General features: G+C 38.5%; 2 protein-coding genes and 1 long non-coding RNA gene across 9 annotated transcripts; 1 reads left to right on the top strand and 2 right to left on the bottom strand.

Annotated features, from left to right (window-relative positions):
• Positions 1-5,574: 5,574 nt before the first annotated feature.
• Positions 5,575-6,678, bottom strand: LOC106503842. The gene is made up of 3 exons (XR_001297540.2): positions 6,404-6,678; positions 6,201-6,297; positions 5,575-5,702 (listed from the first exon to the last, which is right to left on the bottom strand). It is a non-coding gene; the product is annotated as an uncharacterized LOC106503842 (long non-coding RNA).
• A 20,674-nt stretch (positions 6,679-27,352) lies between these two features.
• On the top strand, positions 27,353-63,096 carry ZFX (zinc finger protein, X-linked). Of its 7 annotated transcripts, XM_018043815.1 has the most exons (9): positions 27,876-28,403; positions 44,081-44,169; positions 45,394-45,448; positions 47,058-47,627; positions 56,262-56,411; positions 56,631-56,774; positions 57,211-57,363; positions 57,890-58,030; positions 58,920-63,096. In XM_018043815.1, the coding sequence occupies exons 4-9, from the start codon at positions 47,075-47,077 to the stop codon at positions 60,101-60,103; spliced, it is 2,325 nt and encodes a 774-aa protein (XP_017899304.1). In that variant the 5' UTR covers positions 27,876-28,403; positions 44,081-44,169; positions 45,394-45,448; positions 47,058-47,074; the 3' UTR covers positions 60,104-63,096. The 7 variants fall into 7 exon arrangements, with proteins under 7 accessions (XP_017899299.1, XP_017899305.1, XP_017899298.1 ...); XM_018043810.1 differs by lacking the exons at positions 27,876-28,403; positions 45,394-45,448 and adding an exon at positions 27,353-27,844; XM_018043809.1 differs by lacking the exon at positions 45,394-45,448 and having other exon boundaries at positions 27,875-28,403.
• Positions 28,436-29,169, bottom strand: LOC108634305 (wiskott-Aldrich syndrome protein family member 2-like). The gene is made up of 2 exons (XM_018043702.1): positions 28,914-29,169; positions 28,436-28,830 (listed from the first exon to the last, which is right to left on the bottom strand). The coding sequence occupies exons 1-2, from the start codon at positions 29,167-29,169 to the stop codon at positions 28,436-28,438; spliced, it is 651 nt and encodes a 216-aa protein (XP_017899191.1).
• Positions 63,097-71,871: the final 8,775 nt, after the last annotated feature.

Here is a 71,871-nt window from a genome sequence, read left to right as displayed (position 1 = left end):
TAATGGTTACTTTTATGTGTCAACTTGGCTAGGTTATGGTACTCAGTGTTCGGTCAAAAACTCGTTTAGATGTTGCTGTGAAGATATTTTTAAATATGTTAACATTTAAATAAGCAGACTTTGAATAAAGTAGGTTATCCTTTATTATGTGGGTGGGCTTTATTTGATTAGTTGAAGGCCTCAAGAGAAAAGATTTCCCTCTCTTAAAGAGAAAGAATTCTGCTTCTAGACTGCTTTTGGACTCAAGACTGTGACATTAATTTTTTCTTGGGTCTCCAGCCTCCTCTTGTGCCCTGAAGATTTTGGTTTTTGCAGCCTCCACTATTACATTGGGCTTCCCCGGCAGTGCAGATGGTAAAGAATCCACCTGCCAGTGCAGGAGACATGGGTTCAATCCCTGAGTCAGGAGGAAATGGCAACCCACTTCAATATTCTTGCTTGGAAAATTCCACAGACAGAAGCCTGGCAGGTTTTAGTCCATGGGGTTGAAAAGAGGAGACTGAGCACACACACACACTATTGCATTAACCAGTTCTTTAAAATCAATCATTCTCTCACCATATATATATATATATATATATATATATATATCTTTATCACTGATGTTTTACAGTTTGATGCCAATGTATCAAAAAAAGAAAAAGCACCCACTAACTTCCAAAATGACCCCTAGAGGGCAGTATTGCCCCCATTGAGCCCATAGCACTTTTGAGGTAATTGCTCTCTCATTTGATTGAGGTTGCTGTTTGGCCAGAGACTGGCTGGGTTGTGAGATCTGGGCTATAGATCTCCAGTTTCTCATGAGCTCAAAGGCCAGACTAATCCCCTTTTTATAGATAAAACAATATGGATTCCAAGACTTTAAAGTAAGAATATATCCCATATAATCCTCATTTTATATATTAATTTCATATATTGTATTTTTGTCATCTAAAATTTCCAATGGTTAGTTTTTATAGTTTCTTTTTACTGTGCTGCGAACTATCTTTTTATTTATTTGAAGGGTGTGTTTACCTCACAGAGCATAATTATAACAGCTTTAAAGTTTTTGTCAATTTCAACATCTGAATCATCTTGGATTTGTCAACCATTGAATGTCTTTTCCCTTGGGAATTAGTCACATTTTCTTAATTCTTAGTATGTCAAGTACCTTTGGATTGTATACTGAATATTTTGAACCTAAAGTAAGAATCTGGATCCTGTTAAAGTCCTCTGCTGGGTGAGAATTTTTAAAGTGATTCCTTCTACACTTTCCAGCTTCGGGGGGCACATTTTCTCAGACCTCTGGCCCAAACTATGGGGTTCCTTGGATTTTTTTTTCTCCTTGTACTGTCTACAGTAGCTCTGCTAGAGACTTTCCTTCTGATCAGTGTTGGGACAGAATGTAGGTAAAAATTTGGTAACTCATCCCTGTATGAGTCACTTCCTAAAGTTTTTAGTTCTTTTCTCAATTAACCTCCTTTGCTTACTTTTCAGGATTCTCAAGTAGTTGCTTGTTGTGTTCTGTTTTTTCCCCCAGAAATTTTAGTTGTTTGAAGTGGAAGAGAGAGATTGTAGTGGGCTTATTCTTTTTTTGTCTGGTACCAGAAATTGGTACATCCACAGTGTTTCTTTTAGTGAAAGCCTGTGAGTGGTAAATTACTTCTTTGTATGTCTGTAAATGTCTCTATTTTGCCTTTACAATGGTAATTTACCTAGGTATAAAATCCTACGTTACTAATAATTTCCCTTTTTCAATGTGAAAATATCATTCCACTGTCTTCTGGTATCAATTGTTGGCTGATGCAAAGTCTTCTGATATTCTAATTTTCATTTCTTAGTTTCTTAGTGTTTTTATTTCCTCTTGTGACCTTCAAGATCTCCTTTATCATTAATGTTTTGCAGCTTCACTTCAATGTGTCAAGAAAAAATACCCACAAACTTCCAAAATTCTCCCTAGAGGGCAGTATTGCCCCAGTTGAACCTGTGCTCTTTTGTGATAATTGTCACTTGACAGAGGTTGTTGTTGGCCAGACACTGGCTAAGTTGAGAGATCTGGGCTGTAGATCGCGGTCTCAAAGGCTAGACTAATTCCCCTTTTATAGATAAAATAACATGGATTCCAAAATTTCAGAGTAAGAGTTGTATCTATAGACCACATAATCCTCATTTCTGGGTTTATAGCCTATTAATCCTTATTTAACTGGTTCATGGAAATCTGCAGCTTTCACTAAGGTTTTGGCTAGCTTCCTTCAGTCCTTAATTGCTTTGTATTTCTTTATTCCTTTTAAGGTGTTTAAATATATTTCAGAGTAACTTAAAGCCACTTAAGGCCATGTCATTGGATCATTTGCCTGCCTTCCTTCCTTCCCCCAACTATCCATTCATTTATGTAACGTTAATTAAGTTAATATGCCAGTTTCTATACTAGGGAACAGAGGTAAATAAAACCCATACCCTTTTCTCAAGGTTAGCCTCTTCAGTTAGTTCAGTTCAGTCGCTCAGTCGTGTCTGACTCTTTGCAACCCCAGGGACTACTGCACGCCAGGCTTCCCTGTCCATCACCAACTCCTGGACCTTGCTCAAACTCGTGTCCATTGAGTCGGTGATGCCATCTAACCATTTCATCTTCTGTCATCTCCTTCTCCTCCTGCCTTCAATCTTTCCCAGCATCAGGGTCTTTTCTAAGGAGTCAGTTCTTCACATCAGGTAGCCAAAGTATTGGAGTTTCAGCTTTAGCCTCTTCAGTGCATTATTAATCCAGATAAAAATTTCATGATGTAAAAGAGTGCTTTAAGGAATATGTGAAGCTGTGCCAGAAAGGTCTTTGATTTAAATAACAATTTTTTTCTTGGTGGGTATGGTATTTTTAGTCAGGAGAAACTTGTTCCTCAAGCTTTTATAAAGCCAGTACTGCTGCTTTATTTAAAATATGTTATAGTAATATTGATCCGTGTGCCAAGTGGTTGTGAGATATTTTACAGTATTTGCTGTCAATTTTATTCAGCAGAGAAATTGTTGCTGGAAATAGTACTTTTGGAAAATGTTATTTTGTCAGGCTGAATTATTCTATAACATATTGTGTTGAACCTGAAAGTAATCGACAAGTATTCAAAATGAATCCAAAAGACATTTGCTCCTTGGAAGAAAAGCAATGACAAACCTAGATTTTAAAAAAAAAAAGCAAAAACATTACTTTGCCTGCAAGGTCGTAAAGTCAAAGCTATGGTTTTTCCAATAGTCATGCACAGATGTGAGAGCTGAACAATAAAAAAGGCTGAGCACCAAAGAATTGACGCCTTTGAACTGTAGTGCTGGAGAAGCCTCTTGAGAGTCCCTTGGACAGCAAGGAGATCCAACCAGTCAATCCTAAAGGAAATCACCCCTGAATATTCATTGGAAGGACTGATGCTGAAGCTGAAACTCCAATATTTTGGCCACCTGATGAGAAGAGCTTTTCATTAGAAAAGACCCTGATGCTGGGAAAGATTGAAGGCAAGAGGAGAAGGGGATAATGGAGGATGAGATGGTTAGATGGCATCACCCACTCAATGGACATGAGTGAACAAATTCCGGGAGATAGTGAAGGACAGGGAAGGCTGGTGTGCTGCAGTCCATGGGGTTGCAAAGAGTCGGACATGACTGAGCAACTGAACAATTACAACAAATAACATCATTTCAAGAAGACATTTGACAGCATTTAATTTTTGAGCAAAAATAATAGAAATATAAATGTGGTTGTATAATTTTATGAATTAAATATTTGTTACTAAATATTCCAAGAAAGAAGTGATTGGTTTAGATTAGGGACCTCTTTATTCATCGTATTTGTTCAGAGTTTGGACTTTGAATTTTTATTTAATATGTGAGTTAAAAATATGAAGAATCAAACAGTGTATTAATTGTTAAAACCTTTTTTTTGAAGTGTAGATATACCTTGTTTGGGGAAATAAACATCGTTAGTGAGAAGTAGATAATTTGTATGATAATTTTACCTAAATCAAATGGCTGTTAATTGAATGCTATTCCAAAATTTATTATAGGAACTTATACATGAGCAAATTTGTTTTAAACCATAAAGTACTATATTTACAGGAAATATTACAATTTATAGTAACAATTTAAAGGAATCCCAGGGTTAAAAGTATTAGTTTACTTAATGAGTAAGGCCATAAGAAAAAAAATATGAGTGAATAAATTTTCCCTTTGGAAGAGAGGAAGAATGGAAAGGAGATCCCTCATTTTCAGTTTTTCATTCACAATTTAGTGTGTAGTCCTCCAGAGGACAGGACTAGCAGTTCCATTATTGGTAAAAATATTAGGATAAAATCCAAGAAATTGAGGAATACATTGAAATATTAAAATGGAATTGAAAATATTCATGTATATCCATGATTAAATAGTGTGCTAGTTATCTATTATACATAACAATATTTCCACCAACTTAGAGGCTTAATGCAAGATACATTTATTATATTACACTTTCTGTGGGTCAGGAATCTGGGCATAGCTTAGTTATATGCCCTGCTTCAGGGACTAAAAAACTGCAATCGAGGTGTCAGCCAGCGCTGCGGTCACATCTGCTTCCAACCTCACGTGTTTGTTGGCAGCCTTTCATTCTTTGTAGGCTGCTGGACTGAGGGCCTCAGTTTCTTGCTGGCTCTCAGCCAAAGTCTGCTCTTAGTTGCTTACCCAAGTGGCCTTCTCCATAAGCAGCTCACAACATGGCAGCTGGCTTCTTTAAAACCAGCAAGGGAGATAGTATCCTTGCAAGACTGGTGTTAGTCATACATACTATAGTCATATATGTATATATATATGATCATGTGCATCCTTTCACCTTTGGCACATACTACTGACCAGAAGCAAGTCATAGTTCTTCCCACTTTTAGAAGATAGGTACATAAAGGTATGAACACCAGAAGACAGGGATCATAGTGGCCACCATAAAGTCTGTCTGCCACAATTATGTATTTTTTTTTAGCTCTGTCCATTAAAATGACCTAAAAGCAATGTCACCTCAGTACTAATGAATACTCCCTCGTGCTCAGGTTGTGCCTCTGAAGACCATTCCCCTTAAAGGGAAGCTAGGTCCTTTTGGAGAAAGAGCTTATTCCAGGGCTGGGACAGGGAAAGTACAAGGAGATCTAGGGATATCTTTTATGCTCACAATCCATAATGTTCTCAAAAATCAGTGGGGTTATGTTCCAATGGCCATAGTCATAACATTTAGAACATTATAAAGACTAATGGTGGCAATTAATGGAAACAAATGAATTCTGTGAAAACCCATGATTTAATAATGATGTTCAAAATAGAGAAACTAAACAAACCCAGAAGGTGGCAGGTTGCTCTGAACAACTGTAGGACCATCTCTTCAATAGTCAAGATCATAACAAAAGATACCTAAAAATTAAGTGCTGTGGGTGGTCCTTGAACAGATCATGATTTGGATAAAACAACTGATAAGGGCATTTTTATGTTATTTGGGAAATTTTTAATATGGTTTAGGTATTTGATGAAATGGAAAGATGGAGTTTGTTGACTTAAAAAAGGAGGTTATAAAATAGCATGTACACTGTGATACATCCTTGGAAAAAGTACACACACACACATACACATAATAGCGTAGGAAAATCTCTTAAAGTACAGATACTGAGGTGTTAACAATGGTGGATCTCTGTGACGGGTGGCAGGGGGTGTTTATGAATTTCTTCTTATTTCTGAAACAAATTACCACAAATTAGTAGCTTAAAACAATACAAACTTAATTTCTTATAGGTTTATGAGGCCTTCTGATTCCCCTCCTTCCCTTTTCTAAGAATCCTTGTGATTACATTGAGCGCACATGGATCATTCAGGGTAATCTCTCCATCTCAAGATCTTTCACTTATGGGTGGGGGTAGAGTGGGAGGGAGGCTCAAGGGGGAGGGAATTTATGTACACATATAGCTGATTCATGTTGTTGTATAGCAGAAACCAACCAACATTGCAAAGCAATTATCCTCTGATTAAAAAAAAATCCTTCACTTAGTCACATCTGCAGAATCCCTTTTGCCATGTAAATGGTTCCAGGGATAAGGTCATGGACATCTTTGAGGAGGGCCATTATTCTGTCTGCCACAGAGTATGATGTTTTTACTTTTTATTTTTGTGTCTAGATTTTGTAATTTTATATAACATGTATGTGTTACTTAAAATGTGTAAGTTAAGGGACTTACCTGGTGGTCCAGGGGTTAAGACTCCATGCTCCCAAGCAGAGGGTGCAAGTTAGATCCCTGATGGGGAAACTAAGACCCCACATGCACCACGGTGCAGCTGAAAAAAGAAGCAAAATTTTAAAAAATATATATGTAAGTTAAAAGTAGAAAAATATTATTGTTTAATTTCAAGTGACATAAATGTGGTTATTTATAAACTTTACCTGGCTCCATGTGAAGTTTGAGCTTTGCATCCATTTATTTTCTTACTTTTTATTTATACCAAATCATAAAATTCAAGTTCACAATTCCATGTTGCTGGAAATTGCAGCAAGTGTTTGGTAGCTGGGTCAGAGACTTCTGTATATTGGACTGAACAAGGAGCCATGAATCGAGAAGTCATTTCTTCTATTTGTTGTCTTCCCCCAGCCACTAAAGGGTGAAGTATCAAACTCAATTTCCGTAAGGATGAATGTTTCGCCTTAGGAGAGTGGGTCTCCCTGGGGGCAGTGCCATCAAGGGTATACTTTGAAAACACATGGGGCTATTTTTGTTGTTACAGTGATTGACAGGAATCCCCTGGCAGGGATCTCCTGGCAGTTAGAGGGCAGGAGCCAAGAATGTCATGTGTCCTTCAGTGTCTGTGACATTTGTACAGGGATGAATGTTCCTCCGTTTTACATAATTTTCAAATGTCCCTCTAGCCATCCATGTGTATGAAAAACCTATCTGTGGTCATCCAAGCCTAAGCCTAACCTCATTTACATGTAAAGTTAAAGTACTTTTTTCTAAAATTTACTTTTAAAAATATGAGATGCTTTCACAAATGTGCATGTCATTCTGTGCAGGGGCCATGCTTATCCTCTCTGTATAATTCTAATCTTAGTATACTGCTGCTGAAGCGAACATAACTCAAAGTAATTTTTGAGCAGTTTTAATATCCTGGAATTTTCCAGGAACGGAACTACTGTGTATATTGAAAGGAGTATGTGTTGTTTTGTTTGGAACCTTACCAAGAATGGTTTAATGTTTTAGAAAATCGCACCAATGACATCAATGCCATTTATGGGCTGTGCTGGATATCTTCCATTGCCCTTGCAGATTCACTCCACCCTCTCCGCCTCTGCTGCGCCCTGGGGAAGGGATTGGATCAATAGATTTCATTGCTCTCTGGCTTCTGGGTAGGTTCACTCATTCGAGAGCATGGACAGGAGATCTGGAAGGCAAAAGGAGAGTGAGATATGCCACTTGAAAGGACCACTAGAAACGAGATGTTATCTAATCCATGGAAGCATAAAGTTGGATATGACACCAGTATTCTGTTTGAAAATGATAATGTTATATATACGATTAAGTCCAGGCTAGTCAGAAGGCACCAGTAAACTGCCTGGAGAGGTGTCTTAAACTCCTATGGTCCTTGATCCTATCAATTTATTTCTCACTTAATCCACATTTATGGCTTCCTGAGAGTTCTCTATGACTGGTTAACAGAGACAAAGCACAGGCCTGGTTTTTGCAGTTTGCTGGCACCAGCTAAAGGCAGAAGGTATTTCTAGGGGCAAAACTTCAGGCAGTACATCTTACTGTTCACTTCAAGTGGGAGGAGAGATGGCCTCTTTTCTTTCTGGGCATAGTATAAGGAGATACAATCTGACACAGCCCAGAGTGTCCCTGTTCATTCTTGCTTTATATGCCAAGAATGCAAGGCCCTGACCACTTTACCTGACTCATTTCTCTGCGCTGTATGTGCAAGGAGCTGCCTTGAAGGAGGAGGTGATATTTCCCTCTGGGGTAAAGAGCAAGCTTGCTGTATAAGATGTCAATTCCCCAAGGCCAGTGTCCTTTGGTGTGATGCAGACATGCATTGTGTGCATAGTATGTCCACCTGGCCCTCTGCGTGGCCTCTTTTTGGGCTTAGGGCTGTGGGGAACCCACACAAATACGCTGATGGTGCTGCTACTGCTTACTGTGCTGCTGGCATCCAGGAAATGTTAACAGGCTGACTTGTTAGCTTGTAAATAGGAGAAAATCCCATACCCTGACAAATATTTGTTAAATGCTTTGGTTTTATAAACCTTTTGCAGATTATGTGACATGAACCTGATTTTGCATTGAGTGTTGCAATTCAGAGTTCTTCCTCTGTGGCTTTGGTGCCTTAGGGGAAAATGTTGCCACTTCTATGTTTGAATGTCTAATTTTTTTCTCTATTCAGGCAAAACTCCCTTGGCAGAAGTATCACTGCGTATCTGTTGGAAAAAGAACAGGTACATTTTAATGACTTCATGAAACCATTTGACAAAGTTTCATAGCAAACAATACTAAGGACTAGGAGTGAATGGATTGCCAATATTGTAAATCAGAAATTCAAATATTCATTGTTAGGTTTTTTCTATTTACACCGTAGATGGATAACATTATATGTTCCTATTCCAATTGTTTGTAATTCTGTTTTGCCCCTTTCCTTTCCATAGTAAGTTTAAACTTCTTAGAATTGTCCTTATTTCTCATAGTTCTAAATAATGAAATTTCAGCATTTAGTCTGAAAAAATCATAGGCCCCCCTAACTGCTGTTGTAAGAAATCCCAGCAACAGAATAAGAAGACAATATTCTGGTTTCTTAAGATGTCCTTCAAATGCTATGTCTAAGACATTTGGAACTGAGAACTTATGGCTTATTCTGTAAAAGTAACCTTGGCCTTAAAAAGCCTGTTTTTTTTTGTTGTTTGTTTATTTGTATTATTTAGTAATATGTTTCCCTGGTAATGCTATTTAAATCTACATCTCCATGTCCTAAAAGCTATGAATACCTATGAGCTGGTTTTAATAGTCAAGTGAAATGAATATTTATGTACACACACAAACGTGTATGCAAATATTTATAGCATCATTATCAAAAACTGGAAACAACCAGATGTCCTTCAGCAGGTGAATGAATAAACAAACTGATTACTGTTGCTGTTTAGTTGCTAAGTCATGTCTGCCTCTTTGTGACTGCATGGACTGTAGCCCATCGGGTTCTTCTACCCATGGGATTTCCCAGGCAAGAATACTGGAGTGGGTTGCCATTTCCTTCTACAGGGGATCTTTCTGACCCAGGGATCGAATTCATATCTCCTGCTTGGCTGACAGATTCTTTACCACTTTTGCCACCTGGGAAACCCATAAACAAACTGGTGCATGCATACAATGGAATACTAGTCAGTGATAAGAAGGAAAGATCTATTGATTCACTCAACAAAATGAACGAATCTTTCTTTTTGTGGTAAAGTATGCATAATATAAGCATTGATGAATCTTAACTTCATTTTGCCAAGCAAAAGAAGCCAGACTCCAAAGACCCAAAAGTACTATATGATTCTATTGATATGGGTTTTTTTTGTTTGTTTGTTTCGCTGGGTCTTTGTTGCTGTACAAGGGTTTTTTTCTATAACTGTGGAGAGTGGAGGCTACTCCCCAGTTGTGATGCATGGGCTTCTCATTGCAGTGGCCTCTTCTGTTGCAAAGCATGGGCTCCAGGGCATACAGGCTTCACTAGTTGCAGCACTTGGGCTCAGCAGTTATGGTTCATGGGCTTAGTTGCCCCTTGGCATGTGGGATCTTCCCAGACAGGTCTCCAACCCATGTCCCCTGCATTGGCAGGCGGATTCCCATCCGCTGTACTACCAGGGAAGTCCTCATATGGCATTTTGAAAAAGGCAGAACTAAAGACATGTGTATTAGTTTCCTGTTGCTGCTATAAAAATTTAACACAAATTTATTCTCTTACAATTCTGGAGGCCAGAAATTTGAAATCAGTTTCACTAGGCTAAATAAAGTCAAGGTGTTGTAGGGCTGGTTTCTTCTTGAACCTCTAGAGAAGAATTCATTTTCCATGACTTTTCTAGCTTCCGGAGGCAGCCTGTTTTCCTCAGCCTGTGACTCCTTCCTCACATCACTCCAACCTTTTGCTCCCATTCTCGGGTCTCCTACTATCTCCTTTGACTTTCTTGGTGCCCTCTTTAAGGACCCTTGTGATTACATTTAGGACCCACCTGGATAATCCAGGGTAGTCTCTCAATCACGAGATTTTTAATTTAGTCACATCTGCAAAATCCCCTTTGTCATATGACATAATATTCAACAGTTGTGGGGATTAGGACATGGATGTCTTTCCATATCACCGTTTTATTTATTTATTTAGTGCTGCGTGGGGTCTTCCTTGCTGCGCACAGGCTTTCTCTGGTTGCGGCAGGCAGGGGCTACTCTTCGTTGCATCGCACGGGCTTCCTATTGAGGTAGCTTCTCTTGTGGTGGCGCATGGGCTCTAGGGCTCAGGCTTCAGTAGTTGTGGCACCTGGTCTCAGTAGTTGTGTCTCACAGGCTCTAGAGCTCTGGGTCATTAGTTGTGGCACACAGACTCACTTGCCCTGTGGCATGTGGGACCTCCCCAGACCAGGGGTCAAACCCATGTGCCCTGCACTGGCAGGCAGATTTTTTACCACTGAGCCACCAAGGAAGCCCCGTCTATTAATGTAGTTTCATCTTTGATTTCTCTTAATTTGCATTTGTTTTATATATTTCCACTTCATTTACACGAATCATTTTGTGCTTCATTTAACAATAGTTCAGTACTATATTTCATATTTGAAAGTTGCTAAGAGAGTCGATCTTAAAAGTTCTCATCACAAGAAAAAAGATTCTGTAATTATGTATAGTGATGGATGTTAACTAGACTTATTGTGGGAATCATTTTGCAATATATACTTATATTGAATCATTATGTTATATACCCGAAACTAGTATAATCATGTTTGTCAATATATTGTTTTTAAAAGCCCATGTTTTAACTGATGTAAGACTGTCAACAAAAAGAACTATACATAAATATTGTACTCCAGTTGGTAAATAGATACAGAAATATAGACAGGTCTATAAATATCAGATAGTATACTTAGATATATTTTCTGGCTCTGGCTGCTGAAATGGCTTAGAAACAGTTACACCCCAAAAGTAGGAAGCACACCTCGCATCCAGATCTTTCTTTCTAAACACCATTCTCCCGTAAATGGAATCAGGGCTCCTTGAAGAAATGGCTCATTCTAGGCACTGGGGCAGGAAGATACAAAATGAGTACAAAACATCTGGTGGGACCAGAGGGGAAAAAACAATGGAACCCTACACTTGTTCTTTCTAGACCCCTGCTATGAATCATACACTGTGATGTATTTTTTTAATATTTATTTTTATTTATTTATTTGGCTGTGCCAGGTCTTAGTTGCAGCATTTGGGATCTTTAGTTGCAGCATGCAAACTCTTAGTTGTAGCATGAGGGATCTAGTTCCCTGACCGGGGATTGAACCTGGACCCCGTGCATTGGGAGTGTGGAATCTTAGCCACTGGACCACCAGAGAAGTCCCTGTGATGTATATTTTGACTTTCATACCCTTGCTATATATAGTGTGTGCTTTCTCTGTTATAAACTTTACATTTGTAAGTTTTTCTCATTTTAGGGTCCTGTGATTACAGGACACAAAGTGATGCAGTTTTTTTTTCAGGTTGTATTCCATTACAAGTTATTACAAGGTTTTGAATATGATTCCCTGTTGTTTAGTTACTAAGTCATGTCCAACTCTTTTGCTGCCCCGTGGACTGTAGCCTACAAGGCTCCTCTGTCCTCGGAATTTTCCAGGTAGGAATACTGAAGTGGATTGCCATTTCCTCCTCCAGGGGATCCTCCCTACATAAATCTGTGTTGCTTATCTATTTTATGTATAATAGTTTGTATCTGTTTGTATTTAGAAAAGGCAGAGGAAGCAGAGATCAAATTGCCAACATCCTCTGGATCATCGAAAAAGCAAGAGAGTTCCAGAAAAACATCTACTTCTGCTTTGTTGACTATGCCAAAGCCTTTGACTGTGTGGATCACAATAAACTGTGGAAAATACTGAAAGAGATGGGAACACCAGACCACCTGACCTGCCTCTCGAGAAACCTGTATGCAGATCAGGAAGCAATAGTTAGAACTGGACATGGAACAACAGACTGGTTCCAAATAGGAAAAGGAGTACGTCAAGGCTGTATATTGTCACCCTGCTTATTTAACTTCTATGCAGAGTACATCATGAGAAACGCTGGGCTGGAAGAAGCACAAGCTGGAATCAAGATTGCTGGGAGAAATATCAATAACCTCAGATATGCAGATGACACCACCCTTATGGCAGAAAGTGAAGAGGAGCTAAAAAGCCTCTTGATGAAAGTGAAAGAGGAGAGTGAAAAAGTTGGCTTAAAGCTCAACATTCAGAAAACGAAGATCATGGCATCTGGTCCCATCACTTCATGGGAAATAGATGGGGAAACAGAGGAAAGAGTGTCAGACTTTATTTTTGGGGCTCCAAAATCACTGCAGATGGTGACTGCAGCCATGAAATTAAAAGATGCTTGCTCCTTGGAAGAAAAGTTATGACCAACCCAGATAGCATATTAAAAAGCAGAGATTACTTTGCCAACAAGGTTCTGTCTAGTCAAAGCTATGGTTTTTCCAATAGTCATGTATGGATGTGAGAGTTGGACTCTAAGGAAAGCTGAGCACTGAGGAATTGATGCTTTTGAACTGTGGTGTTGGAAAAGACCCTTGAGAGTCCCTTGGACTGCAAGGAGATCAAACCAGTCCATACTAAAGGAAATCAGTCCTGAATATTCATTGGAAGGACTGATGCTGAAGCTGAAACTCCAATAGTTTGGCCACCTGATATGAAGAACTGACTCACTGGAAAAGACCCTGATGCTGGGAAAGATTGAGGGCAGGAGGAGAAGGGGATGACAGAGGATGAGAAGGTTGAATGGCATCACCGACTCAACAGACATGAGTTTGAGTAAAGTCCAAGAGTTGGTGATGGACAGGGAGGCCTGGTGTGCTGCAGTCCATGAGGTCACAAAGAGTCGGACACGACTGAGCGACTGTACTGAACTGAACTGAGTTTGTATCTGTTAATCCCATAGTCCTATTTTGTCCCTCCCTCTCTCTCTCTCTCCCCTTTAGTAACCTGAAATTTGTTTCCTATGTCTGTGAGTCTGTTTCTGTTTTATATATAGATTCATTTGTTTTATTTTTAGGTTCTACATATAAGTGATGTAAGATAGTATTTGCCTTTGTCTGTCTGTCTTACTTCACTGCATACAGTATTGTCTAGGTCCATCCATGTTGCTGCAAATGGTAATATTTTATTCTTTTTTATGGCTGAGTTATACTCCATTGTCTGTATATACCACATCTTAAGCCAATCATCTGTTGATTGGCACTTGAGTTGTTTCCATGTCCTGGATATTATAAATTGTGCTGCTATGAACATTGGGATACCTGTATCCTTTTGAATTAGAGTTTTCATTTTTTTCAGATATATATTCAAGAATGGAATTGCTAGATCATATGCTAGCCCAATTTTTAGTTTATTAAGAAACCTCCATTCTGTTTTCTTTTACTGACTGTACCAGTTTATATTCCCACTAACAGTGTAGGAAGTTTCTTTTTTCTCCACACCCTCTTCAGCATTTATTTATTTGTAGACTTTTTAATGGTGGCTGTTCTGACTGGTGTGAGGTGATACCTCATTGTAGCTTTGATTTGCATCTCTCTAATAATTAGCAATATTGAACCTCTTTTCATGTGCCTGTTGGCGATCTCTGTGTCTTTGGAGAAATGTCTATTTAAGTCTTCTGCTGATTTTTTGACTGGGTTGTTTGATTTTTTGACATTGAACTGTATGAACTATTTGTTTATTTTGTGTAGTAACTCCTTGTCAAAAGCATTGTTTGCAAATACTTTCTCCCATTCCACAAGTTGCCTTTTTGTTTCGTTGATCGTTTCCTTTGCTGTGCTAAAGCTTTTAAGTTTGGTTAGATACCATTTCGGAGAAGGCAATGGCAACCCACTCCATTACTCTTGCCTAGAAAATCCCATGGGTGGAGGAGCCTGGTAGGCTGCAGTCCATGGGGTCGCACAGAGTCGGACACGACTGAAGAGACTTAGCAGCAGCAGATCCCATTTATTTTTGCTTTCATTTCTTTTGCCTTGAGAGACAGATCTAAGAAAATACTGCTATGATTTATGTCAGAGAATGTTTTGCCTATGTTCTCTTCTAGGAGTTTGATGTAGTCGTGTCTTATACATAGGCTTTTAAACCATTTTGAGTTTATATTTATATATGGTATAAGGGAGTATTCTAATTTCTTTATTTACCTGTAGCTGTCCAGCTTTCTCAGCACCACTTGTTTTAGAGGTTCTCTTTTCTCCATTGTATAGTTTGCATTCTTTGTCATAGATTAATTAATTGTAGGGATGTGGGTTTATTTCTAGGCTCTGTACTCTGTTCCATTGATCTGTAATGTCTGCTTTTTTCCAAGACCACACTATTTGGTTGCTGTAGTTTTGTAATATAGTCTAAAGTCTGGGAGGGTTATGCCTCCAGCTTTGTTCTTTTTTGGTGGGGAACAGGCACTGCACAGTGTGGCATGCAGGATCTTAGTTCCCCGACCAGGGATTGAACCTGTGCCCCCTGCAGTGGAAGGGTGGAGTCTTAACCACTGGACTGCCAGGGAAGTCCTCAACTTTGTTCTTTTTCCTCCAACTTGCTTTGGCAATTCTGGGCATTTTGTGGTTCCATATAACTTTAAGGATTAGTTTTTCTATTTCTTTGGAAAGTGTCATGAGTATTTTGACATGGATTGCATTACATCTGTAGATTGCTTGGAGGTAGTGTGGCCATTTTAATAGTATTAATTCTTCCAATCCAAGAGCATGGGGTCGCTTTCCATTTCTTTGAATCATCTTCAATTTCCTTTATCAGTGTTTTATCTTTTTAAGTGTAGAAGTCTTTCACCTCCTTGGTTAAGTTTATTGGTAGGTATTTGATTTTTTTTGATGTGATTTTAAATCTGAATTTTTTTACTTTCTTTTTGACACTTCATTATTAGTATAAAGAAATGCAGCAGATTTCTGTGTATTAATTTTTTATCCTGCTCTCTTGCTAAATTCATTTGTTAGCTCTAATAGATTTTGTGTGGAGACTTTAGGGTTCTGTCTACATATATCATGGCATCTGCAAATAGTGACAGTTTTACCTCTAACCTTCCAATTTGGATACCTTTAGTTTCTTTTTCTTTTCTGATTATTGTAGCTAGAACTTCCAATACTATGCTGAATAGAAGTGGCAAGAGTGGGCATCCTTGTGTTGTTCCTGAACTTAGAAAGAAGGCTTTCAGCTTTTCACTGCTAAGTATTATGTTGGCTGTGGGTTTGTTGTAAATGGCTTTTCTTATGTTCCCTCTATACCCATTTTGGTGAGAATATTTATCAGGAATGGATGTTCAATTTTGTCAAATGCCTTTTCTGCATCTGTTGAGATGATTATGTGGTTTTTGTATTTCCTTTTGTTAATGTGTTATATCACATTGTTGAATTCATTTTGCTAATATTTTTGAGGATTTTTACATCTGTATTCATAAAAGATACTGGTCTGTAATTTTGTTTTTATTGTAGTGTGTTTGATTTTGGTATCAGAGTGATGTCTTTATAATATGAATTTGACACTGTTTCCCACTCTTCAGTTATTTTGCAATCATTTGATAAAGGTAGGTATAAGTTGTTCTCTGTATGTTTGGTAGAATTCTTCAGTGAGGCTGTCCGTCTTGGACTTTTGTTTGCAGGATATTAATCATATTGTTTAGTGTTTCTCTATCCTATGTATTGGAGAAGGCAATGGCACCCCAGTCCAGTATTCTTGCCTGGAAAATCCCATGGGTGGAGGAGCCTGGTAGGCTGTAGTCCATGGGGTCGCTAAGAGTCGGACAAGACTAAGCGACTTCACTTTCGCTTTTCACTTTCATGCATTGGCGAAGGAAATGGCAACCCACTCCAGTGTTCTTGCCTGGAGAATCCCAGGGATAGGGGAGCCTGGTGGGCTGCCGTCTAAGGGGTCACACAGAGTCAGACACGACTGAAGCGACTTAGCATCCTATGTATAAATTTTTTTAAATTTCAGTGTCATTTTTTAAATGTCAAATTCTACTAATATTTTTCATATTAGATTTCTCTTAGTTTGTATTTGTTTTATATATTTCCTCTTCCTTTACATTAATCTTTTTGTTTCATCTTGTGCTTCATTTAAGTTATGTAAAATTGAACTTTAATTCAATTTGTGAATGCTAATTTTTAATAAGGGAGTAGATTCCATTTATATTTATCATGATCACTAATACATTTGTTTTATTATTCATTTCATTTTTCTATGCTACTTTGTTTTCTCATCATTTTTTGGTGGCACAGTGGTAAAGAATCCACCTGTCAATGTAGGAGACATAGGAGATGTGAGTTAGATCCCTGGGTCGGAAAGATCCCCTAGAGAAGGAAATGGCAACCCACTCTAGTGTTCTTGCTTGGAAAACCCCATGGACAGAGGAGATTGGCAGGCTACAGTCCATGAGGTCACAAAGAGTTGGACATGACTTAGCGATTGAACACGTGCATGATCATTTTTTATTTGCTTTGTGATTTTTACATTTATTTTTCTCTTTTGAGTGTTTGCTTTTATCTTCTTTGTTTCTTTGGAAGGCCTATGTGTTCCTTTTGATACTGGTAAGCTTTTTTTTTTTTTTTTCCAGTGGCACCATGTAGCTTGTGAGATCTTAGTTCTCTGACCACAGATTGAACCCTGGGTCCTCAATATTGAGACCGTGGAGTCCTGACCACTGGATCGCCCGGGAATTCCCTGGTAACTATGACTTTTAAGTTTTTCAGAAGCATTCTGTGGGTCTATGGAATGTCATGTACCCTGTATTGTAATAGCAAGAAAGTTCTCCGTGACTGTTAGTGTCACTTCAGAAGAAATCTGAAGGCAACTTTTTAAAGAAGTTCCTTGTAGCCAAGGATAATTTGGGATAATTTGAACATTAGTAAAAATAATTGCATCAGGGAATTCCCTCGCAGTCTAGTGGTTAGGACTCTGAACCCTCACTGTTGTGGGCCTAGGTTCAATCCCTGGTTGGGGAACTAAGATCCTGCAGTCTAGGTGCAGCGTAGCTTAAAAAAACAAAAAACAAAAAACAAAAAACCTGCAGTGAATTGAGACACATTGAATATCTTTGAATCACGAGTATAAGACTACCAAGAAAACTTATTTTTACCTTAAAAAAAAAAACCTGTTTATGGTAGTTGACTTTTAAAATAGTGGGATAAAGAAGTCAGGAGATACTCTCCTCAGTGAAATAACCATTTAACTGGTAAAAATTATTTTTAAAAGTCAATCATTTTAAGTATCTGGAATTTGTTTTAAGGACATACAGCAAATAGAGAAGCATTTATTCAAGAAAATCCACAGACCTTAGTGATGGACCGGGAAGCCTGGTGTACTGTAGTTCATGGGGTTGCAAAGAGTCAGACACGACTGAGCAACTGAACTGAACTGAACTGAAGAACAATGGGAGCCCGTAGAATTTGAGCCAAGGACTGCTTCCCATCCCCCAGCTCAGTATGATGGAGGCTCTGCTCTTAGAACTCTTAGAAAATAGAACCAGAAAGATGAGGCCCCATTCCCTTACATCTCCTGGTCTAGAGCTTCGGTTTCACTCCAGGGAGGCAGGCCAACGCCACCTCTCATCACAGCCAGCTCTGTGCTGCAGAAGGCATATATCCAGGCAGGGGCAGGGCAGAGGATTGGCGATCTCTCCTCTGCCCAGCTTCCACAGTAGGACGGAGGGTCTGCACACGTGTGGCAGGCTGTGGAGTACTGGGTTCCAGCATTCCTGCTCCTGTTTGCTCACAGGGCAAAGGTTCCGTATCAGGAAGAGCGAGGTGATAAGACGAGGGGCTACAATCCCTGCCCACTTATCCTCCTCCAGAGCAGACGTGTCACTCTGGGAAAAGTGGGCCACCAGCCTCCTCTTCCCTCAGCTCAAGCAGAGGAATACAGAGGTCCCCTTAGAACTTAGAACACTGCCTGTCACACAGTGTGAGTGTGTGTGTGTGTGAGAGAGAGAAAGACAGTTTGGCAGAGCACACAGATCTTTTCAGTTACAGTCTTTTTCCCCCAAAACTTGAGCTGTTGCTAGACTTTTTTCTTCTGAAAACTGATGTTGCAGAGAAGTCTGAAACCAAACTGGCTTTGTTGCCTTCAAGCGCAGTGGTTAAGAGCTCTGGTCAGACCGCCTCGCTTTGTGTCCTGGCTCTTTGACTTGCCCGTGATGTGCGACATTGGGCAAAGTGACTTGACCTCTCTGATCCTTACTGTTGTCCTCTGTACAGTGGGGCAGCTCCTAGACCTCCCTGTCGTGGACCCTTGGGATCTCTTAGCCAGACCAGCCTTCCTCTCTTTTCTTCGTCTGTTTCTTCTCACTCTAACCTTTTAGTTCTAGTGGGACTTCTAGTCACAGTACCCTCAGCCCCTGCTTGAATATCACTCCATCCTCTTGCCCACCGTCATGGATCCAAGGGCGAGCATAGAACATAAACAACCGGTATCCTTCTGTGGGGAAACCGGAAGAGGGACTCTGTCTTCTGGGGCAGCTGAGCTGGGACACTGTGAGCCCAGAGCTGCCTGTGTGCATCTGGGGGAAGCCTGCCTGCTCCCACGCGCGATGAGAGAGCTGAGGCAGCTGGAGGGCAGAGGGATCCTGACAAGATGGGCCGAGTCGCTGAATCCAGTCCACTTAACGGCCAGCACCACCATTTTATTGGAAGGCTATGAGGGTTAAATGAGAGAATTCATGGAAAGTAACATGTGGCGTGTGGAACTCAAGCCCTCCATTAATGATCACTTGTTTTCTCCTCCCTGAATGAAGGCAGGGCTCTCCCCCCAACCACCACCTCCCCTGCCCCTTATTAAACATTGTTGCCAAATGTCTCTGTGGGCAGGTAGTTAATTTCCTGTGAACCGAGGTGAGTTCTTTCAGTCCACAGATACAGATCTTCCTCTAGTTTAGGAAGACCTTCTTCTCAAAGAGCTTTCATCCTACGCCTTGGTGGGAACAGCGAGTCCCTGGTGCTGGGGCTGACGCTCTGTTCTTCCTATCTTTATCTTTGTCCTCCTCTGCCTGATGAGTTCCTGGAGGCGTGGACGTAGTCGGCAGTGTTAATCTCAATAGCGGTTGACTTCTTCCTTGTTCTACCCCCAACTCCCGGGGCCACAGAAGCCCAGGCAGCAGAACTCCTTGCTTACATAAAGCCTACTCCTTTATGCTGGGTGGTTGTGGAGAAGGCTTCAGCTGTTTCCCGGGCCAGGCCTGCTGTCTTTCTAGCAGCAGTACCAGCAGGTACCTGCCATACACTACTTCTCAGTGATAGACTTCAGGCAAAGTTATGGGGACGAGGGCAACTATGCAGGTTCCACAGACCCCTTATGTGCAGGCCTAGCCTGGGCGCTAGTAAGGAAATGCAGAATCTCAGGCCCCAAACTGGACTCACTACGTCACAGGAAGCCTTTCTCACAACATTCCCAGGCGATTTGTGTGCCCATTTGAGAAGCCTGGCTCCAAAGCACAGGCCACTTTAACCCTTTTATTCATAGTCCTTTTTTTGGAGTGGGGAGATCTAATCACAAGTCATTCTTCATAGCGAAATCCTTCCCAGACTCCTCACCAGCCCACATCATGTCATGTTCTTTTTACTGCTTACTTCATCTTCATGTGAAATTTCCCTTACTGTCACTACCATAAAGTGGGGGCTCTATTACCAAGGACTAGGAATCTTATATGCACAATTCATACTTTATTGAAACTTTAATTTTACTAGGTCAGATTCCTGCTGTGTCCTTGGCTCGCCTCACCTTTTGGAGAATTACGAAACTTGCCACATTTCTGCCAGATGCTTCTTCCTGTTTTGTTCTCAGTTTGGGCCGTTTGTTTCTATTTGCTTGATGTTTGTATGCAAAAACAATCAAAAAACATTTGTGGTTTATGTAAACACAGAGCACAATTCAAATTTGTTCCATATGAGATTCTCTGACTAATAATTCTAATGTCCTGTATTGCTCTAAGGTTAAGGTTGAATTATCATTTCTTTTTAGCATATTTATTGAATGTGTTTTGGGGTGAAAAGTCGTTATGTCATTAAAAAGAAGTCTTTGTTCAAAATGTGGAAAATTTTTCAAGAGCTGCTTTAACAAATGTTGCTAGCTGAAAGGTCATTCTGTAAGATAGTTATGTTCTTGGCAAAAATTTAAAAGCACAAGCACATCAAGAATTGGCCAAGGAATGGGGAACTGGGAATTCTCTTCTGCTGGAGGGAATGTATATTAGTACAGTCATTTTGGAAAGTAATACTGAAAATGTGCCACATGCAGCAATTTTACTTCTTTGATACTCAAAGAGAAAGTTTTTATAAATATGGGCAAAGATGTATTAAAGGATGTACTAGAATTTCTTAAAGTACTATTGGTGTGTGGGCCACTTGTTTATGTTATCACCTGAGCTCGTGGTTAAACTGTAAATTCCTCAGCTGTATACTGTACCTACTAAAAATAAGAATTTCTAGGAATTGAGGCCCAGGAATTCACATCTTTAACAATGTGTTCCCTTCCAAATTTGAAAGGCATTGCTGTTTTCCTAATATGTAGTCTAATTTTATTTCTTTTAGTGCTTATTCTTATTGTTTTGAAAATAAGTGGTATTATATGGTCCACAGAAAAGTGAGAAAAGAAGCAACTAGTATCTGTAATGCTTGCCCTTCTCCAAAGATTCTTTGAAAATTTGAAGGTAATGTTTTTCCTTCTATGTTTATATATGTTTGTTTTTTAAACTTGCTACGGAAAATTTCAAATATATGCACAAAGAGAATAATGTAGCAAGCACCCATGTGCGTATCGTACGGCTTCAACGATTGTTTGCTCAACTGCAATCTTCTTTCAATTTTATCCACTGCTCAACCTCAACCTCTTTTCCACTCACCCTCTTTGAAGACCATCTCTGACAGCATATCATTTTATCTGTAAATATTTTGATAATATATCTCTAAAAGATAAGGACTCAAAGATATGATCACACCATCTATACACCTAAACCAGATTAACAATAATTTATGTCAGCATTTATCTGGTTAGTGTCGATAACAATCCAGTCAGTGTTCCCATTTCTCTAATTGTCTGATTTTTTTATACTTACTTGACTTAAGATTCGGATGAAGTTCATACACTTCAGTTGACTGAGATATCTTTTGTCGCTTTTCTCATCTGTTGGTTTCCCCTCCAATGTTTTTTGACTTATAATTTATTTATTGAAGAAAGAAGATCCCATAGTGTTTCCTACCATCTAGATTTTGTCGACTACATCCCTGTTGTTTCATTGGTATATTTCTCTGTTCTTTTATTTCCTGTAAATTGGCAGAGAAAGCTAGTGGGTTGATTAGGTTCAGGTTTCATTTTTTTTCACCGATGCACTGTGTATTTCCGTCATGAGGCATATGTCTGGTTGTTACTCTAGTTAGCAGCTATTGATGATCATTGTTCAGATCCATTGATTTATTAGTGGTTGCAAAATGGTGATATTCTATCAAGTCTTCTTCATATATTGTAGGGATACTTATTCAGTTCAGTTCAGTTCAGTCCCTCAGTCATGTCCAACTCTTTGTGACCCCATGGACTACAGCACGCCAGGCCTCCCTGTCCATCACCAACTCCTGGAGTTTACTCAAACTCATGTCCATTGAGTCGGTGATGCCATCCAACCATCTTATCCTCTATCTTCTCCTTCTCCTCCTTCCTTCAATTTTTCCCAGCATCAGGGTCTTTTCAAATGAGTCAGTTGTTCACATCAGGTGGCCAAACTATTGGAGTTTCAGCCTCAGCGTCAGTCCTTCCAATGAATACTCAGGACTGGTTTCCTTTAGGATGGACTGGTTGGATCTCCTTGCAGTCCTAGGGACTCTCAAGAGTCTTCTCCAATACCACAGTTCAAAAGCATCAGTTCTGTGGCACTTAGCTTTCTTTGTAGTCCAATTCTCACATCCATACATGACTATTGGAGAAACCATAGCTTTGACTAGACAGATCTTTGTTGGCAAAGTAATGTCTCTGCTTTTTAATATGCTGTCTAGGTTGGTCATAACTTTTCTTCCAAGGAGTAAGCGTCTTTTAATTTCATGGCTGAAATCACCATCTGCAGTGATTTTGGAGCCCCCCAAAAAGTCTCTCACTGATTCCATTGTTTCCCCATCTATTTGCCATGAAGTGATGGGACCAGAAGCCATGATCTTCGTTTTCTGAATGTTGAGCTTTAAGCCAACTTTTTCACTCTCCTCTTTCACTTTCATCAAGAGGCTCTTTAGTTCTTCTTCACTTTCTGCCATAAGGGTGGTGTCATCTGCATATCTGAGGTTATTGATATTTCTCCCAGCAATCTTGATTCCAGCCTGTGCTTCATCCAGCCCAGCATTTCTCATAATGTACTCTGCATATATGTTAAATAAGCAGGGGGACAATATACAGCTTTGATGTACTCCTTTCCCAATTTGGAACCAGTCTGTTGTTCCATGTCCAGTTCTAACTATTGCTTCCTGACCTGCATACAGATTTCTCAAGAGGCAGGTCAGGTGGTCTGGTATTCCCATCTCTAAGAATTTTCCCCAGTTTGTTGTGATCCACACAGTTAAAGGCTTTGGCATAGTCAATAAAGCAGAAGTAGATGTTTTTCTGGAACTCTCTTGCTTTTTTGATGATCTAACAGATGTTGGCAATTTGATCTCTGGTTCCTCTTCCTTTTCTAAATCCACCTTGAACATCTGGAAGTTCACAGTTCATGTACTGTTGAAGCCGGGCTTAGAGAATTTTGAGCGTTGCTTTGCTAGCATGTGAGATGAGTGCAATTGTGTGGTAGTTTGAACATTCTTTAGCACTGCCTTTCTTTGGGATTGAAATGAAAATTGACCTTTTAGTCCTGTGGCCACTGCTGAGTTTTCCAAATTTGCTGGCATGTTGTGTGCAGCACTTTAACAGCATCATCTTTTAGGATTTGAAATAGCTCAACTGGAATTCCATCACCTCCACTAGCTTTGTTCGTAGTGATGCTTTCTAAGGCCCACGTGACTTTGCATTCCAGGATGTGTGGCTCTAGGTGAGTGATCACACCATCGTGATTTTCTGGGTCGAGAAGATCTTTTTTATATAGTTCTGTGTATTCTTGCCACCTCTTCTTAATATCTTCTGTTAGTTCCATACCATTTCTGTCCTTTATTGTGCTCATCTTTGCATGAAATGTTCCCTTGTTATCTCTAGTTTTCTTGAAGAGATCTCCAGTCTTTCCCATTCTATTGTTTTCGTCTATTTCTTTACGCTGATCAATGAGGAAGGCTTTCTTATCTCTCCTTGCTATTCTTTGGAACTCTGCATTAACATGGTCCACTGGAGAAGGGATACTTCTATTAAAAGAATATTCCCTTCATCAACTATTTTTTTTAACTTGAAGTATAGTTCATACAGGGCTTCCCTAATAGCTTAGTTGGTAAAGAATCTGCCTGCAATTCAGGAGACCCTGGTTTGATTCCTGGGTTGCGAAGATCTGCTGGAGAAGGGATAGGCTACCCACTCCAGTATTCTTGGGCTTCCCTTGTGGCTCAGCTGGTCAAGAGTCCACTTGCAATTCGGGAGACCTGGGTTCAGTCCCTGGGTTGGGAAAGTCTCCTGGAGAAGGGAAAGGCTACCCACTTCAGTATTCTGGCTATTTCAGTATAGTTCATACACGATAAATACTTGATCTTTCCCTTTACTAGTTTTTAAAATAATGGTTGGTTCTCTGCATGGATGTGTACTAAGTTGTTTTAGTCGTGTCCAACTCTTTGCGACCCTATGGACTGTAGCCCACCAGGCTCCTCTATCCATGGGATTCTCCAGGCAAGAATACTGGAGTGGGTTGCCATGCTCTCCTCCAGGGGATCTTGCCAACCCAGGGATCAAACCCCTGTCTCTTGCTTCTTCTGCATTGGCAGGTGTGTTCTTTACCACTAGTGCCACTTGGGAAGCCTGGTTAGTTCTCTGGTATTCTCCAAAGGTGATCATATTTTAGATGTCAAGATACAGTTCACATGCTATAAAATTCACTAGTTTCTAGTATATTCACAAAGTTGTGCGACCGTCACCACTAGGTGATCATTTTTAAAAGCCTCAGTATAAACTCAGGGACATAAATGATGTATTTTGATCCAAAGCAATTATTCTTTTAACATTCAATTGTTTTTCATCTTTAGCCAGCTGGAGCCTCTTTAAACTGGCTCCTGAGACCTTCTGACACTTTCTTTCTTTGCTTTCTTTTATGAGAAGATATCGCTGGTTCATCTTGTACTGTTCTGCTCCAGCCCAGGAATCAGTCATTTCTCCCAGAAACCCTGGTCCTGTAGTGGGAAATTATATATAGAGATCCCAGTCTGGGTGCCTGGGGTGCTCATCATTACTGGTTATTGTTTCTAGACCTCATATATTGATTTTTACCTCGTCAGTGGAGCTAATCTGTTTGCTTTGTCCTATGATTTATAATCCATGAGGTAGAATTTAGCTATTAGTAATTTTCAGGAATTAAACAGTGTCTTATTCAACTAATGATTTGTGTGAAAAATACTGTTCGAAAACCACCTAATTGTTACTCAGTGTTTATTTTAAAATTATTTCCCTTGGGTAGGGTGGTTTAAAGATTCAGAGTAAAAATTCTTACTTGGCATTAATTATAGTCAGCTGAATTCCAACATGATGCAACGTGTTCATGTTAAGTATAACTTAAGTATCAAGTACCAGATAAATGATAAATTTTTATAGGGCATGCTTAGTTCAATAAAACTTAAGTTCTTGCTAGGGGAAAGTAAATGCTTTTTTAACCTTTGGGATATAATATAATGAATTATCACAACTTTATTCAAGAAGGTCTATATTTCTCATAAGCTAGTAATTTATTGTTTCATATTTGGATTTCTGTCAGTCAGTGATGAGAAATGAAAAGCAACAGCTTCTTTTTTTCTTTTTTTAACAGCTTCTTTTCTGAATAATCTTTTTCTGAAGAGATGATTGAAAGGCCTTGTATTATTCCTGGCTCAAGGACCCATAAACATGTCAGGGATTTTTAGTTAAGTTATTAAAACACTGTCGAAACCTTGAGTAGTTGCTTTTAACTATCTGATATACATTAACAGCTCTGAAGGAACAAATAAATTTTAGCACTTAACCAAAATCCCTTTGACTGCTTTGAAACCATCTCGTTTGTATTCACAGCATATGCCTTTGAAATGTTCTGCTCTCAATCTCCCTAAATAAAATTTCACTTTATTGTGTGTTTATTTAAGTGAGAAAATGAAAGCACTTAAGAATGTTTGTATTCAGCCATACACAGCCTCCTTATTCTTAGTTCCCCAAGGGCAAGCACCATATCTTTTTACTCCCTGTGCCCAGAATTCTCTAGGTCCCTAATACTAAAACAACAAAAAAAGTATGAGTGCAAGAGAGGCTGCAGTAGGTCCCTTAAATGCAAGGTCTCAGGTGCTTAATCACTTAGTGCTTGATTATCAAATGCTTTCAGTGATTTTAGGTGTCTTCAGGGTCCTACTGTGAATATTTTCACAACCTATATTTTGTGTTTTATATAATATGGAACAATCTCCTTTTTAAAAAATATATTTATTTCTTTTTCGGCTGTGCCGGGTCTTAGTTGTGGCATGTGGGATCTAGTTCCCTGATCCTGGGCCCCCTGCATTGGGAGCATGGAGTCTTAGCCACTGGGCCACCAGCAAAGTCCCAACATTGCACCATCAAACAATTTCTGATCTCTGCTGTTCATACTTCCTTTGCGACTTCACTTTTATAACATGAGAATTTTGTATTAAATGTAGTTCCAGTGAAATGATTTTTATCATATACTGTTTCTTACAGCCTTCTGTAAATGGATTTGAAATACCTTTTTAAAAATGCAAAAAAAAATTATAGCTGACCTCATCTGTACAATCATCCATAGACTAATCTTTGTTGGACTTCAATAATGGTCTGTTAAATATAATTAATAGGACTAGGCCATCCTTTCCTTGTTTCCCATCAAAGTTAACAGTCTTTTAAAAAATATATTTATTTTTGGTTGTGCTAGGTCTTAGTTGCAGGGATGTAGGATCTAGTTCCCTGACCAGGGATTGAACCCATTCCTCCACATCTGGAGCAGGGAGTCTTAGCCACTGGGACCACCAGGGAAGTCCCGTAACAGTCTTTTTATGGATGAAAGGCAATGGCAAAAGGCTCTTTAAAAGTATCTGTACCTAAACTGCTTTTGGCTTTTTAAATTGAGTAAACATCTTTTTTATGTTCCTTGACACTTTTTCCTCAAGTGCTAGTGGACTTAGAAGTATTGGAGGGTAATTATGGAAGAACTAGAACAAGAATATTGACATTAGGTTGTGTCCTATGTTGCTTAGTTACATGACTGATGAGACCCGTTCTTGACATGTCATAGCATTAAAAGGAGGCCCTTGGAAAGTACCTATTAAATGCTGGTTACCAATATTTTGAAACCATATTAGTGTGGGTATACAAGCAATTTTTCACTTTTTTAACTTGAAAAAATACTAGTTTTATTTACCTTTCTGTGAATAGTCAGTATCTGAGCCCAGTGGAATTTTCTATAAATGATGACATGTCATTTATCATTTAATTGCTTGAAAAAAATCAAGCTTAAAGCCTTGAGAGAAAATTTACCATCAAGTACATTTTCAGAGAGTACTTCTTACTGTACCTTTGCTTTTCCTTTTTGAAAGCAACTTTATAGTTTTAAGAGGTCTGAAGGAAAGGACAAATTGCATTCTGGGAGTTTTAAAAAGTCATCACGGGATACTAAAATAGAAGGCCTCTATATTTGAAGAGATTTCACACTAATATGCTGTTTGCTTTATAACTTTTGTGTTCTTTACTGTTTAGAAGTATCTTTAACATTTAGTGAGCTGAACAAAGAAATAAAGCATATCAGATTCGAATTAATGTAATGGCTACATTATTTAGCGTTTAACTAATAAGTTTTAAACATAGTTTGGGTTCACTATGGAAAAAGCATACCAATTTCAGTAGCGAAATTGCAAAATACACATTTTTGGAGTTGATAAATGTTTTATTTACTCAAATACATATTTTTCTGTCTCTTTAAACTTTGAAAGGCTTAAGTAGTTTGTAAAAAACACCCATATCGCCATTCTGCTGCTCCCTCTAGATTTATTAAAGAATGTGAAAAATTATTTAGTTATGAAACAATCACACAAGACATATATTTCAGACTCCCCAACCGTGAAACAGATATAGAGAAAATATACGTTAAGAATTGCTGTTCGTTGCCATGTGCGAAACAAGTTTCAAAATGTGACACGTAACACTTTTTATTTTTTCCGCCATAATCAATTAGGTTTTCTGAACGTTTATTAAAAAGAAAAAATTAAACGGTTGTTACGTGCTCTAGGATAACCCTTCTCCCCCTCCTTTTGCCCACACACCCATTTAGACTGGCAAGCCTATTTTCATTTTATTTCAAAGTTGCTTTTTTTTTTTTTAAGCGAAGGCAGGGGATAGTGGGGGTTGCTAAATTTATCTTCTTCTCCAGCCACAGGGATGAAGAAAACACATTTACTGCGGGCGGGGGTCTGAGGGCCTGCAAACAACTCGAGCAGGCGCCTGGGCCAGGACCGGCGCGGAGAGGCGGTAGGTCTCCGGGGAGGGCCCGGGGGCCGGCCGCGGCCCTCGGGAGATGGTGAGGGGCGGCCGGGCCGGTTGCGGGCCGCTTGCCTCTCCACGGGGTCGGCAGACCACGGCCCCACGCGGGCTTTTACGGCCGAGGCGGCGGCAGCGGCGCGTGTGTAGCGGCGGCGGCGGCGGCGGCGGGCGGGAGCGCGGAGGAGGTGGAAAGAAGGGGGGCGCTGTCACGGAGACTGCGGCCGCCGGAGACCCCGCCGCAGCGAGGCCACTGGGCTCCCCGGTCGCGGAGCGTGAGCGCGCCGACCGGGGCGCCAGGGGGACACACCGGGCGAAGGAGGGGGCCTATCTATCCTTCCGCATTTTCCTGGGTTTTTCTCCCGGGCGGTGACGTGACGTGCTGACGGCGGGCCCGTGCCGGGGAGCTGGGCCGCTTTTTGTCAGCTCCGAACTCGGCCCCTCCTCCCTCCCTCCGCCCGCCCCACCAGCCGGAGCCCGGCCCAGTGCTCCAGAGAAAGGCCGGCCTGCAGCACCCGCCACCGTCGCCGACCGCCCGCACGCCCGTCCGGTGAGTTCCGGGCGCCGCCGCGGCCGTAGGGCCTAGCCTGCGCGCAGGGGCCTGGTCCCGGCCTGGTCGGCGGCCCGCGTGGCGCCCTTCCGCGCTAGGCCGGGCGGTGTGGCGCGCGGCGCCGAGCAGGCCCCAAGGAGGCCGCAGTTAGGCCCGGGGAGGAGCCCGGCTGCCTCGAGCGGCGGCGGAGGCGCGCTCCGCAAACGGGCGGGCGTTGGGGGAGGGTTGCCCGGTGGCCCTGGAGACGGCCGAGGGGCCCCGGGTCGGTGTCGCGGCCGGCCTGGGGCATCTTGCGGGGGTGAGGCCTGGCAAGGAGGCGAAGGCTGCAGGCGTGAGGTGAAGGCCGCAGGCCGGCCGGGCCGATTTTCGCTATGTAAATATCGACGGGGGGGGAGGGACGGGGGACAAGATGGCGGCACCTCGGCGCCTGCTACAGGGGACGGTTGAGGGGGTTGCCGGGAGGGGGAGCCGCCATCTTGAAGGCGGCGTCTGAAGAGAAAATTCCGCTACAGCCCGTGAGGGGGGGTGGGAGAGCGGGCGGCGGCGGCGGCGGCTCCGGTGACGGGTCCCGGAGGCCCGGCACGGCAGCGTGTGCGTGCGGAGGGGGCGTGCTCGCTCTCCACAGCGGCCATTGCCCTCGCCGCCATGATGGGCGCTCGGGCTCCAGGCGCTCGGCGGCAGCGCCACCTTCCTGCCCTGCCTCCCGCAGCCCCGTGACTGGCTCCTGCTTCCGCTGTATTTTAACTGAGCTGCCGCAGGCGGCCATAGCTGGCGCCCGGGTGCCGGTGCCATCTCGTCCCTCAGGTCCCTTCCCCCGCGCTGGTAGTCATTTGAGGGTCGTCCGGACGGATGGCCGCCCAGGCTTGTGGATTCATCACGCAAAAGGGACCCCAAGACATTTTTCAATTTTTACCACATCGAAGTCACACGTGACTGTTAGGGTGCCCTAGATGCAGTTGTTTTCCAACAATCACTGTCTTCTCGAGTAAAAAAACTAAGGAGTAAAAAAAAAAAAAACATTGATAGGTAAGAAGTTCTTACCACTTTTATGCTGTAAGGGATAAGTGCAAATTGCACAGCACGGAAACGGAGGAATGAAAAATCTTACGGAGTCATTTGAATTTCATTAATTCGGCAACAGCTTTCTAGCAAAGATACAGTTAAGCTCTTAGCGATCTGTTGGTAGCACTTTTTTTTTCGGCCAGGAGTAAGAAAAGGGCAGAAGTTTTATATTCTTACTGAAGAACAGCATAAAGTGATGCAGTGCTGTTCCTGTACCTGGTACGGTATTCAGTTTTTCTATTTGATGTGAAAAATTCTACGGTGCAGTTCCACCTTGTAAGTAGTTTTGATTGCATACTCTACTCTCCCGTGAACTCGGAGCCCGAAAGATTAAAAAGATTCTTGTAGTGCAGACGCCGACTCCAAGAAGTTCGTTGTTCAGAGGCAGATGAGGTGAGATGTACTGAGGTGGTGCGGGGAAGGTACAACCAGTTATTGGGGTTTCAGAGGAAAGCCAAGTTAGGTCACATTTTGAGGTTACTGAAGGATGGGTAGGACTTTGACGGAGATGGGGGTGGGGAAAGGGCGTTTCAAGGGTGAACGTTTCTTACAGAAAACAGCAAGTGTGTATAATTTGGCTGGAGTAGATGGTGTAGGTAGGGGAGTGGTGGCTAAGGTAGATGGAGCTTGCTTTGCAGGTAGAGAGGCTTATACTTGATGGGAAAGGCCCAGAGAGCCCTCAAGTATCAAGAGTGATGACGCACCTGAGCCTGGCTTTATAGTCTCTTGGTCCTTCCGCTGGCCTCAGAAGTTTCAAAGTTGAGATATAATGAGAGTAGCAAGTTAACCTTGAAAAGCAGTGTTTCACTACAGGAATGATTATCAAGAATGTTCGGAAGTTCAGCCAATTTTGCTACTTAAAAAAAAAATTTGTTATAGATAACTGCTCCTTTTTCTTGTCCTAATTTCTCACTTCGAGTAACCTTTTGTTCAAGAGTTGCTATAATTTCTGTAATAAACCAATGGGGAGGGACTTCTAGCTGTTCATTTACCGTGGTTGAACATTACAGGATCAGTGCTGTGGGTTACTTTACCAAAAGGAGGAATGAACCTGTAAGTATCCCCATGGTGATTATTAAAGAAGTCAGTTTTAATGATGATTAAAAAGGCAGCAGCCTTCAGATGGCTTTTTTGGAATCCCTATTTTTCTGCTTGGTAAGAGGAACCACCTTTTTGATTAAGAGGGTAACTAAGGCTGTTCGCTACACTAAGCCTTCTCATGTTTTGATTAATATTTGAACTAGTCTAGATGCACATTTTGGGAATGTGTTTCCTAGAATTTTACGATAACGTAAATTTATAGGTAGCATAAATATTCATTAGAAAGTTGTTTCACTTTTTCCATTTTTTTTTTTTTAAGAGTCTCATGTTGATTGTAAAGGGCCGTGGGTTAGAAACGTTTGAGACAGTGCGTTGTAGGAGGCGGACTCTTAAGCAAGATACTAAGGTGGGCTGTGGTTGTTGAGATGGTAAAGGTAAACGTAAACTTGAAAGAACCAGTTGCTTTGTATCTTGACAACTGGGAAACACATAGAACTCTAAAAGAGAGACTTGTTATTGCTGCACATGCAGTACAGCAGCAGTGGATGTTCCAGTACAGCAAGAGTGGATGAATAAGATTCAGAGTTGGACTCAAGTTGTATAGTTAGGAGGACAGACATCTGTGGTTTAAAACTGGTGGAACACTGGCCATCTTGGATAAACTAAGTGTTGATTTTCAATTTGTGTGTCTTTCAGATAGATGCAAGTTTGCCTTTTTTAAAAAGCATACTCATAATGCATTGAAGAAAAACTTTGGTAAATGCTTCTTTCCTAAACCCATCTAGACTTTTATTGCCCCTGGTGTCCTTGTTTGTATTATTTGTGTTTGTGTACACTGGCAATTCCTGACTTCTCTTTTTTACTCTTTAACTCCTCAACCTGTCCTTTAAACCACTCAGCCTCAGCAGAGATTACCTAATCGTTTACTTAGGCCAGAGAGATAGACGACTGTCAGATATAAGCAATTGAATTTCCTTCCTGCCACTTGAAACTCTTCCTTTGTCTCTCCTTAGGCTGTCCTCCTGTTCTTCGCTTGCAGGAAGAATTGGCCCCCTTCAGGCCCAGACGCTCTGCCTGTGGGATCCACCGGTCCCAAAGGATGGAGCTCTGTCAGTGTGCTTCTGCCACTTGCATCTTTGCCCTCTAACTGCTGGTGCCTTTCCCTGTCCTTAAAAACATTCCTGGGTTTGCTCATCTTAAAAAAACTTCAGCTGTTTTTCCTTTCACCAGCACTTTTATTTCTGTTCATCCCACTCTTCCTAGATCCGATACTTCCCCAATTGGGAAGCTTTTCCACAGCATGTCAGCAGGTGTATCTCGTAAAAGTGTCTGTGTCTCAGAAACTCGGTGCCTTCTCTGTCTTCTGGATGGGATTTTCCTCCAGGTCAGTCATCCATGCTGTTTTCTTGAATCTTTTCCCGTGGTTTTGGTGCCCTTTACAATGCCCGCCCTCTTTTCTAGTTTCTCATCTGGCATTTCCAGTTGCCTATTAATCACCTCTATTCAGGTGTCTAACATGGCTGAAACCAGATTTATCTGGAACACAGTAGATGCCCAGTACTGTTTATTGGGGGGATGAGGAATTGTTCTTTAAACCCAGAGCCCCTAAAATAACTCCTGCTGCTAGCTTGTTTTCTTTCTTTTATGGCACCATCATTTTTCCAGGCTTCTTATTCTGTCTCATATAGCAGTGTCGGTGTGTTTTAATTTAGCATGTAACCTATTCTGTTTTAGCTGTGTATTTATATTTTTGTTATCTTTTCTAAACCTGTAGAGACAGGTTCTCATTTATCCTTGTCCCAGAGCATTACCTGGCACATAGTAAAGACAGTTACCTAAAAACAATTATCTCAATTATTGGGTGCAGAGAATTGTATGTAGTTGGGTAGTTTTCAACTATTAAAGTATCTTGTCTAGTCATCGTGTTCTTTGACCAAGGGGTGTATGTAGTAAGACATACCACATAAGCTGAGTAATCCCCACTGCTTAAACTTGGGGTTAATATAGTCGGTCTCCTCTTATTCCTGTCAAATTATTTTCCAAAGAATTTTTTTTTATAAAATCCAGGAATCTTGTAACTATATTTTACTCAAAGGGAGGTGCATTTTGAGGAAGCTACATGACCTTGAAAATAAAACCATTAGGATTTAAAAAAATTTAAAATTTTAAAATTATGAAATATCTCCGATTTACTAAAAAGCAAGTATCACTTAGATTTAACAGATCTTAAATATCTTACACGTATTTTTTTCATAACTTGCTTTGTGTTTAAAGAAAACCTCACAGATTATAAAGAGTGCCTCCCTATCCCATTCCTGTCTTTTCTTTTCCAGAAATAACCACTGTCCTACTACGTATGTACCAGAAACAATATTAGGTACTGCTTTGTGTGTTTTAACTTTACATATATGGTATCGTACTGTGTTGATCATTTTATATATATTTTTTCACTTCGCAAAGTGTTTTTTGAGATTTTTTTCATGCTTGTATGTGAATCTAGTTTAGCGATTCTCAGAGTGCTCCAGGAATTCCCAGGGATCCTTGAGATTCTTCCAGCCTCATTCTTTTGTGCACTGCACAAGTACTGTACAAAGGCGCCACGAAACATGATGTCATGATAGATGGAACACAGACGCAGTTATGGGAATCCAGCTGTCCTCTATTAAGCCTGTCTTTGAAGAGATTTGCCGAAATGTAAAACAGTGCTACTCTTTTCACAATTTTTTTGTTTTGAAAAATAGTTATTTAAAAATCAGTGTTCATGTTTACATACAGTGGGTTGATTTTCTATCAACTAATAAATCTTTTTAAGATGTCTCGGATTTAATTTCTAACATAAACATGTCTAGATAGAACCCACATAAACAAAAACTCTTTGAGGTCTTCAATTTTTGAGAGTGTAAAGAGGTCCCGAGTCCAAGAAATTTGAAAACCACTGATATACTTCATTCATTTTACTTATATTTTAATGTGTATATATACTGTGGTTTATTTATCTGTTCTTAGGGAGGAGCCATTAGGTGGTTAGCAGTTTTCTGCAATTTCAAACAATGTGGCCCTGAGCATCCTAATAGGGGGTTCTTCTCTCTTGAGACTGTGGAAGTCGAGTGGCTACATTCAAGAGTCAGCACATTTGTCAATTGTATTGGGAATTGTCGAATTGTGCTCCATTTGACATCCCCACCAACTGTGTATGAGCCTCTATTTCTCCAGACCACTGCCAAAAGATTAGACTTTGCAGTTTTCTCCAGTCTTTTGGGTAAAAATGGTATCTCATTGCTGTTGTCATTTTGCATTTCTTAGATTACTCATGTTGTTGAACTTTTTTTCCCATGTATTTACTGGCTGTATGAGTTTTCTGTGACTTACTTGTGCCTAACCTTGGCCCATTTTTTATTGGATTATTGCCTTTTCCTCATTGGTTTATGGTTATTCTCTTTATATTCTGAATATTAATGATGTGTAGTTTTACACACCGAAAAAACCATTTTCTAGTCTGTGGCTAATCTTTTAATTTTTGTGCAATGTTTTTTGTGTAGGACTTCTTAATGTGAAAGTAGTCAGTTTTCTCCGTTTTTTTTTTTTTTTAATACATGTCTTATGTTATATCAGCAAGAAATTCTTCCCTTGCCCCAAGGTCATAAGTGATATTGTACTTTTTTCATATTTAGGTCATTAATTCATCTGGAATTTTTTCTCTATTGTGTGATGTAGGGATCTAATCTTTTTAAATAAGTGTTCTTTTTCAGAGTTTTAAAGCTGTTTTCCTTCCTTTATTTTCAGGTCAGTTTGTTGGTTTGTATGAAAAACTGTTGGATTTTTATTGTATTTGCATCAAATTTACAGAATAATATATAGATAAATATAGATATATGCTAAATAGGGGAGCTGAGATTTGAGTCTTGGGTGTATTCTACTGCTTTTCATAAAGCTCTTGCACAGCTTTTAGATTTTTTGCTAGAAAAAATTTGTATAATTTTTGTTATTGTGAATATCTTTTAGATGTTGTTTCTAGTTATTGCTGATATATAGAGAGTACTATGGACTTAATGTATTGATAGTGTAACCTTGTTGAACTTGCATATTACTATATTTCATAGATTCTGAAGTACATTCCCCCTCTCCATTATATCTTACATCTCTCCCCCTCAGAGAGTCATATAGATCTTCAGTTGATAGTGTCCTGTAATCATGGTTGTCCTCCAATCGTGGTTGTCCATGTCTTGATGTTATCGTCTTTATATGCACGTACTTGGTCAGGACTCTTCATTTTGTCATCACTTAAATGAGTATGTGGATTGTTGTTTTGTAATTTCTTGCTCAGCAATACAACTGAAGGCAGAAGGAATTGTGAAGTGAGTGTCTTACCAGAAAGAAAATCCCATAGATAATAATGGAACATTTATGAAATGCTATATCACCAATACTCTTATTGGTAGAGGACAGTATTGTTAGGAAAAATTGAAGAGCTTTAAGTAGAAGAGCATTAGTAGAACCCTGAATGTGAAGTTTTAGGAGTACCCCTCTATCAATTTCTTTTGCTTCTATTTTTTCTTCTGTATATGCACAGGCTATGATGGAAATACATCTAAATCAGTCTAAAAGAATTGTCTTGATAAGTCTAAAATGAAATTTCTAGATGTTAAAGTGTAGTATCAGTTTAATTGACAGTGTATTTTCCTTAGTTGTAGGTAGAACAAGGATGCATCTTAAAACAGGTGGTATTTTTGGATTCAATGAAATGTGGGAGTTTATAATTTGTTTGTATTTTCTAAATACATAAGTGTATGTGAATAAAGATGTTTTATTTCTTCTTTTGATTCCTTTTTGCCTCTTTGTTTTTTGTTTTCTTTTTCTTCTACTTCATTGACTAACGCCTCCAGCACAGACTTGTATGAAAACATTGATAACAGGCATTATTGTCTAGGTACTTTAATGTTTAATGGAATGCTTCTAATATTTTATCATTAAAAATGATATTTTGGTGGGGTGTTTTTTTTTTGAAGGGGGTATGTATTGAGTATTTCTTTTTGAAACAAGTTGTGTTTAATAGAGATGATCTGTTTCTGGAAAGTTAGAATTCATCTGTGAAGTTGTCTTTGCCTGGTGTCTTTTTTTTTCTGAATTGTTTTTTGATTAATAGTTTTTTTTATGGTGATAGGTCTTTTGGCTTTTCTTGAGTTTTCTTTATACAAAATAAATTATTACAGAAAGATATGATATTTCAAATATATTGGTATAAAATATAGTCTTCTCTAATGACTTTAAAATGTCTAATTTCATTGATTTGTTCCTTTTTTTGATGAGTACTGCCAATAACTTGCCTATATTAAGGCTTTTAAAATAGTTCTTTTTATTGATCCTTTTTGTTTCTGCTCATGTGGTTAATATTTCTTTCTATCTTATTTGCATTTATTCTGACATTTTAAAAGTTTAATTTGAAGTTTAGCTCATTAGTTTTTTATCTCTACTGTTAAATGCCTTTAAAACTATAACATTTATTCTGAACTGTAACTGGATAGTGAATTTGATATGAATTGATTTTTTGTTATTTATATCTAAATGTATTGTGATTTTTATAATTTTCCAATTGCCCATTGAATTACTGAGACTTTCAAATTTATGGGATTTTTTTGGGGGGGGGTGTTATTATCTCTGTGACATTTCTGATTTTACTACTTTATAGTTGAGGGACGTTGATTAATACACAAAAATAAATTGTATTTCTCTATACCAACAACAAACAATTTGAAAATCAGATTTAAAAGCCAGTACAGTTGATTGATTGTTTCATATTTTTGTTTTAAAAGCCAGTAATAAGATCACAAAACATTCAATACCTTGAAATAAACTCAGTACAACTTACTAAGATCTTTAGTTAAAAAGCATTACTGAGAGGAAATGAAAGACGAGCTAATAAATGTAGAGAGACACAGTGTTCATGGATCATGAGTGTCCATATTATAAATATGTCAATTTTGACATACAGATTCAATGAAGTCCCAATCAAAACGCCAACAGGTATTTTTTTTTTTGATAGACCATATCAGGTTTATATGGAAATGCAAAGGGCCTGGAATAGCAAAGCCAGTCTTGAAAAAAAATGTTGGAAAACTTACACTACCATATATCAAAGCTTATTATAAAGTTATAATGATTAATGTAGTGGGTGCAAGGCTGAATTGGTCAGTGGAACAGAATAGTCTGAAAGTAGACCTATATATATGAGGTCAGTTGATTTACAACAAAAGTGTGTCGGGATTTTAATTGAATGTAGTAATCAAAGAAAATTAATATTACTGATCCAGTATATTGAAGAGCAAGATTGACTTTTCTTTGTATTTGTATTTTTTTTTTTAAATCCTGCTTAGTAGAGTTTTCAGTTATTCTTCTTATCGGTGGTATTTTACATTTTTAACTAGGGCATAAAAAAGCTTTTGTCTTACAAAAGAAAAGCCTTTGCCTTCAAGTATATTAATTTTGTATCAGCACACTTTTATGAATTCACTCTGAAATTAAGATTTTAGTTGATTCTCTTGAATTTCCTCAGTAAGTCATATGTAAATAAATATAGTTTCTTTCAAATAATAATTATATCTTGCATTTCATTATCTTACTGCTTTGGCTATCAGTTCCCATACAATCTTAAATAGTAATAGTGGGCATCCTTGTCTTAAGTTTGACTTGAGAAGAAATACTTCTAGTGTTTCACCTGAGTTTTAATACATTTCTTTTTGTTATAAAGTGATACTGATACCAGTCTCCTATCTAAAAATACATATTGTAACATGAACTAGTTTTTGATTTGCATGTACTTGTGTGTTTTTTAAAACAACTTTATTGAGAGAAAGCTGTTACAAAGTACACCCTTCAAAACTGTACACTTCAGTGAACAGTTTGTAGATTGAGTTGTTCTCCTATCACCAGTAATTTTAGAACATTTTTATCACCTCAAAAAGCCTGTACCCAGTTAGCAAACAGTTTCTACCCCCTGCCCCTGCCAGTCTACTTTTTGTCTGTATGGCTTTGCCTTCCCATTTCATGTTAGTGGAATCCTGTTGTTATCTTCCCGTTCTTCCTTTTTCTCTTCACCACCTCCTTCTTCATAGTAAGAACACTTAACATACGATCTACCCTTTTAGGAAATTTTAAGTGTACACTACAGTATTGTTAGCTGTAGATACTGTGCCATATAGAGGATTTGCAGAACTCTCTATCCTTTACCATTCTCTCTCCAACATCTCCATTTAACCCCGGGGAACCACATTCTACTCTCTGCTTCTCTGAGTCTGACTGATGGGATTTTGAGACTGAATACTATCCCACTGTATTTATATATTACATTTTCTTTATCCATTCATCTGTCAGTGGACATTTAGGTACTAATATTTTGGCAACTCTTAATCTGAACATGAATAGGGGCTTTGGAAAAATAAGATTTTAGGAAGATTTGTCATTTTTAGGTCTAATTTTTTTTTCCTGTTTAAAAGCTTTTTAAAGAAAATTTTTTTAATCGAAGTTTAGTTAATAGGCAGTGTTGTGTTAGTTTTAGGACAAAATTTTAATAGATTTTGAAAGTTTGCACTCTTAGACTTTAACCAAAAAACCTTGAAGTGACTGATTGGTGCAAATGGTTTTATGGAAAAAGCTAATCTGTAACAACTTGGCATTAAATTTTTGAGCAAAATGTACAGAATTCCGACAGGACAAGGAAGGAGGGGCTCTGACATTTACAACAGGACGCATTTTTTTTCCTCTTAACACAGAGGGTGGCAAGGTTGTTTAAAATATTCTGTTAGTGGAATTTGAATTAAATCTTTTAGCTTAATATTACTTATATATATCTTCACTTGTTTTTTGAGTGTTTGATCTGTCAGGTGTTGATAAAAGTTGTAGCTTTTTACTACTATTGATTTTTTTGGTTCCATTTCTATCTCATAGTTGGTTTTTTCTTTTTTTTTCCTTTTACATGTTTCCATGCTGTTTTATTTGACACATACAAATTAATAATGACTTCAAGATAGACTAGAGAACACACATTTATTTTTTACTTTCTTTTGAAATCACATTGAGGATGAAGTATACAGATTCAAAGAAAAAAGAAAACTTGAGGGATATGCCACTTGTAGTCTAGAATATGATGAATTTCTGGTTGCATAAAGCAATTGGGAATCAATCAATGACAAAGCCCTAGAGAACTTAGCTTAATAAACGTATCCCTATTTGAAAAACTGGAAGGACCATCCCCAAATTGTCATTTTGTGTTATCCCCAGTGTCAGAAGTGGGGACATCCTAGGAGAAAGAGCAAGCCATGGGCACAACCATAATTAAAGTTATGGAAAGCCAAGCATTTACTTATCAGTATAGATGTCTCTAGTGGTTGTCTTCCTGAGCTAATGCCAGAAATTTGGTTTTCTGAATTGCAAATTCATCCATAGGAAATTCCAATGTGAGTATTGTGGGGAGAAAGCTAAGGACAGTGCTTTAGGTAGCTTGTAGCTATCCAGAGGGTATTGGACCTCTAGTACCTGTGCTTAGGGATACTCATCCACCATAAAGGAAAGCCTGGCCAATTACATGGTTCCTTTCTCTTCCTTGGCCTTTTTCTAGACAGGACTCCTTTGGTCAGAACTTGGGTTCATTGCTAGGCAACCAGGGATTCTTGCTTGGGCTAAGAAGACAGACTACAGCCCAGCTATCAGAATGTAACTCTAGTCTAGACCCTCATCCACAAATATATGTGGAGAACTGGTAAGAACAATGCTTTTGAGGAATACCATCAGTCTGAAAGAGAGGCACCAAATTCAACTCACTGAATAATGAAACAACAGAGGAGACAGTTTAATATAGAGTACAGAATAAATCCTCAGAGATATTTGAGAAGATGCAATATCCACTGAAAAAGGCTACTGTGAAAAAGAAAACTAAGTTTATTTCGAAATTAAAACTTTTTTAAAAGGCTTTTTGGCCATGCTACTTGGCATGCTGAATATTAGTTCCCTGACAGGAATCGAACTCATGCCTCCTGCATTGAAAGCACAGGGTCCTAGCCTCTGGACCGCCAGAGAAGTCCCAAAACATGATATTTTAAGTAAAAATCAGTGGATGGGGTGAAGATCAAATAGCTAGTTTAGAAGAAAGGGTTTAAGGATTCTGAGGATGTAATAGAAAAGGATAGAAAATACAGGAGAAAAGGTTAAAGCAATGTGGAAGCTAGATTTAGGAGTTCTAACATTCTATAATAGAAATTCTAGTAAGAATGAACAGAGACAATGGAAGAAAGTGTAGAAACAGAAGAAAATTTCTTCAATTCAAAAAGGGCTCAAACTTTTAATTGGAAGATTGCCACTGGGTTCTGGAGGAAGCCCACCAGAGCTTGTGGTGAAAATAAAGGGGACATGATGAATTTAAGAGTGACTGGCTGTGAGACAAATTAAAGGGCTGAATTGGTGAGAGAAGTGAAATAGCATTCCAGATTTGAAAGTTAGATACCTGAAGAAATGATGACTACATATCCCACATTGAAGAATTTGGGGGAAAATTGGTAAAGAAATGTAGCTTAAGAGAGAACATGTTAGGCTTTAAATATAAATTTTAAGCAGTTTCATTTTCTTTTTAAGAAAAATTCTGTTACAGACGGGTCTGCTTTTGTTTGTGTTTCCTGTGACTTGAGCAGTTTCATTTAACATATGTAATACAGTTTGAGTCTCTGAGCATGTCTTAGGGAGAAGAACTAGAGTTACATCATGAAATTAAAAGGCACTGAGTTTTGGAAGACCAGAAGCAGACAAGTGGTTCTTGTATGCTTATGACAACAAGCAGAGGGAATACATAAGCACCCTGTTAATCTGCCTGAGAGGAAGATTGTGAAAGTGTCTAGGTATCAAAAGACATAAAACATAAATTATATTCTTTATCCCTAATTTAAGACAGATAAAATGCCACTGCTATACTTACTAACTTGGCATGGTATTTTTATTGCTTTATTTTAAAGGATGGAAGAAAGTTATTTGAATTTCCTGAGTTTAGCTCAATCCATTATTTCTCTTAAAATGGTACGTTTTTCTGCTGTGAATTTTTCCATAGCATTTTTAAGATTATGCATCCAAGGAAGGGAATATTTTACTGAGCTTAAGGGACAGTGGGGTCCTGGAATTATTTTGAGGGCATTTGATAGACTAAAACTATGTGTTCACCCAAATTGTTGGGTTCTTGGTTCTCTGAACCGTTCTGCTGATTTGTCTTCAGATTCAGCTGGTCCCTGGACATGGTTCTTGCAGCAAAGGTAGGGGCACTTTCAGTTACATCATCAGTGTGTGCCCCCTACCACCCCGACTTTGTCACAATCCATAGAAGTGTCCTGAGTAGTCCCATTCTAAGAACTTTGGTTTCAGTCTGATGATCAGAGAGGTTTCTAACCCAGAGGGGTTACAAAGTACAGTAACCTCTGCCTGGAAGTTCAAAACATGTTTTTTTCCTGATTTGAGTTTTTATAATGACAAAATAGAAGGAAAAATAACCAGGCAAAACTGTTGAACAGTTACTGCTTACCTGAGTCAAAATAAGGTGAGTGGACGGACACCCTCCATTTGGACCAGAGTATCTGAGGAAATGGATATGATGTGAAATGTTGGGAATAATAGCAAATAAGTCTAATATGGTAACTTGGGTTAATATTTTAGAGCACCCTGAGTTTTGGGGAACTGCTGGAGCTTTCTGAGCAGGGAGTGCCTTGAACAAAACAGTACTTCTGAAAATTAGTCTGCCCACAGATGGCAGGAATGCCCTGGCAGTTGGTACCAGCCCTGACTTGTAGGTTCCTGGTCATTTGTTGTGGGAGTGGCAGAAAGCGAAAGACCAGTTGAGAGGCTATTTTTGTCCCTTGGGGATCAGGACATATGAAACCGAGAGTGAATGGTGACACTAGGAATAAAAAGGGACAGATTCCAGGGAACCTGTGGAGAAGGAAGGGACACAGTCTGACAACCTGGTGGAATAGAAGCAAGGGACACAGTCTGACAACCTGGTGGAATATAAGCAGGGAAGAAGGAAAAGGCCTTAGTGGTCTTATGGGGAGGAGAAAGCAGGATTTTCTCCTGATGAAAATCTTCAGCAGACAGTCTGGTGGAAGTGTTAGGAACTACCCTGAGTATTGGATTTGGGGAATTATCTTTGTGTAAATCGTAATTGAAACTCTGGAATAAAGAGAAAGAAGAGAGTAGGGCTAAGTGTCCTATCCTGGGCAGGACTGAAGTAAGGGGAGAGGGCCAGCAGAGTAGACAGAAGCTGGGAAGATAGGGAGAGACGAGAGTATCACTTAAACTGAGGAAGGAGAGAATGTCAGTCAAGGGGATTAGCTGTCAAACTCTTTCATAGAAAAGCTGAGAAAAGGAGTTACTGTGCAGGTGGAAAATTCTTAGAGCCGATGGGTTTGGGTTTATTACCTTCCAAATTGGCTTAATTTCATGTTTTAAGACTATGTCATTATGCTTAGAAAATTAGCTTACATTTATAATTTTGTAGTTACATTTTTAAAAGGCAAGAATGGACTATGGCCAGAGGTGATTTTGTTGGGGAGAGAGCAGTGACAATTTATTCAGAGCATTTATGTTTTACATTTTTTATAGTTGAAATATTTTTGTTTTTGGTCCATTTAATTTGAACAACTTCAGATAAATAACATGAAACATTCACTTTCCTGAAAATGGATAGACTACGTCTCAGAATTGACAAGCTGAAAATCTGTTTATTAATGTTAATTGAGTTTCTCATGGATATTTCATTAAGGATTATATATGTGTATGTAAATGCAAGTTTAGCATCTGAAAATAATCATAAATAATTTACAGCAAGCAAGTACAGTCGGAAAAGGATAAAATGCTGTAGAAGTTCAGAGGAGGGGGGATGTTATTTTCATCTTTTTCTTTTTTGGGTGTGGGGAAGGGGGTTTGGGGGAAGAACAGATGACAGGGGAAAGATGTTCCAGGTAGAAGAAATTCTGAGCCAAGTATAGAATTTGGATCTTATGTGGACATTGAGCATTTTTGTTTGGTTAAAGTGTGTGAATGTGGTGTTCAGGGATGTTGCTTGAAGGAAAGAGACTTAGGGAAGATAATGAGAAAAAGATAATTTGCAGCTGGAACTTAGAAGATGGCAGGCGTTTCAACTTTATTTGAAGGAAACAGGGAGCCATTAAACATGTTTTGAACAGAGGCCTGATATCACCTAGCTGATGCTTTAAAAAAAATGACTCTTGTTTCTGTTATTTGAAATTTTAGCAAGCATTATGCGGCACTTTTATCATCAGCAAAAGATGATAAAAGTAAAAAAAAGATGTGTTTAATACTACCATTTAGGTTGGATTAGAAAGTGAGAAAGTAGAGATAAGGAAACCAGTGAGGGAGGAAGTTTATGTAATACTTGTAACATGAGTAAGCCCTAATCCCTGATGTCTGCTCTTTTGAAGCAGTGATTAGTATTAAGTAGTATATTATTTGATTGGTTAATTTTTTTGTTGTAAATTTTTGGCTTAAGTAGAAAAGGGAGCATTAAGGTCATTGGGGTGGCTTGCAAAACTCAAGGCAGACTGTAGCTGGACCTCAGAAAGATCTAGAACCAGGAGCTAAAAAGCTATTATTGGTAAGCTTCTCTTCCCTGCTCCCTCTTCTCTATTTCTCAAGGCATTCACTGGATTCTTTTTGTTTTTTATTTGTAAACTTTATCTCACTAGTCTAAGCTGAAGTTGGTAAATAGTCTTCCTCACCTCCTATGTTCCAGCCATGAGGAGAGGAGAGAGAGAATGATAGACTGAGTGACCTTTGCTCATGGTTCAATTCTAGGGATAGGACTTTGATTTTATTGTGCTCAAAGATGAACTTATTTGTACTGTTTTATAGTTAGTGCCAATCAGCTATGGCCAGGAGAGTATAAATTCACTGTGGGAATTTACTTCTCTAGACTGGAAGGTTAGTTATGAGGTCATTTTAAGGTAGGCAGAGATCCTAAAGGGTGTTTGCTACAATTACACACTTTGAATTTTTAACTGTTGTTTAATGTATTGGTTGGAAGATGGCAGACTACGTAAATTTAGAGAAGTAATAAGACAATTGTGCAGGAATTTCCTCCCAGTAAGCTACAGATTTGAGTCTTAATAAAGCCAGTTGACCTTGTGTGAGTGAGGAATATTACAGACTGAGAGGAGACAAGAGTGCTGGGATGCTGGAAATGTTCTCTTCTTGATCTAGGTAGAGTAGTGATTACACAGATTTATGCATGTATCAGAATTCATCAGGATGTCTGCTGTATGTATGATGTATGTAAGTAGTATCTCAAAGTCTAGGCTGAGTTGGTTTTTTGATTTATCTACCTTTGTTTGCCATATAGATGCCCATATATCATTATGTTTTTGGCAATTTAATTTTAACTTTTCTCTTTTATTTCACCTAGATACATTTTTGATAGGTATTCATTTTTCACATAATTTTGAGTGTTTCAGAAGTGTAAATATTATATGACATTGTTAATACATGATATAAAAAACCTAATGCTTGGTTTACTTTCCCCCCTAATTTAGGAGCTGTGACTGATGAAAATTAAAGGCCATGGATGAAGATGGACTTGAATTACAACCACAAGAACCAAACTCATTTTTTGATACAACAGGTATAACTATTTGGGTTGTTCCACTTCCCAACTACCATATTTGGAGTTGGTTGTCAAATGGACAAATTGCCAGATGCTCTCATTGATACTCACATTTAGGTATCTTACTTTGTTGAAGTCAGTACATTATTATTTCCCTGCCTAAAAATATGGCTCCCTCTTAACCGTCACTCATATTCTTGTCAGTAACAGCAACAGGATCCAAACCTTAGTGTATAGTTCAGTTATAGCATTAAGTTTAACTATTAAAGTTCTTCCTTTAAGATATTCCTTGTTTACATCTCTTCATTCTACTTTCTTCCACATAGACCAACTCTATCATCTCATTCTTAGTCTTCAGTAACTTTTAAATTCTTTTCCTTCCCCTTAGTCTTTTTTGGCTAGCCCAGCAATCAGAGTACTCATCATAAAATAACATATGGATCTCGTCATTTTTGTTTCCCATTATCCAGGAGGTAAAGTATAAACCTAAGGCACTCTGTTTTCTGACACCATCCTACTTTTAAAATCCTCTCTCTCACAAGGTAACAAAAGGAGCCATTTGCTTCAAGAAGATGGAATCTTACCTCACTCCCCAAACTGTTCAAGGAAAATTAAATTTATGAAGTCCTAAAAATAGAATAAAGTATTCACAATTTTTAATTACTCATGGTTCCTATTATATAACATAGTGAAGTGATTATGCTAGGTTTTATAATGTAAAATGGTTTTATATAACATTAACTAGGAGCCCTTATAAATAAAATGTTAATGAGTTTTCCATTGGACTTGAAATGACTGTTGTAGTATATTAAGAAAATAGTAATTAACTATCAGGAAATTAAATATTAATGATATTTAATTTTAACTTTTCTTTAATCTCTAAATCTAATGGGGGGTTATGTATTTTTCTTAACAATATGGGATAGTCTTTTGATTCACCTTTGGTAATTTCAGCTTGATAATGATAAATGCAAAGTTATGATTCTTTCTTCTTTAGAACATGAAGTATAAATTAATGTGCTTGAAGGAGAGACTAAGCTCTTTGGAGAAAAATGCACGCTATTTACTAGCTTAATCTTGCCGCATGCAAGCCTAGATCATGGGCTGAGGGGTAGATTGAAGGGCTGTTGCTAGCCCTGATTGTTAACACTTATGGTGTTTGTTTATCTTTGAGCAAGTCACTTAATCTGCCAGGGCCTCCATTTCCATATGTCCTAATAATAATGAAACCTTTCATTACAGTTTTTCAGAACACTTCCCATATATTCCCATTTGATCATCACAACAGTCCTGTGAGGTATGCATGGCAGATACTACTGTCCTCATTTTACTGATGAGGAAACCTAAACTCAGAGGTTAAATGACTTGCCCAAGGTCACAAAACTAATAAGTGTCCAAATCCTGCCCTGTGGTTTAGATTTTTTAACCGGTACTCTTGCCACTAAATGCTTTCATTTTCATGCCTGCAAAATGGAGATTACAGTGCTCTATTACTTGATGTTACATTGAGAATATTGAAAACAGTATAAAACATTTTGTGTGAGTTCTATGGGAATTAAAGCAAACACTTCGTTATTTCTAGGAATAATTAAAATAAAAATGAATATTAACTGGCTTTAAGATGTCTTACATTTTTAAAGGTTCTTTGGCCCTTGTTGATTATTTGTGTTCGTTAAAAAATTTTTTTAAAAAGCCCTGTGTGTCTCTGCGGGCCTGGCCATTGATACAGTCATTGAGTTAGGCAGCTGCTTGGACTCAGCTTGGTCTGAGTCACATCCAGAAGCACTAATCGACTGAATAGCTTTTTAGGTAAGACTTTTATAAAATATTGTTTGCTTTTCTCTGGATCAGGAGCCAAGATACTGGATTTGTTTTGTCTTACATTATGTTTTTGGCAAGGATATCTGATTTTGATTCTCATTTGTGGCATTCATTCAGAGTAATATTTACTGAGCACCATAATCTGTGCAAACTGTGTGATCTTGGTGAAGTCATTTAATCTCACTGGGCTTCAAATGATTCAACCCTCTACCTTCATTCATTAACTGCAGAGTGGACTAGAATAGGGTTTCTTATATTCTGAGGAACTGCCTGGGGGATTGGGATATGGGAAGATGGGAGGAAGCTGGATGGAGGCAGACTACCCTGGTGAGGTTGGGTCAGGCCCTGCTCCAACTAACCTTACCCTCCACTGCTGCAGAGCAGCTACACTTTTATTCATCTTACCTTTCCACAGAGGCTCCTTAATCAGTTGTCTTTCCTCTATAACTGTGGCCTTCTAGCCCTGGTTTTATTTATGGCCCAATCCTTTTTATTTTCTAGATTCAGAAGATAGTTTCTGAATTTCTATAGTCATAAATGGAGGATATTGGTGGGATATTGTCCTCAAACAAAACAGGAGAAAGGGGAAAAAATGGAAGGGAAGTAAAAGAAAACATGGGAGAGATGAAAAGAAGAAAAAACATGAGTTGAGAGAGACATGGAGCAAGAAGGGAAAGAAGTGAAAAACATATAATGAGGGAAATGGTATATTTACCTCCTGAAGTTGCTTTACTTACTAATTTTTATAATCATCCCTCAAGTATCTGTACATATGGGTTTAATTTTAGTCAGCCTAGGAAATTACTTTCATGAATATATTTTTTTGTGTGACTATCTCAATTTGCTTTTCTGTTATTTCCTTATCAGTTGATTTGGGATGAGTATAAAAATTCTTGTGTTAAGAATTTCTAATTTCTGATATGATTCAAAAATAGATTCCCTCTTTATTTCTTTAATCTGCCTTAATGTTTGAGACAACTGAGGAGCTCTAGACTGTTTTCCTGGTAGAACTTAACATTTGTATTAATTGAGGTAGTCATGCAGGTCTACCTGAAATTTGTGATTTTAATTTTTGTTTTTTCAAGGAGCTGACGCTACACACATGGATGGTGATCAAATTGTTGTGGAAGTACAAGAAACTGTTTTTGTTTCAGATGTTGTGGATTCAGACATAACTGTGCATAACTTTGTTCCTGATGACCCAGACTCAGTTGTAATCCAAGATGTTATCGAGGATGTTGTTATAGAAGATGTTCAATGTCCAGATATCATGGAAGAAGCAGATGTATCTGAAACAGTCATCATTCCTGAGCAAGTGCTGGACTCAGATGTAACAGAAGAAGTGTCTTTAGCACATTGCACAGTCCCAGATGATGTCTTAGCTTCTGATATTACTTCAGCCTCAATGTCTATGCCAGAACACGTCTTGACGAGTGAATCCATACACGTGTCTGACATTGGACACGTTGAACACGTTGTTCATGATAGCGTAGTAGAGGCAGAAATCGTCACTGATCCTCTGACAGCCGATGTAGTGTCAGAAGAAGTATTGGTAGCAGATTGTGCCTCAGAAGCAGTCATAGATGCCAACGGGATCCCTGTGGACCAGCAGGAGGATGACAAAGGCAACTGTGAGGACTACCTTATGATTTCCTGTAAGTCTTGTGGTGCAGTGATTGTCAAAGGTGTTTTCAAAGGTTGTCTTTCCTAACTTAGGTTAGGAGGATATATTCTTGACTTCTGTAAAATTAAATTAAATCTCATTGACCTTTTTTCATTGTTGTTTCAGTCTGGACCCTGTAAGACAACTCAAAATTGAAGAAAACTGAAATGATACAGAATAGAGTTATTTCTTTTTAAGGACACAATAAAAAGATGAAATTTCTTTTGTCTAGAAAGACGAAGGTGGAAAGGAATAGAATTGAACTTTGTGAAATCATGAAGAATGTGGTTAGGTTGTTACGAGCCTTTATTAGAATTAGGAGCCCTCTTGAAACTTAAAAGGAGAAAAATGTGTAATCAAACTACTTATATTCTTGTATATGGATATACAGTACTACTTATATAATACTTATTTACTTGCTGCTGTTACTAAGTTGCCTCAGTCGTGTCTGACTCTCTGCGACCCCAGAGACAGCTGCCCACCAGGCTCCCCCTGTCCCTGGGATTCTCTAGGCAAGAACACTGGAGTGGGTTGCCATTTCCTTCTCCAATGCGTAAAAGTGAAGTCACTCAATCATGTCTGACTCTTAGCGACCCCATGGACTGCAGCCTACCAGGCTCCTCCATCCATGGTATTTTCCAGGCAAGAGTACTGGAGTGGGGTGCCATTGCCTTCTCCAACTTACATACGTATACAGTATGTAAAATGCTGTTTATTATAACAGCATGGGAAAGAGCTCTGGCATAGTATTTAAACAGATGATTCCAAAACATTTCAAATGTGACAGACTCATACTAGATTATTGAAGAAAAGTAACTGTTTTGGAACACACCTCTAACATCTGGGAGGACAGCTGTGTCGTCTTACAATCTGTTTCTTGGTGCCTCTGTCAGAGATAAAATCCACAGTTGAATAGACCACAGTTCTGACCCAGTGTGGAAATTCCTGTGCCTTTAGGAACTAAATTCAAACAACACTCACAGATTATTTGCTCATATAAATTTATGAGACTGTTTGCTTTGTTTGAATACCTGTTACATTTAATTTAATAGAACATGTTGGAGTCCACCAGCATTTTAGGAAATACCTTTTAAAAGTTCTTAAGATTTTGGAAATCAGAGAATTGTTTTTGTGAAAAGAAGAAAAATGCCTTCACTCCAACACGTTTATTATGCCTCTACTGTGTTTCAGAAGTTTGTGTAGATAGTGCAAATATAGACTATAGCCTGCCAGGCTCCTCTGTGCATGGGATTTCCCAGGCAAAATTACTGGAGTGGGTTGCTGTTTCTTCTCCAGGGGATCTTCCCAACCCAGGGATCAAACCCACATCTCTTGTGTCTCCTGCATTGGCAGGTGGATTCTTTACCACTGTACCACCTGGGAAACCCAAGAATATGGATATATGCTAAATAAAAAAACACACAAAACCATTGTTCTTGGAGAGCTTGCAGTCTACAGTGGGAGAGAAAGATAGGTCACACTATGATGTAGAGGTATGACTAATGTGGAGACAGAATGGAGTTGCTGACCTTTGAACTCACTGATGAGTTCTTAGTTTAACAAGATGAAGAAGGTCATGGATGAGAGGGAGCCATTCCAGGAAAATGATATAGTATGTCAAAAAAAAGTCTTGGCTTCTGAGAATAATGGGAACTTAGGATGTACTTGTATCTTTGTGTACTTTCTGTTTAATTACTTAGAATGCATTTCTAAAAGTAGTATTGATGGATCAAAGGGTACACATATTTACAAGTCTGGTTATATTTCCCTTGATAGTTTCCCTCATACTAACTCCACCCACCAAGTTTATGAGAATGTCCATTTCCCTACATTGTGACCAGCGTAGGACATTGTTTCCCCTTTTAACTTTTGGCATTCTGACAAGGAAAAATATTAATACCCTGTTTGAAACTTGAATTTATTTTAGGAAGATAATCCTAGTAGTACTATGGAGTAAGAATAGGTGAGGAGAGGTTAGTGGTAGAGAGTAGTCGAAATGGTTCCTAGATGAGACAAGATCCGAGTACCTTCATAATAGTGGGAGTATAGAAGGGAAGTTCAATTTAAGAGAGTTTAGGAAGTAAAATGAATGTGATTTGGTGATAGATTAGGGGTAGGGATTTAAGGAAGAAAGAATTCGAGGAGGACCCTAAGGTATTCTACCTTGGGAGATGACTGCCTGGTTATGCTGTTACCTGGGAGGAGGAATAAATTCAGTGGAAAGAAAGTGATTTAGGACCTGTTTAAAGTTTGGGTTGTTTGCTGGGAACAATCTGGTGGATGTTTCTGTGGAAGTTAAAAATATAAATTTGGTGCTTTTGAGAGAGTTTGTGACTAGAGAGGAAGAAATTTAGGACAAGAGATTATATAGCTGGTATCCTGTCCTATCTGGAAATGGATGGTGGGCCCAGGAAGTGCTTATCAAATAAGAATGTCAGGTATTGATCCTTTGGGAATTTAAGAAGTAGGCAGAGAAGAGCCCATGAAAATCAGGAAGGTTTAGGAAAAAGAGGAAGAGAAAAATCTTTAGACTGTTTTTAACGCTGTCAAAGATAAGACTTTCTAAGAGTGTCAGTCACTGAGGAGGGAGTGGCCGTTTTCTTTAGGTAGTTAAGAGGTCATTGGTATCTTTTTCAGTGAGCCTTTGTTTTTATTTTTGTGGAAAGGCAACTTTATTTTTTAATTAAAAAAATATTTTTTCATTTTTTAAATTTGTTTTAATTGGAGGGTAATTACTTTACAATGTTGCGATGGTTTTCTCCATACATCAGCATGAATCAGCCACAGATACACATGTGTCCCCACATCCTGGACGCCCCTCCCACCTCACTCCCCATCCTATCCCTCATGTATATTACCATCTGTAAAAAAATTTTTATTTTAACTATTGGGTATAATATAGGCTCAAGGATGTATAGTACAACATGAGGAATATAGCCAATGTTTTGTAATAACTATAAATGGAAAGGAACTAAAGAAATTATAATAACAAGTTATTGGTATCTTAATTAGAATAGTTTCAATAAAGCATGGGCCAGTGGAGAGGACATAGAGGAGATAAGCTATAATGGGTTGAGAAGCTGGTGGAAGTGGTGGAGTAGGTGAAGCAGTTTGTATAAATTGCCATTTTGGTCACTGAAGGGACAGAAAAAGCATGAGTACAGGTTTTGATGGTTGGCTGGATGGTGGAAGTGTATTGAGCATTTATAGGTTTATAGGTGCAGAACACAAACTGTTGAACAGGGACTGAAGATAAAGGAAGAACTAACAGGTGGAGCAGGTTCCAGAGAAGAGGAATAGAGTAGGTTTCAGGGCAGTAGTGGAAAGCTGATAGGTGAGTCCTAGAAAGGAAGAGTGAGAGAGAGGTAGTTAAGGTTCAGGAAATTTGGAGAGCCTGAGACAGTGAGTTTAAAAGGAGTGTTTGAATGTTGGGAGCTATTTTCTCTGTGTAGCAAATTCACCTGCTAATAAAGAAGGACCTGCAGAGGTTGGGTGGGAGCTGAAGGGTAGTAGCAAAGACCTTTATCTTACGGGGATGGGCCAGGATAGGAAGCTAAGAGCCTATAAGATTGATTGCTGAACTGCAGGGGCCAGGTGAGCTTGGGAGACTTAAGTTTATTTGTAAGATGCATTATTTACTATGAAAATGCTATTTTTAACTGCCAGATTTTGTATCCCACAACTAGGCAACCCAAGGGCAAGGCTGGAGAAAGGAGGGAGTTGGGTTCTTTGTGCTTTTCGAGGGGACAAGAATCTTTGTCTCCATCAATGGAGAGAAAGCACTCTCCATTCTTGACTTGTCTTTCCATTTTCTGCCCTGCCTTAAACCTGTTTTCTGAGGAGTAAAATGTGTCATTGGTTTGACCTTTAGTTGCACAGCATCTCACTTTATTACCCTTTTGAGAAGTCAACTCTTCCAAGAAGGTTATCCAAAAAGCCAGAAGTTTCTTTAGTAATGGTTGACACAGTGTACTAGATTCTCGTATTAGAGCTCAGAATTGCAAAATTTTTATTAAAAAATCTTTATAATCATCTTTTTTGTAGGCCTGGGGTTTCTGCTAATTTATATAGATTTAATGTTTCCTGAAAAAGTAAATACAAATGGATACAAACTGCTGTTATACTGTATTTTAGTACATTTTATATATGTACATAAAAATACATATTTTAATAATAAAATGCAATTTTACTTTTTTTTTGTTTCTTTCTCTTAAAATAGAATATCACACCTAAGCTCAAAGAATATAAAAACATATATATTAGTACAAGTTCTTAACCCCCTATTTTACTGTAATGAAATGGTTGGATTGGTTTTAAATTGGCTTTAGGGATGGTGGCTTTTGGTAGTTTCTTTTGTCTTCTCTATTACACAGACACTTCTTCACTGTTTTCCTGTACTCCACACTGTCATCCCTTTTCCCTTCAAAGTAATAATCATGTTAAACTGTTGGCTTTGGAATCAAACCAGTTGAATGTCTTGTAATTAATTAGCTTTTCTCTTGTTTCTGCCTCCCAGTAAAGATACTTCTTTTATGCTGCATTTTAACTTAAAACCTATATTGATTTCAGAAGTTTAGGATTGAGAGGGCTTTGTGCCAAACATATACAGGAATGGCCTGATTTTATCCGTGATAGAGAATGCTGAGATGCCATTATTAGCAGTCAGCTTTAATGCTCTTCATTAGAGATGGTGGTGTATCTGAATTCCTGTGATATTTATTCATTACTTGATAGGTCAAAGAAGAATATGAACAGATGTGCAAATATTCTTCTCATTAAAAATCTCAGGAATTCATTGAATCAAAAGAAAGAAAGATAGCACTGAGTCGTGTCTGACTATTGCGAGCCCATCAGCTGTAGGGTGCCAGTTTCCTATGTCCATGGGATTCTCCAGGCAAGAATACTGGAGTGGATTGCCATTCCTTTCTCCAGGAGATCTTCCCGATCCAGGGATCGAATCTGGGTCTTCTCCATTGCAGGTGGGTTCTTTACCATCTGAGCCACCAGGGGATAAAGTGCTCAAATAAGATAAAGATGATGTAGTTCCTTCCTTCTCCCCACCACAAAAAAGATTGGGTTAAAAGTTCTACATCTTGAAAGTCTTAGATACAGTTTGAGCTTCAGATTGGGCTTGTGATTCATATTTACTATTTATCTGCTTGAGCCCTAGACAGAAACTGTCTGATACCTTGCTCTTGGGACAGATCTCTGCTTACTTGATGGGATAATTTGAGTTGGTTAGTGGAGAGACAGGAGAGAGGGAGAGAGAACATACCTGACCTTTCATAGGGATGATAGAGAAGCAGCATGGTGTGTGGAAATAGCACGTGTAGCTTAGAGTCAGCCAGCCTTCCTTCAATTTGGATGCTATGCCTGCTGCCTATGAGCTGTATGAATTTGAGCAAATTACTAATTTCACTTTTTTAAAGTCTTATTTGTGAAAAGGCAGTAATACTACCTGACCGACAGTGTGGTGGTGAGAATTAGAGGTCATGCACACCAGGCTTCCAGCACAAAGCATGCCTGTCAATAACTACTGGCCATAGTAATCATCCACACAGAGTCTCTCTGTTGGTGACATCCATTGGGCTAGCAAGACTAACCCTGGACTGGCTTCATTTAAAACCTTCCTGTTGTCCCATCAGGGCGTTTTTGGGTAAAGGCAGGCATAGGGTGGAATTGTAGCAGTCGTTCCTCTTCCCCCTGAATTTGTGAAGAAAGGAGTTCTTGGTTAACTAGGTTTAATTAACTGTGTGTTTTAGACCAATGCAGTGTAATTTGGCCCATATTTTTCACTAATTATATCTGTGATGACATGTTGGAGATGACTGTAACTTAGGGTAGGCACTTGAATGGCTCTGATCCTTTAAGTCTCTGTCTACAGAGACTAAGAAAGCCTTTGAACCTCTCTAGGAAAGTTTCAAGAATTAAAGGAGATCAGATTATAACCAATTCTTTGAAATATTTTATAGGCTATATAATAAAGTTGAAATTTTAACCTCAGAAAGAGGATTCTTGAGGAAGATAAGAGAGGGAAGTCTAAAAATGAACTTCTAAGTTAACTGATAGCTTGGTTAGGTATGGAAGTCTAGGTTGAAATGAATTTTCCCTGACAATTTGTGATGGCATGTTTCACTGTCATCCAACGTTTGGTTTAAGAGCCTAATGCCATTTTGATTCTCATTTCTTTGTACATATTTCTTTTTCACCTGAAAGTTTTACAGATCATCTTTTCATCCCCATTGGTCTGAAATATGATCATAGGTTGTATTTAGTTAGGTGTGGATCTTTTTTCATGTGTTGTGTTATCATGCATGGTGAGCCTTTTGAAGATTCATGTTCTTCAGCTCTCTGAAATATTTTATTTAATATTTTGCAAGATGAATTTAAGTACATAGTTTCTAAATTGCACCAACCACATTTCAAGTACTTAGTAGTCAAATGTGGCTAGTGCAGATATATAGAACATTTTCGTCATCACAGAAAATTCTGTTGGTTAGCACTGACCTGCAGGCTCAATGAAATTGCAAACAATGTGATTTCTTAAAACACAGAGAACGAGATACAGAGGTTCAAAAAATGTATTATAAGACAATAGAGGTAAATAGTAAACTGACAGAAGTTGAGAAGTAAGAATATGATCAAGATGAAAGCCACCATAGAAGTAACTATAAGAATAAATATGCCTCAGTATGTAACCAGGGAGGGGCAGAGGGATACCTGGCTTTAGAAAATCACAAAAATGAAATGGTTAAAAATAAAAAGATATAAATGATTATGGGGAAGATGGATAGATATGGGAGACAGATAAAGGAGACAAGTGCACATAAGTGAAATTCCAGAAGAAGGGACTAACTGAACTAGAAAAATATTTATAATGGAAAAAATTTTTCCGAAATAAAGATTAGAATCTTCAAGGAACTTTCCTGAAATAAAGATTAAATCTTTCTTTCAAGTTGACCAAATGATAAAACTACTAAGTCATAATCACAGTGATGTTTAGGAACTTTGAGGATAAAGTATTATAGGGACATCCACACAGAAATACTCAGTGCTAGAAGACAGTGGAACAGTATCCACAAAGTTCTGAGAAAATGTAACCTAAGGGTAAAGTATGCCTGTATTTTGCTGTAGTTTTGCTTTTGCTAATAAGATCGTTGATAAGTCAAATTTTTCTTTAGCTTTTAAGATACTAAATGGGTTATAATGATTATTACTTAAGACTTGACAATATTGTAAAGTAATTAGCCTCCAATTAAAATAAATTCATTTTAAAAGAAAAAACTAGGAAGGAAATTTACTAATGATGCAATCTCTGGTTAGTGAGACTATTGATGATTTTTTTTAATACCAAATGTTATATAGTGAACCTACATTTCTTTAAAAATCTGAGGATGAGGACAAAGGTCTAAGTTCTAAAAACAGGCACCTGCCCACTCTTTCTCCCACTGCTTACTTATTAACTGATGGGGCTAATCACATATCATTTCAGAGCTTTCCTTTCTTTTTCTGGAAAAGGTAAGAATCAAATGGAATAAAACTATATAGAAATGCTAAGGAAATTGCAAAATGCTATGCATTTGATAGTTATTATTAGAAGTGGTCTTAATTTCCAGAAATTATGCTCTTCTGTTTTGGAGAGGCCTTATTCTAAAACTTTAGTTCTTCATTACAACATCAGAAGGAGGCACTTATGCAGAAATCATATGTGTGATGACTCAATGTTATGAAAGCTCTCTTTGTCTATTTTTAGAAATTCATTTTTAATGGAATCTTTAAAATCACAGTGAAATTTTTCGTACTTAATAGGACCACCAAAGTGTTTTCTTTTTAAAGTAAATCACTTCTGTAATATTTCATATTCAGAATAATTTCATAGTTTAAGTTAGTAGACACATTTTCAAGGTGAAAATCTGAAGGTGAATTCTACTTCGGTAAAAGACTGAATAATGAAAATAGATTCTGCTTTATCAATGGAAGAGATCCATTTGTTCAGTTTTAATTTGGGCTCCAGGTTCTACAATTTTAGTCCTAGATACAACTCAAGGATAGCCCTCTTCCCCATGCATCCTACCCCTGTCCTGATTTTTGAGGCCTTCTTGCATTATTGCAGTAGACTCAAAAGTGGTATCTCTGCTTTGTGTCTTGATCCCTTTGAAGCCACCTTTCTCAAGGCCAGCTCTGTGAGACTCATCCACTATCTATAGTAGAAGTTCTTGAACTGCTGATCAGAATCCCTGGGGCAGGGCACCTCTGAATCTGTCAGGCCCCACCCCTGCAGTTTCTGATTCTGTAGACCTGCTTGGCGGTGCCCCTGTTTTTAAGTTTCCTGAGAGATTGTCATACCTGACCAGACTCTGAAACCTCCTGCCTATCAGAGTCAAGTCTGAACCTCTCTGCCTGGTTTTACAAAGCCTTCCGTGACCCTGCTCTATCTTAGCAGTTAGCCACATTTCTAGTACCTGTTACAATCAGTTTTGCATGTCTACTTGTTGAGGTAAAAATCATCCAGTTTTATGTGAATCAAGTTAAGGGATTATATTTGTAAAACGGGCATTTTAAAATGGTAACATTTTATTTAAATATCTGCTGTTATTATTTATTATATATTTCCTGCCCTTTTTAGTGGATGATGCTGGCAAAATAGAACATGACGGTTCCTCTGGAATGACCATGGATGCAGAGTCGGAGATTGATCCTTGTAAAGTAGATGGCACTTGCCCTGAAGTTATCAAGGTGTACATTTTTAAAGCTGACCCTGGAGAAGATGACCTAGGTAAGAGAAGACCTTCAGCATAGTATCCATCCTGATCAAACACTTCACCCTAATTACTGTTTGGTGGTTTAGACAGTGAATATTTGTAATCTTTTCTGAAAATAACCTTTTAAGCGAGGATTCCAATATAGCAGTAGAAAAGTATACAAATATAATAAGTAAAACAAGTGGAAATGAAGTTTTCACATAGATTCTTGGAGCTGTCATCTTCCCTGATAGGTGGGACTGTAGACATTGTGGAGAGTGAGCCTGAAAATGATCATGGAGTTGAACTACTTGATCAGAATAACAGTATTCGTGTGCCAAGAGAAAAGATGGTTTATATGACTGTCAACGACTCTCAGCAAGAAGATGAAGATTTAAGTAAGTAGGTGGCCTTTTTGTGGGAGAGAATTTTATGTTCCTGTAGCTCTTTTTTTTTTTTTTTAATATGGCCAGTAACTGGAGGAAACAAATAGCAGTATTATAGAAACTGTGATTCTGCTGTATCCCAAGAGAAACATCAATGACTTACTGTGTATGCTTAGAATATGGCTTTAAGAATAAATTATGGAGCTGTATTCAATATAATAAACCATAATGGAAAAGAATATGGAAAGATAAAATTTAAAGCAAATTATGTTAAAAGCCAAGAAATATATGATTCATTCAACAAATATTGATTGAGTGCTATGTGAAAGCTGTGTTCTAGGTATATAACATGTGAACCTTCTTTCTACTTGTCTATTAACCGAATTCACGTGAAAATATGTTATCTCTGTAAACATGGTCACAGAAGTTTCTAAAATTTTCTACTTAGATGTTGCTGAAATTGCAGATGAAGTTTATATGGAAGTGATTGTAGGAGAGGAGGATGCTGCTGCCGCTGCAGCAGCTGCTGCCGCCCATGAGCAGCAGATGGATGACAACGAAATCAAAACCTTCATGCCAATAGCATGGGCAGCAGCTTACGGTAAGTCCTGTTGCAACTCTTGGGATTGAGTTGGTTCTTTAACGTGAATTCATGATTGAAAACAGTTTCTGTGGTCTTACATTTCACAAATCTGAAATACCAGCATCCTGTAAGGGTTATTTGATTTGAATAAGAATAGAGGAAGATTATAAAGTCTACTTTTTGCCTTTATTTTTAAGAGGAATTTCCTTCATGTGTATATCACGTAGAAGGAAGTAGCGCAAGAAGTACACAAGCTTTCAAGCTGAAACTTTTCATCTTGATTATATGTGGCCCATGACTTTATAGTTCGGGGAGACAACAAGGGAGTCCATGGGGCAAAATGCTGACATATATTTTTTAGGTATGGAAGCTAGGCATTTCTTACAGTCTTGCTATAATAGATGTGGTCATAAAACCCATTACCTAGAATGGGGAATTTCCGTCATTCATGAGTATCATGGCTTATTTTCGTTGTTATAGTTAATAAAGAGTCCCTAATTCTTTATAATACTGTATAATTTTGTTTTTTAATGCACATTGTTAGGTAATAATTCTGATGGAATTGAAAACCGGAATGGCACTGCAAGTGCCCTCTTGCACATAGATGAGTCTGCTGGGCTTGGCAGACTGGCTAAACAAAAACCAAAGAAAAGGAGAAGACCTGATTCCAGGCAGTACCAAACAGGTGAGGGCATATGAGTTCCACAGCGCAGCGTGCTTTGCGAGCTCTCAGATGAAACTCTAGTGTGTATCCTTAAAGGTGTTGTGATGGCATTTTAGCTGCTAGACCACATAGAGTTTTTGTGTATTGAATTTAAAAATATAATTTTAAGAATTCAGTGATATTCATGAATGATTTCCTTGGATTAAAAACAACAGTGAGTGGATCAAATGTAGATTTAAAAAATTCAAAACTTGGGTGATTTTTATGTGGCTATGCAAAGAAATCCCTGAGATATGTTACAAGCATTAACTTTTTTTAAAAATGAACCTATTTAAAGAATCTGATTATGTCAGCATAAAGCAGGAATAATTTACAGAGCAGTAGGACAAGTACTTCAGTTCATGTGGCATATTCCTGTCTATTCTTACATGCTGATTTGCATACTAAAATTTTTTAGACATCTTTAAGCTTTACTGTAAATTGACATAAGTTATGTTAAGAATAACCAAAACAGCAATTGTGATTATGAAACTTTTTTATCAATAATTTTTCACCGATTTCTTAATTGGTATAGCTTCAGTTGCTAGTTGGTAAAAGTTACATATTTATTTCATTTATTTTTTCCAAGCTGAAGGGAGTGAGATTGGTACAGTCATACTGAGTGGAGCTGCCAGACCAGGTTCCCTTCATGATGAGGCTGCTAATCTCTTATGTTGAAAAACTGTAAAAGGATTGTTAAGCAGCAAGTAGCCTAACATAGGAGTACTTGCCCAATAATGTTCAGAACACACACTTTAAATTCTTCTTCTTTTTTTTTTTTTTTAGAGAATCTGACCCACTAAATGTAATAATGAGAAACCAAAACAGAACTTGGTTTGATCACTCATGCTCCTTTCTTTTCCTTTCTTAGCAATAATTATTGGCCCTGATGGACATCCCTTGACTGTCTATCCTTGCATGATTTGTGGGAAAAAATTTAAGTCGAGAGGTTTTTTGAAAAGGCACATGAAAAACCATCCTGAGCACCTTACCAAGAAGAAGTACCGCTGTACTGACTGTGATTACACTACCAACAAGAAGATAAGTTTACACAACCACCTGGAGAGCCACAAGCTTACCAGCAAGGCGGAGAAGGCCATTGAATGCGATGAGTGCGGAAAGCATTTCTCTCATGCTGGGGCTTTGTTTACTCATAAAATGGTGCATAAGGAGAAAGGAGCCAACAAAATGCACAAATGTAAATTCTGTGAATATGAGACAGCTGAACAAGGGTTACTGAATCGCCACCTTTTGGCGGTCCATAGCAAAAACTTTCCTCATATATGCGTGGAGTGTGGTAAAGGTTTTCGTCATCCATCAGAGCTCAAAAAGCACATGCGAATCCATACTGGCGAGAAGCCGTACCAATGCCAGTACTGCGAATATAGGTCTGCAGACTCTTCTAACTTGAAAACGCATGTAAAAACTAAGCATAGTAAAGAGATGCCATTCAAGTGTGACATTTGTCTTCTGACTTTCTCAGATACCAAAGAGGTCCAGCAACATGCTCTTATCCACCAAGAAAGCAAAACACACCAGTGTTTGCATTGTGACCACAAGAGTTCGAACTCAAGCGATTTGAAACGACACATAATTTCAGTTCACACAAAGGACTACCCCCATAAGTGTGACATGTGTGATAAAGGCTTTCATAGGCCTTCAGAACTCAAGAAACATGTGGCTGCCCACAAGGGTAAAAAAATGCACCAGTGTAGACATTGTGACTTTAAGATTGCAGATCCGTTTGTTCTAAGTCGTCATATTCTCTCAGTTCACACAAAAGATCTTCCGTTTAGGTGTAAGAGATGTAGAAAGGGATTTAGGCAACAGAATGAGCTTAAAAAGCATATGAAGACACACAGTGGCAGGAAAGTGTATCAGTGTGAGTACTGTGAGTATAGCACTACAGATGCCTCAGGCTTTAAACGGCACGTTATTTCCATTCATACAAAAGACTACCCTCACCGTTGTGAGTACTGCAAGAAAGGGTTCCGAAGACCTTCAGAAAAGAACCAGCACATAATGCGACATCATAAAGAAGTTGGCCTGCCCTAATAATACTTCGGCAGACTTTTGTAGAGATGTTGGCTTTGAAGCAGAAAAATCATTTTAAAAGCCAGTCAGTCTCGTTCACATACAATACTGTATATTGATTTATGCTGTGTACAAATAGATTTATTGCTTTTAGTTGACTTTTTTTTTTTACATTTTGTTCAATAGTGTGTTCTGAATTCTATTCAGTTTGTTTAATAAATGGGGAAAAGCAGCAACAAGCAAGTTGCTTTTAATAAAGTAATCCCTGATTCTATACTGAATTTTTCTATCTTAGAAGTTTTATATTTATTTAAATATTTACCTTGCTTACCTTGATGGTACTCTTCTAAGACCATTTAACTTAAAGTTAAGGTAATTTTAGATTGGTAACTCTGAAAGTACTCATGTTGACTTATTTTTTCCCATAAATTTCTCACAATAAAATTGTCAGAGACATCTACTAACATAAATGGGAGATTTTATGGTCAGGTCTAATTATCCTAACATGGAAGTCATTTACTCTTCTTGTTTAATATTTTCAGACCACGTGACAATGAAAGTTTTCATTCAAGCTTTTGCGTCCCTGGCATTGCTGAGTGAAGAGCAGTGGCTAGGTTCGGGTTTAACTTTCGTTTTGTTCAGCAGACAAAATATCCTTTCAGGGGGTGCTTTCTTTGGAGTATTTACGCCTTTTGTCAGCATAGCAAACTTTTAGAAAACTTTATTGAAAAATTTTGCTTGATCCTGTTGTATTTTGTCTGTGCTGCTTTGTGTTGGAATGGTTGTGTGCTACAAATGAGACTTACTGAGGACTGCATTTGGAATCTCCTAGAGGTAATTCGTGGCTCATAGGATCTTTTGCAACTTTATATATGTAAATGTACCCTGACTTATGTATATGCACATATATATGACATGTATCGTGTGTATTGCTTATTTTACATATTTATACACACAACCCCAATTAGTAGTTGTTTAAAATCTATAATAATGAAAAGTATTAAATTTACAATAACATGAAAGATGCAGGGATGCATGAGAGAGCATTTTGTAAATCATGCTCTTTGGAGAGACTACTCAGGTGAAGAATTAGAAGGAAAATAAGGACACTAGTATTTTTAAAGAGTAAAGGTATTTTCTTTTAAATATCTTTGGTAACTGAAAAATAGAACTTAAGATGTTTCTACATAGAATGTTTTCATATAACTTCAGCTTCATGCCTTTATATTTTTCTGAAAAGCTAATGAGTATCCAGATATATACTCCCTCAGTTCTCTCTGAGAAGCCCGTGAGGGGACTCTGTGTCACCAAGGGAGGGGACTAAGGAAGCAGCGGTTCCATGTACCACAGAATGGGTGCTAATTACGACTTCCACTTAGCAAGTTGAGACTGCTCGTTACTTCTCCGTTACAGCTAGCAACCTTTCAAAAATGTAACACTCATGTTGGCTTTGATTAGAAGGTAAAGGTGTATTCTCAGTGCATGAGAAAATTTTGAGGCCTTATTTGGAATATCACCAAGTCTTTCACAGTTGTGTTTTTCTTCAGGAGTTAACTTTTTTTAACAAATAGATATGATTCAGGGTCATAAATACATAGAATGTATTTGGTTACTTAGAATTTGGTTAAGATGAATTTTGGAGAACATATAATAGGTTTTGGGGTCTCGCTCCCCTGGTGGCTCAGAGGTTAACGTGTCTTCTGCAATGCGGGAGACCTGGGTTCAGTCCCTGGGTCGGGAAGATCCCCTGGAGAAGGAAATGGCAATCCACTCCAGTACTCTTGCCTGGAGAACCCCATGGACGGAGGAGCCTGGTGGGCTATACTCCATGGGGTCACAAAGAGTCGGACGCAACTGAATCCTTAGTACACTGGCTGTTGACACACGAGTATCTGGCACATTGTGGGAGATTTTGGAATTCTTTCCCCACTTGTTAGCTGCCTTGCCACTTCATTATGGTGCTCTATCCCCTTTGTGCTATTAGGTTTTTAGCTTTCATCTTTCTCTTTGCCATTGATACTTCTTTGCGAGAGTTATATTTTTAGGGTTAGAAATCTAATAGTGTTTGGCAAGCCTCTAAAGTGCTAGATTGATTGAGTCCATTTCTAAATCAAGTGCTTTAGGCTGGTATGAACACCATCCTTGAATGCCAGTGAAAGCCAGGGCATAGAAACGCCTGTGCCCTTTTGCCCCCCGTAACGTGCTTTTTTTTTTTAAAGTAACTAACAATTTTGTGATTCATTGCCCCGCAGTACAGTTGAAAGCTCTGTCTGTTTTTTTGTGAGAACCTTTAAAATCTCCCTTTTTATTTTTCCCACAAATAATGTAAAAGAAAACACTTAAATGAAAGTGGAAATTTGTTAATTTTAAAACGTCCTGTAAAAATTAATACAGAAAATATAATTGGTCATTTATATTTTTTTAAATAAACTGAAAGATAAAGAACACAACAATTTACACACTTTATATTTCTCTTACATGGTCTGGAATCATACACCGTTCTTTTCTTTTTAAAGCACAATATTGAAACCTTTAAAAGGTATTTAAGGGTTTGGTCAAGTGAATATGATAAAGTGTATTTGTCTGTATAAAGAGAAACTGAAATCGTAGTCACTGTTATGTACTGACATTAGTTACAACCTAGTTTTAATTCTTAAAACAATTTTGATTAGCAAAGCTAAAAGGATGTTTCAGTTAAATGTTTTAAAGAGGTACAGATTTTTACAAGGACATAATATAAGTTATTGTTCTGTAGAAATATCCTATTAAATATTGTATGTCCCTCCCTCTGTACACTTTGTAAAAAAAGTAAAATACATAAAAAGAAAATCATATAGGGATGTGTGACATTATTGTAATTGTGTACTTGAGAATAACGTGCAAAAATAAAAATCAGAATATTTTCCTGTTAATGTTTAGTCTATTTGATACCAGTACTAAGTTAATGCTTTTTCTTAAGAAAAAAAAAATGTACAGTTTTTGTAAACCCAATAAACATCAAAAGCAGTGGATTATTTTCCTTTCCCCATTTCTTAATTCCTTACGTGCAGCAGCGTAATGCAAAATGCTTGATCGCTTTGAATTTTGTGACTTGGATTTAAATACTACTAATATTTCAGTTCTGCAAATTTGCAAGTAACATTTCAGAGAAGTTAAGAGGTGATTGGGAAGTCCTTTGATGAGCATGTCCTTGAAATTCTTATTTTCTTTTATCTTCATAAAGGATTTGTTTTATTAGCATCTCTAATTCCCCCAAGATAAATTTCCCCACGCACAAAATGGTTTTTGAGAGCACTTAAAGTTTACTTCAGCATCAGTCCAATAGCACATTTAATCAGTGGGGTTGTCCCCACCTCCACAGCAGAAGCCCTGCCCTAGAGTTACCCCTTTGTACACAGTTGGAAGGCTTTAGTAGACACTAACATCCTAGAGAATGGTCATTGTTATAATAAATTCAGAAGCCAGGTAAAAGTTACCAGGAGTCAGAAGGAAATAATAAAACAGATTTGAGTCATCTTTGACTTTTAAAGATGAGATCTTACAGTTATTTAACTGTTGGAACAAGTGTTTCTCTAATAGTTGAAACACTAATCAAAATTTGAGGTAAATGATTAAGAAGACATGGTGAATGTCACTGTCTAGAGCCATGAAAAAGACAAAACCACGCCATGCTGAAAAACTTAATCACGGTAGAACCCCTGATCTTATTTGTCTGATCCCAACCACGGACAATGTACTGCTCTCTTCTCTGGGAATCTCAGTATTAACAATTTCCTTTATTTCTCACAAATTCTAGGATTTGTGTAAGGAAAAGCTTTAAGAGTAGTTGAAATCTTAAAAGGGTGATAGTTCAGGGCAGTGGTTTTGAAAGTGTGGCCTGGTAGCAGTGGTGGCATTATCATCACCTGGACTTTGTTAAAAGACGCAAATTCTCAGCCCCACCCTAGATTCACTGAATCAGAAACTGGGCGTGGGACCCAGTCAGTGACCTGTGTTTTAACATGTCTTAACATATGACTTTGATGCATGCTCAAGTTTGGGAAGCACTGCTTTAGAGCACTTGAGGAACTTTAAAGATTACTGGTGCATTAATTTTATGTAGCAGACAACACACACACATGCCCTAGAAGGAAGCAGTGATGGTGAAGTGGGACTCAGTTTATACGTTCACTTTCACACCACTTTATACCCCTTTTGAAATGTGAGCCTGTCAGTAAGTTTATCTTTTAGTATACATGTAAATATCCTGTATGTACTTCATAAATCTTGTATGGCCTCCCCAAAGTTACATTCCTCAAAAGTAAATAGAATTCAGAGGAAGGTTCAGCAAGTAAAAAAGAAAGGCTGAAAAATGTGTGTGTTGAATGGCCCAGCAGTACTTAAGTAATTCATATCTGAAAAACCATTTTGCCACATATGTAGCTGTTAAGGTTACATTAAGTTTGCCCTTTTGGATTTTGTTTTATCTTTTGTGTATGTATTGTTTGCCTTTTTCATAAAATAACTCTTGGATTTGTTATATATTGTTCCTGTTATTTTTGACACCTTTGCTATTGTAAATAAATTCCTATTTTTAAGTTACTCTAGTGGAGTGTTGCCTGTAGACAAGGCCTACACACACACATACATGGACACGAGGCTTAAATCACACAGATAATAAATCCCCAACACAGTACAAGCGGGAAGTAATGTGACTCCTTCAGTAGTTCATCACTTCTAGGCCAGATGAAAGTGTCACTGTTATACCTAGATATAGCACCTGTGCTTGCTCAGACTTAAGAATCTTTTTCATGGCCTCTGATGGAAATTCTTAGTCAACCAAGTTTGAGGTCAAAGTAAAAAAAAATCAAGAATTATTTTCCTTGATTTTTCCTATTCTCTTGGTCTCGGGTTACTTGGGTTGCTAATACTGGTGAACACAAAGGATTTGGCGTTGTAGTGATGTACTGATACTATAGAGCCACAAGGGAAGTTCAGCACAGAAAACCTAGGTAGTACTTCTGGATGGTCTTTATTCACTGATGATGTGAATTACTCAGAAACAGCTAAACCCATTGACAAAAATGGAATAGTTAACTAGACCTATATTTTACTTTTCAAGAGAGGCCAATTTCTGCTTTTCCTTCATGCTTGTGTTTGACTTTAAGTGCAGAACCCATTTCCCTTTGCCTGAACTCTGAAATGAGGGGAGGTATTCCAAAGCTATCTGATGGAATTTGGGAGGTTCTAATCACATTGAAAACAGACATAAACCACCCTCACTGGGTATGTGGCTTCACATCGTAAAGCTGGATTGAGAGACTCAGAGGCCGAATCTTTTCCTTCATCCAGTCTCAGTTCAGTTCAGTCGCTCAGTCATGTCTGACTCATTGCGACCCCTTGAATCGCAGCACGCCAGCCCTTGAATAATGCAGCCAGTCACTTGAAAGTGTGGGGTTCACCTTACCGTCTGGGCTATAGAGAGATGGCTTGGCCCTCTACCAGAGAAATGGAACAGCCATCTTCCCCACCCTCTCAGGGGAAGCAAAGAAAAGTTCCCTTAAGCCATTCTCATAAAGTAAGGGTTAGTCCAATTCTGGGTTGCCCTCTTTACTTTTGGCCTTGCATATTCCTGTTGGTTTTTCCTCTCTTGAGGAAGTTGTGACAGACTTTCAAACATTTAGTTCCTATTTCTCCCAGGGTGGTATGCTTCAATTTTTCTTCAGGAAAAAAATAGCTTTTAAAGGGAACATTTATTAAACTATACAAAGATGGATATCTTGCAAGTTATTTTTATTGTATGTGACCCACAATACACTTGCTTTATTAAAGGGCTATTCTTTGTTTTCTTCCAGTCTCAGTTGATAATGCATAAATCTTGTGTTTTGTAACCACAGCATTGATTCTGTTGTATGTTTAGTGATTTTCAAACATCAAGTATTTCTGTAACTATTGTTTGACTTAAAAGGTTTTTTTTAATGCACATTCTTTTTGGAGAGACTATGGAAAATTCAGAATGGTACAGAGAAGAAAGTAAAATGCCTTTCCCTCTTATCCTATTACCCGGAACATTGGTGGTGGTGGTTTAGTTGCTTCAATTGTGTCCGACTCTTGCGACCCCGTGGACTGTAGCCTGCCAGGCTGCTCTGCCATGGGATTTCCCAGGCAAGAATGCTGGAGTGGGTTGCCATTTCCTTCTCCAGGGGATCTTCTCTACACAGGGATTGAACCTGCAGTCTCCTGCATTGGCAGGCAGATTCTTTACACTGAGCCAACTGGGAAGTCCCATCCAGAACATCCTTTAAATGAATCTTCACTGTGTGATTTCCTGGTGATCCAGTGTTTAAGAATCTATGTTCAGTGCAGGGGATGAAGGTTCAGTCCCTGGTCAGGGAACTAACATCCACATGCCCTGGGGGCAACTGAGCCTGCGTGCTCTAGGGCCATGTCGTCAGTCGTGTCTAACTCTGGACCCCATGGACTGTAGCCCGCCAGGTTCCTCTGTCCATGGGGGTTCTCCAGGCAAGAATAATCGAGTGGGTTGCCATGCTCTCCTCCAAGGGATCTTCCTGACCCAGAGATCGAACCCAGGTCTCCCGCACTGCAGGCAGATTCTTTACCCTGAGCCACCATGAAGTGCTAGGGCCGGTGCAGCGCAACTACTGAGCCTGCGCACTCTGGAGCCTGTGCGCCATGACGAAGACACAGCGCAGAGAAAAGAAAATCTTTACTGAGTTTTAATTTTGTTACATTTTTAGGTTATAAAACGCATGTTATTGTAACATGCCGTATAAAGGCAGCTTAATGATGTCATTTCTACACTCCTTCAAGCCAATTTTCTTAAGGTAATCATAGTTAATAGACTGTATGCCTTCCCTTCATGCTCATACAAAACTGTACAAAGATAAATAGGTAAACAGAGCAAGAGGACGTTTTTGTGAATTGTGAAGTCACTCAGTCGTGTCTGACTCTTTGCGACCCCGTGGACTGTAGCCCACCAGGCTCCTCTGTCCATGGGATTCTCCAGGCAAGAATACTGGAGTGAGTTGCTGTTTCCTTCTCCAGGGGATCTTCCCGACCCAGGGATCGAACCCAGGCCTCCTGCATTGCAGGCAGACGCTTTAACCTCTGAGCCACCACATTTGGAGGAATGTAAATTTTTTTTGACCAAAACAAGACTGTGCCTCTCTATAAGTCACATAATATATCATATCTATCCCTTTGGGAAAACAGACTGAGCTGTCTCTCATTCTCTTTAACAGCTGAAAAACTTGCCAGAGATTGTACTCACCATAGTTTAGTCACCTTAGATACTATTAAAGCATCTATTGATCTTTATATATTTTTCATAGGCCTAGCTACTTTACCACATGACAGTCTCAATTCTAATTTGTTTTAATAGTCTTGAATTTCTATGTTTGCAGTCATATTGCAAAAAGATGTCAATTATTCCCATTTTCTATTTTATGTTAGCTAGAACTTCTAAAACAATGCTGAATACTATATATATTACAGCAGACATTTCTGTGTTACTCCTGCTTTTAATGGCAACAGTCCAGCACTTAACCACTTAGTATAATGTTGGTTTTGGAAAACATGTTTATCAAAGTTAGTTTCCATCCACTATTATTTTACTTAGAGACTTTATTAGGAATAACTAATGTTATCAAATGTCTTTTAGCCACATATTGATACAGTTACGTGATTTTCTCTTTATTTGTTGATGTAATGAAGTATACTGAATTACATTGATAGGTTCCTAACTACTACTACTACTACTAAGTCACTTCAGTCGTGTCCGACTCTGTGCAACCCCATAGACGGCAGCCCACCAGGCTCCCTCGTCCCTGGGATTCTCAAGGCAAGAACGCTGGAGTGGGTTGCCATTTCCTTCTCCAATGTATGAAAGTGAAAAGCGAAAGTGAAGTCGCTCAGTCGTGTCCGACTCTCAGCGACCCCATGGACTGCAGCCCACCAGGCTCCTCCGTCCATGGGATTTTCCAGGCAAGAGTACTGGAGTGGGGTGCCATTGCCTTCTCCAAAAGTTAAACCAAACTTGCATTTCTAGGATAAAAGTACCCTACTTAGGAAATTTTTATTGTTCTTTAAATATATTGTTACTTAAATTTGGCTAGTATTTTTTAAAAGAATTTTTGTATCTGTGTTCATAATTCTGGTGCTTCCTTGTTTTGTACTGTTGTCATCAGGTTTAAATGTTAATGTAAAGCTAACTCCATAAGATAAACTTGGAGACTTTTCTATAATCTCGATAGAACTCAGTCATGAAAGCATTTGGGTCTGCTGCCTCTTTGTAAAATGGTAGGTTTTTACTTTAATGATCTCTTCTACTTTAATTGGCCCACCAACTTTTCTTCTTAAATGAGTTTTGATATCTGTATTTCCATGGGAAATCATCCATTTCTTCTAAATCAGTACTCTGCAAACATTAATGTGCATTCACATCACCTGAGGGAGGTTGTGAAAATGCTTATTCTAATTCTGTGGGCCTGATGTGGGGTCCAAGATTCTGCACTTCTTGCATGCTCCGTGTAGATAGTGATGCTGGTTCATGGACCATATGGTCCAAGCCCACTAAGAATTCAGTGGTTCTCAATTTTGGTCAACCATCAGAATCACGTGAGGCAGGCTTTGTCCCACCCAGTGCCCGGGCAACACTCCAGACCAATTAAATTGGAATCTCTGGGAGGGACTTCAGTTCAGTTCAGTCCAGTTCAGTTCAGTTGCTCAGTCGTGTCCGACTCTTTGCAACCCCATGAATCGCAGCACGCCAGGCCTCCCTGTCCATCACCAATGCCCGGAGTTCACTCAGACTCACGTCCATCGAGTCGGTGATGCCATCCAGCCATCTCATCCTCTGTCGTCCCCTTTTCTTCCTGCCCCCAGTCCCTCCCAGCATCAGAGTCTTTTCCAATGAGTCAACTCTTCGCGTGAGGTGGCCAAAGTACTGGAGTTTCAGCTTTAGCATCAGTCCTTCCAAAGAGCACCCAGGACTGATCTTTTAGAATGGACTGGTTGGATCTCCTTACAGTCCAAGGGACTCTCAAGAGTCTTCTCCAACACCACAGTTCAAAAGCATCAATTCTTTGGCACTTAGCTTTCTTCACAGTCCAACTCTCACATCCGTACATGACTACTGGAAAAACCATAGCCTTGACTAGACGGAGGGACTTAGGCATCAGTAATTTTCTAAGTTCCTCAATTGATGACAATGTGTAGCCATGGTTAAGGACCACTTTTCTAGATTTTTCTATTTATTACCATAAAGATGCACATAATATTCTCTTATAATTATTTTATTCTCTTGCATTTCTGGTAATATCTCCTTTCTAGTGTTGATCACTAGTTTTATTGGTTTGGGTTCATACTGTGGCCCAAATATCCTCTACATTTTTTGGAATTTTGTAGTTTTCTTTTTGGGCAAGGCATAATAAGTTTTTTGGGGGGAACATACAGTACAGGAAAATTAATACAATGTATATTTTTCCACTTCTGAAATAGATTTATAGATAAAGTTGGACTTCATTATAATTTCAAATATATAGTATACTGTTTTAACTACCTGATTTTTAAATTTTTGAAAAAATATTCAAGTCTCCCATCATATTGGTGTTTTATTCCATTTCCTTGTATTTCAAGTTTTGCATTATGTATTTGCCATTTGTACATTTCTGTTAGACAGATGTATGACATATCTTCTTTATGATTGTACAGAGCATCTGTTTTTGTCCTTTTTAGTGTTTGATCTTGAATCCTGCTTTGTCTGATACGTGTTTTCTATTTCAACAATCCTTTCTTATTGCTTATATTATAAATCCTCAGTCACGTTATCATACTCTATTTATATGTAAGCATATATTGCAAGATTTATTGCTACTGTTGTTTCTTATTCATTTTATCTCTCCCCATTTGACATCTCTGTGCTGAATAAATTGACGTTTGATTGATGCATACCAAATGTTTATTCCCTCATGTCTGATATGTGGGTGTCTTATATTCTTTCTGAGGCCTTGACTACCCCAAAATATCTACTTTTGCCTTCCCAACTAAGACAAATGCTGTCTTAGTTGGAAGGTATAAACTTTTGGTCACAGTCCCTTAGTTGGGAGGTTATAAACCTTTCACTGTTGATAGATGTTATTTCACTGGTTCTCTTTTCTATATCTTTCCTTTGTTTTCTAAAGTTCATATGATTTTTAAAATATCTTTGAAATTCAGAAATCTCATTAAGATACATTGTGTGTGTGGGCTGTTTTAATCATGTCTGGAAGTTACTTGTTGAACACTTTCTTGGTGATGGGTCAAGTCTGTCTTCAACTGAAGAAAGAATCTCTTTAATTTCACATCCCAGCATGTGATTGTTATTGTACTGAAAAATTTAAATGTTTGAAACCTATGTCGTTAGAAGAGCAAAGCAAGAGAGTGGTGATATTTGTACATGTGTAGCTTGTCCTCATGGGCTAACAGTGCTTCTGAGTTATTTTTATGTGGTAGAAGGAACTTCAGCCAGAAGTTTCCTGTCATAGAATAACAGCAGTCTGGGTACCCCTTTTGCTTCAACTTTAAGAAGCATGTGAAAAGGTCTTAACTTAATGCTTAGCCTATAGATGGTGCTAGATAAGAATTCTCCATATCCTTCTTTCTCAGTATATTATAAATCTTGTTAAGCTAGCAAGGAGAGCATTTATTGTTGCAGACATAGCTGTTATTTCTGAATGTGTTTTCTCACATTATTCAAATTTAACATGGAATGCCAAGCTTTGTTTCAAAATGAACCCATTTACACTCTGACAGGTGCAGCAATGTATGAGAAGTCCCACTGCTACCCATTCTCACCAAAGCATATTCTCAGACTTTCAAGTCTTGCCAACTTTGTACATGTGAAAAAAAAAATTTACATTGAGGCTTTAACATATCCCTAAATATGAATAATATTGAGCATCTTTTCACATGCTTACTGATCATTTGTGTTTCTTCTTCTGTGAAAGCCTGTATAGATTTTTTTTTTTTTGCCCATTTCTGTTGGATTGTTTACCTTTTCTTTGTTGATATTAGTCCTTTGCCAGTTTTATGTAATTTAGCAGTCTCTGCATGTATCTTCTCTTCCTCTATGGCTTGCCATTTTACTTTCTGTTGCTTTGTTTAATGAACATAAGTCTTCATTTTAAAGAACCAAAGTTGAAATATTTTCATTATGTTTAGTGCTTCATGTGTCTTAGGAAAGCCTTCCCTTCCCTACTCTAATGAAGATGCTCTGATAATATCTTCAAAAGCTTTGTAGTTTGACTTATCGCCACTAAGTCTTTAATCCACAGAGTCAGTTCTAGAATATATATGCCTAAGAATTAGGCATCCAATTTAAATTTTTTCAATTTCAAATGGATACAAGTTCAACTATTTATTGAAAAGCCAGTACTGTCTTCACTGATTTTCAGAGCCAGCTGAAAATATTCCTATGTATATGAGTCTGTTTCTGGGTGTTCTGTTTTGTTCCATTTGTCATTTGTCTTTTTCTGCAGCTATACCACCGTGTTTGAATTACTATACTTTTTAAAAAGCATCTTTATTAAGATATAATTCACATACTATAAAACCCATCTATTTAAAATATACAATTGCATGCTTTTAGTATAATGAAAGAGTTTTGCAACCATCACCATGATCTAAGTTTAGAATATTTCATCACCCCAAAAGGAATCTTGTACTCACTAGCAGTCACTCCCTGGTTCCCCTCTCCTCCCAGCCTCTGGAAACCATTGGTCTACTTTCAGTCTCTATAGATTTGCTACTCT

Source organism: Capra hircus (genome assembly GCF_001704415.2).
Source record: "Capra hircus breed San Clemente chromosome X unlocalized genomic scaffold, ASM170441v1, whole genome shotgun sequence".
Taxonomy (NCBI): Eukaryota; Metazoa; Chordata; class Mammalia; order Artiodactyla; family Bovidae; genus Capra; species Capra hircus.
The sequence above is the reverse complement of the archived record's forward strand: the minus strand, read 5'-3'. Positions and strand labels throughout refer to the sequence as shown.

Bases quoted from the DNA above. Each gene is read 5' to 3' on its own strand.
- LOC108634305 (XM_018043702.1), bottom strand. From the start codon at position 29,169: ATGGCCGCCTGCGGCAGCTCAGTTAAAATACAGCGGAAGCAGGAGCCA. The intron at 28,831-28,913 runs GTAGCGGAATTT...CCCCTGTAGCAG, and splicing joins CCCACCCCCCCTCACGGGCT to GCGCCGAGGTGCCGCCATCT.
- ZFX (XM_018043810.1), top strand. From the start codon at position 44,109: ATGGATGAAGATGGACTTGAATTACAACCACAAGAACCAAACTCATTT. The intron at 57,364-57,889 runs GTAAGTCCTGTT...GCACATTGTTAG, and splicing joins AGCATGGGCAGCAGCTTACG to GTAATAATTCTGATGGAATT. The intron at 58,031-58,919 runs GTGAGGGCATAT...TTCCTTTCTTAG, and splicing joins TTCCAGGCAGTACCAAACAG to CAATAATTATTGGCCCTGAT.